The sequence below is a fragment of the Spinacia oleracea genome, chromosome 3 (assembly GCF_020520425.1).
Source record: "Spinacia oleracea cultivar Varoflay chromosome 3, BTI_SOV_V1, whole genome shotgun sequence".
NCBI lineage: Eukaryota > Viridiplantae > Streptophyta > Magnoliopsida > Caryophyllales > Amaranthaceae > Spinacia > Spinacia oleracea.
Window position 1 is genome coordinate 140,646,323 of NC_079489.1, and position 72,089 is coordinate 140,718,411.

The 72,089-nt window shown below is 36.1% G+C and overlaps 2 protein-coding genes across 2 annotated transcripts; both read right to left on the reverse strand.

The window, feature by feature from the left end:
- Nucleotides 1-42,739: 42,739 nt before the first annotated feature.
- LOC110779761 (protein FAR1-RELATED SEQUENCE 1-like) lies at nt 42,740-43,979 on the reverse strand. Its single transcript, XM_056839723.1, has 3 exons — nt 43,149-43,979; nt 42,868-42,996; nt 42,740-42,760 (listed from the first exon to the last, which is right to left on the reverse strand). The coding sequence occupies exons 1-3, from the start codon at nt 43,977-43,979 to the stop codon at nt 42,740-42,742; spliced, it is 981 nt and encodes a 326-aa protein (XP_056695701.1).
- On the reverse strand, nt 43,980-45,328 carry LOC110779763 (protein FAR1-RELATED SEQUENCE 5-like). Its single transcript, XM_056839724.1, has 3 exons — nt 44,742-45,328; nt 44,549-44,658; nt 43,980-44,458 (listed from the first exon to the last, which is right to left on the reverse strand). Exons 1-3 carry the CDS (start codon nt 45,326-45,328, stop codon nt 43,980-43,982), a joined length of 1,176 nt encoding a protein of 391 aa, XP_056695702.1.
- Between the last annotated feature and the right edge of the window lie 26,761 nt (nt 45,329-72,089).

The window sequence follows — 72,089 nt, forward strand, 5'->3', positions numbered from 1 at the left end:
CTTGTACAACTTTCAGCATCTCATCCCGATTTATGGGAGGACAATCCCAATCTTGTGATCTAGAGGTTAGACTTCGTTTGATAGGTGATTACTTGAGCGTTGCCGTTATAGTCTCCTTTTACGGTGCGACGCTTAACAACGTCAAAGTAACCAGTTGTCAAACAAGTAAACTCCTTTGGGCTTTGGACTTTAAGAAGGATAAATTGTGGGTTCAGTGGGTGGACAAATATTGTATGAAAGGGAATGATCCCTTGTCTTGTAATGTTCCTAATACCTGTTCTTGGGCTTTGAAAAAGATCCTTGACTGTAGAGTTCTTATCCAGCAGATTGGTGGGTGGAGCAATTCTACTCATAATGGAAAGTACTCTATCAGTAAAGTTTATAGAAGCTTACAAAGTGATTGTGTTAAAGTTCCTTGGAGGAGGGTTATTTGCAACAACCATGCAAGTCCTAGAAGTATTTTCATCACTTGGCTTGCTATTCTTAACAGGTTATATACTGCTGATAGAATTCAATCTTGGAGTATCACCTGTAGTGATGTCTGTGTTCTGTGCAATTCTGGGAAGGAGTCTGTTAAGCATTTGTTCTTTGGTTGCTTGTTTTCTACTAATGTTTGGTAGAGAGTTCTGAGGAGTATAGGGATCTCTAGAGGAGGGAATGGATTTGCTAGTGATCTTGATACAACTGTTAAAAGAAGCAGGAAGACTAGTAGCTTGTCTATGTTATATGTCATGTGCTTCACTGAGTCTGTTTACCATATTTGGCTTGCTCAAAATGCTGTTGTTTTTAGACAGTACAGGAATTCTATTGATAACATTGTAAAGGAAAATCTTTTTAGAGTCTGTTGTAGGAGTTCTGATGATCTTAGAAGAAGAATAGGGTATGCTTAGGTGCTACTGCTATAGCTAGTCTTAGCTGCTGCTTAGTTTGTGCTCTTTTTGGGGCTGGTGTTCTGTGGTATGTTCTCCTTGTACTATCCCTTGAGTGTTCTTAAGGATTTAGTTTTTAATATATCCTATTATTAATTGCCAAAAAAAAAAACAAGTCATCTCAAATCACTCAGGTATTGAGGATTAGTGTCTAATAATGTAATGAAATTTACTTATGACAGATTTTCATCTCTTACAATAACTTTCATAGGTCTTTCCGATACTAATCTTTTCAAGTAAGTATCTACGCAAATGATTGCGACATTGCCATGTCCACATAGTTCAAGAAACAGAACTACTAGTCATCTTGCACTCTAGTCGTCTTGCGTTTCCTATGCGTCCACCTTTATAGAAAACTTCCGACCAGGGACCATTTTCAACTTTTGACATTCAAGTTCACTTGATAGAAATTTCTTAGTCACAGGACTGGTCCTGATAGTCTATATTGAATATATCACCAAATTGAAAGGACTCATCATTTAATAAACCACGAAATTAGATGGAAAAATAAATTATATTCATTTATATGAATGGTTAACCAAATCCTTTTACAAAGTATTAAACTCTAAAACTTTAAAACATTTATTAAGGACATCAAAGCCATTCTCCAACATGCTTGATTCCCATAGCTGCAGTGTGCGAGTTGTGCTTCGCTTGCGGCAGAGGTTTAGTTAATGGATATGAGATGTTGTCATCAGTTCCAATCTTGCTTATCTCGACTTCTTTTCTTTCAAGGAACTCTCGTACAAGGTGAAATCTACGAAGTACATGCTTGACTCTCTGGTGGTGTCTAGGCTCCTTTGCCTGTGCAATAGCTCCATTATTGTCACAATACAGAGCTATTGGTCCTTTAATGGATGGGACTACACCAAGTTCATCTATGAACTTCCTTAGCAAAATAGCTTCCTTTAATGCTTCATGTGAAGCAATGTATTCCTCTTCAGTTGTAGAATCCACGATGATGCTCTGTTTAGCAATTTCACGCTTACTGCACTTCCGTTGAGGCAGAAGACAAACCCAGAATGTGATCTGAAATCATCTTTGTCGGTTTGGAAACTTACGTCCGTATAGCCTTGAACAATTAATTCATCATCTCCACCATACACCAGGAAATCATCTTTGTGCCTTTTTAGGTACTTCAAAATATTCTTGGCAGCAGTCCAATGCGCCTCTCTTGGGTCTGAATGGTATCTGCTCGTAGCACTGAGTGCGTACGCAACATCCGGGCGTATGGAATCCCACTCATTTGTCTACGCTCATCTAGTGTTTTTGGGCACTGAGTCTTGCTTAGAGTCATTCCATGAGACATGGGTAGGTAGCCTCGCTTGGAGTCAGCCATATTGAACCTTTCAAGCACCTTATTGATATAAGTGCTTTGACTAAATCCAATCATCCTTTTAGATCTATCTATGTATATCTTGATGCCCAGTATGTACTGTGCTTCTCCTAGATCCTTCATCGAAAAACATTTCCCAAGCCAAATCTTCACATAGTTCAACATAGGAATGTCATTTCCGATAAGTAATATGTCGTCGACATATAAAACTAGAAAAGCAGTTTTGCTCCCACTGGATTTCTTATATACACAATATTCGTCTGTGTTCTTGACGAATCCAAAGTCACTGATTGCTTCATCAAAACGTATATTCCAGCTCCTTGATGCTTGCTTCAATCTATAAATGGATTTTTTAAGCTTGCATATCTTTTTAGCATTCTTTGGATCCTCAAAACTCTCAGGTTGTGTCATAAATACAGTTGTTAAAACACCGTTTAAGAAAGCGGTTTTGACATTCATCTGCCATATTTTGTAATCGTAATATGCAGCGATTGCTAACATTACCCGAATAGACTTTAGCATTACAACTGGTGAACATGTTTCATCATAATCCACACCGTGGACTTGCCTGTATCCTTTTGCAACCATTCTAGCTTTGAAAACTTCTAGTTTCCCATCCTAGTCTTTTTTCAGTTTGAAAACTCATTTGCTTCCTATGGCTTGGTAGCCATCTGGAAAACCGACCAAATCCCAAACTTGGTTTTCAGACATGGAGTCTAATTCAGATAGCATGGCTTCTTGCCATTGCTTGAAGTTAGGGCTCGTCATAGCTTTTTTTATAAGTCGCAGGTTCATCGCTTTCCAGCAATAGAATTTCATGGCTCTCATTCATCAAAATACCTATGTATCTTTCCGGTTGAGACCTATATCTCTGCGATCTACGCGAGGTTACATTTCTAGTTGTTCTTGATTCTCACCAGATACTTCTAAAGTATCTGAGTTTCAACTTGAATGTCATCTTGAGCATTCTCTAGAGTTTGTTGTTCGACTCGAATTTCTTCGAGTTCTACTTTTCTCCCACTTGTCATTTTGGAAATGTGATCTCTTTCCAAAAAGATACCATCTCGAGCAACAAACACCTTGTTCTCAGATGTATTATAGAAGTAATACCCCTTTGTTTCCTTTGGTGAGCCCACAAGGATACAGTTGTCAGATTTCGGTTGATGTTTGTCTGAAATTAATCGTTTGACGTGTACTTCCCAACCCCAAATCTTAAGAAAACACACATTTGGAGGCTTTCCAAACCATAACTCATATGGAGTCTTTTCGACAACTTTAGACGGAGCTCTATTTAGTGTGAGTGCAGCTGTGTTTAGTGCATGTCCGCAAAATTCTATTGGAAGTTCGGCCTGACCCATCATTAATCGAACCATGTCTAGCAAGGTCATGTTCCTCCGTTCTGACACACTGTTCCATTGAGGTGTTCCGGGAGGAGTCAATTCTGACAAGATTCCACAATCTTTCAGATGGTCATCAAATGCATAGCTCAGATATTCACCACCTCTATCAGACCGCAGTGCTTTAATCTTCTTGCCTAATTGATTCTCTACTTCACTCTGAAATTCCTTGAATTTGTCAAAGGATTCAGACTTATGCTTCATTAGATAAACATAACCATATCTACTGAATTCATCAGTGAAAGTGATAAAGTAGCTGAAACCACCTTTAGCATTTGAACTCATTGGTCCACATACATCTGTATGGATTAAACCCAATAGATCAGTTGCTCTTTCTCCAACTTTAGAGAAAGGTTGCTTTGTCATTTTGCCAAGTAAGCATGATTCGCATTTACCATAATCCTCTAAGTCAAATGGTTCTAGAATTCCTTCCTTTTGAAGTTTTTCTATGCGCTTCATGTTACTATGGCCTAATCGACAATGCCACGTATAGGTGAGATCTGAATCATTCTTTTTGTCCTTTTTGGTATTTATTTTATAAACTTGTCGTGATCTAGCACATATAGTCCATTGACTAATTTAGCAGATCCATAAAACATCTCTTTAAAATAAAACGAGCAACTATTGTGTTTTATTAAAAAGCTAAATCCCTTAGCATCTAAGCAAGAAACAGAAATTATGTTTTTAGTAAGACTTGGAACTTGGAAACACTCTTCCAGTTCCAAAAGTAGCCCAGGGGCAACGAAAAATAATAAGTTCCTACAGCTAATGCAGCAATCCTTGCTCTATTTCCACTCGTAGGTCGACTTCACCCATGCTTAACCTTCTACTTCTTCTTAGTCCCTGCGAATTGGAATATAAGTGTGAGCCACAACCTGTATCTAATACCCAAGAAGTTGAATTTGCATGTATACAGTCTATAGCGAAAATACCTGAAGATTGAATGACAATTTCGTTCGTCTGATCTTCCTTAAGCTTCAAGCAATCTCTCTTCCAATGCCCCTTCTTCTTACAGTAGAAGCATTCAGGCTCAGAAGTGAGTTGGCTCACCTTCTTCTTTTCAGACTTGGTGCCGCCATTTTGCTTAGGTGGGCTGGCTTTCTTGCCACCTTTCTTAGCATTCCTCTTCTTGCCTGATTTCTTGAACTTTCCCCACGCACCATAAGCACATCTTGCTTATCACTTTTGAGCGTCTTTTCATCGGTCTTCAGCATACCGTGAAGCTCAGTGAACGTTTTGTCCCAGACTATTCATGTTTTAGTTCAGCTTGAACTGATCAAATCCGCTATGAAGAGAATGAAGGATGGTGTCTACAACCATTGCTTGAGAGAACTGCTGATCCAGCCGACTCATATTCTCAATTAATTCAATCATCTTGAGAACATGTGGACTTACGGGCTCGCCCTTCTTGAGCTTGTTGTCAAGAATTTTCCTATGAGTCTCGAATCTTTCGACTCGAGCTAGATCTTGTAACATGTTCTTTAACTCACTGAAGATTGTGAAAGCATCTGAGTTGATGAACGTTTTCTGTAGATCTGCACTCATGGTTGCAAGCATTAGAAATTTTACATCCTTGTTGGCATCGATCCAACGATTGAGGGCTGCCTGAGTGACCCCTTCGCCCGCGGCTTCGGGCATCGCCTCTTCCAGGACATACTCCTTTTCTTCCCGCATAAGAACTATTTGCAACTTCCTTTGCCAGTCAAGGAAGTTTTTCCCACTCAACTTCTCCTTTTCGAGAATTGATCGGATGTTTAATGAATTGTTGTTTGCCATAGTTAAAACTACAATTGAAATGAATAAACAAATAAATAACCATTCATAGTTTCTTTTAATAAATTTAAATTCTAGCATACATGCATAATTCAAAATTTATTAAGCATTTTATTCGAGTTTTTGTGCTCCGTCAGGTGTGAATAAAATGAATCCAAGATCCTTAAATCATTGAAGAATTAAGCACATTATGTATTTAGACTCAATTCTAAAATATTTTAGGTAAGCAAATCCTTTGCTAATAGTCTAGAAACTACTCTTGGTTGATAGGTACGTCTAAGGACTTATTAGGTAAACCTATCCCGTTTTCCACGACATAAAAGGACTCCTTACTTATATCGTTGAGTTTCACCAAAACTAACATGTACTCACAATTATTTGTGTACCTTACCCCTTTAGAATCAACAAGTAACACCTCGCTATGTCGGAAAACTATTACTTAGATTGATTTAAAGGTTATCCAAGTAAGCGTTATTTTGGAAAGACACCTTTTAACTCAATTTTTAAAGTTTGGAACTTAAGGCTCTTACTATGTTGGTTAGATTTTAAGTGAACTAAAATCCTTAATCATGCAACATAATCAAGCCATAATCTCATGCATTATTAAGACATATTTAAAGCAATAAATAACTTAAAGCATGCATAAGATTTAAATGTGATCTAGTATGGCCCGACTTCAACTTGAAGCTTCAACTTCAAACTCCGTCTTTGAAAATGGAATGGAAACTCCGTCTTGAATTTCACCATGGGAGACGCCATTTTCTTCAAATAGGATATGCTATAATTAAAACTAATTACAACTATTTGATGGTACGCAAACCATATTTAAATAAAAACTTTGGTGCATAAGACCAATTTTACATTCAAATTAATGGTACGCAGACCATATTATATTTACTATCCTATTTGCGCCATACTAGTCACTTTCCATAACCTACAAAATAGTACATTTAAAATATACCATTCATCCATTCATTTATCAATGAATAGCCCACATAGCAAGTTAGTAGAAAAATCATGCATCACATAAACATTTGCAGCAACTAATCAAAGGTTCCAACAATTTACAAATTATAATTACAAATTAGGTTGTATAATTAACAAAATTAGACCTTAAAATTGTTATACATATACAGTAGGTCAATCATAGATTCAAGATTTACATACAAGATTCGCAAATATTTAATTTAACATCATAAAAATTACAAATTTTGCATTCAAAAAACTAAAAGTTCTGAAAAGTCATATTTAGGCTTCGAATTTGGGAATTCTGGGTTCGGAGTCAAATCTCGATTTTTGTCAAAATTTTAAAACGTCGTTTACATGCAAAATTCACTATAAAAACATAAGATTTCGACCATTATTGACAAAACTGTCGAAAAATCCTGCGAAGATATAATCAAATAATCGCACGAATTTGCAATTAATTACATCCACGAAATTAATCACCCCTTTAATTCATTGAAAATTTATAAAATTTAATCCATGTTAACTATAATTGATTATGGAATTAATTAGAGGTTCGTGATACCACTGTTAGGTTATGAATAATACAACAATAGAATTCATGCGAAAAAACCATTAAGCCAGAATCCAAATTAATTGCCACATAGTCAATTAGCATAAGTTAGGTGACATACAATTGAAGGAAATAATGCCCTTGGTCCAAGTATGCATTCAATGTTAAGTCTAATAAATGCGGTTCAGTATTAATTAACAAGTTAATAATTCAGTGAGATCAAGTGAGCTGAATGCCTAGCTAGAGGCCGCTTCAGTTCAAGTGGAATTAATGATATTAATCCACAACTTACTCTTGACTGAACCCGTAGGGTCACACAAATAGTACGTAAACGGATCAAGTATTTAATGGCATTAAATACTCCATCTATGGATATTCGGAATCGACGGATCTTGGTTTCAGTGGGAGCTGAGATCGTCACAGGCAAGAAATGAATGCTCCGGAAACGATGATATTGCCGGAAACGGAAATATGGATCGTATCGGAAATATAAATATTATCCAAGTCGTAGATGTTGCCGGAAACGGAAACATGGTACGTATCGGAAAATATTATCGGAAATGGAAATATTGCCGGAATCGGAAATATTGCCGGAAACGGAAATATTGTCAGAATCGGAAATATTATCGGAATCGGAAAATAATTCCGGAAACGGAAATATTAAATATTTGTTCGAAACGGAAATTAATTCCGGAATCGGAAATATTAAATATTGTTCGTATCGGAAATAAATTCCGGAATCGGGAATTTAATCGGAAGCGCGTCGTACGAATTAGCATCGGACGAGACTTGCTAGACGAAGGCCCAGCACAAAGCCAGACCTACGCTCAGCAAGCCCAACCGCCCAAAAACACGATGCCAAGCCACGCCCGGTCCAGCGCAAGGCCAGGCCCAGCAATGGCCTTGGCGCGCGCGCGGGGCTGCGACGAGTGGGCTGGCGCTGTGCGTGGGCCGCAAGGCCTGCGTGCGGTGCTAGCGTATCACTCGAAGTGTGTTACTCGAATCCTAAGGCTACCGGGATTTGTCATATGATTAAATCTAATCCTAAAAGATTTAGTTTATTTAATTAGAGTCCTAGTAGGATTATAATTAAATAAATTAGTATCCTAATAGGATTCCAAATCCTTTTCCATAACTCTATAAATAGGTGCCTAGGGTCACATATTTACATCGAGTATTCAAGTATTCAAAGTGATTTTTGAGAGCAAAAATTCAGTCACACAATTGCCTATAAGTGCCGAAAATTCTAAGTACCTTAAGGGCGATCCTAGTTGGTCAAGCTTAAGGTGGATCCGGGCGTGCTGTGGACTATCTACGGAGGGACGACACTTGGAGTCCTAAAGACTTGTTCTTGTTCGGTTCGGGCGCAGCTAGGGAAGGCACGCAACAAAGAGTATGCATCTAAACTATGCTAAATGATTATGTGTAAATAATATGCTTTCCTGGCTTTATGGTTTTTCCGCATGATTTATGAATTGTCATATGTATCATAACCTAACAGTGGTATCACGAGCCTCTTATTATTTTCATAATATAAATTGCATGAACATGGTTAAATATTACAAATTTGCAAGAATTAAAAGGGGTGATTAATTTTCGTAATTGTTAATTAATTGCAAATTGCGTTTATTTAATTATACGTACGAAGTTTTTCGGCAGTTTCTTCGTTACTCATCCAAATCGAGTGATTTTTGTGTCAATTCCGCATGTAAAAGGCATTCTAAAATTTTGACAAAAATAATTTTTTTCGGCCGAACCCAGAATTCTCAAATTAGAAGCCTAACTATGACTTTTCGGAGGTTTTAGTTTTTCGAATGCAAAATTTCGTAAATTTAAGATGTTAAATTAAATATTTGCGATTCTTGTTGATAAATCTTGAATTTTTGATTGACCTACTGTATATGTTCAACAAGTTTGAATGCCTAGCCCTGTTAATTATGCAATCTAATTTGTAATTATGATTAATTTGTTGAAAATTGGAATAATTTAGAATTAATTTGATTTTCATAATTAGTTATAATTTAATTAGATACCTTAGATTAAAAACCACCATAAAAATTGTAAATTTATGTTAAATTTTAAATTTTTTATGACCTAGACTTGAATCCATTTAATCGGAAATCAATTAAATAATAAATTTTCCATTATTCGCCCTAAAATTATGAAATTAATATTATTTATTAATTTGTCATTAATTTTGAATAAAAATTTTAAATTTTTATGCGATTCGCTCATATAACTTGCACGCACAAAGCAATGGACGATACGTGTTACCCTTAAGGGGTGTTGTATAATGCGGGCATGTGACGACGAGCAAGGGAGCTCGTCGCCCATGCGGTACGAATGCAATGAGCAAGGCCATGGTGCACGAGCACAAGGCAGCAGCCCTGCCTTATGTCGTGGGCTGTGTGCGATGGGTGAATGGGCGAGGGCGAGAGCAAGGCACGAGCAGTCGCGTGTGGGCAGCAAGCGAGCTGCGCCACAGCGCGCACTGCCTCGCGCAAGCGTGCGGAGCCTCGCGCGCAGCGGGCGCAAGCTCGCGTGCCACGAGTGCTACACCCCAGCATCGATCGCTCGCGCGCAGCGAGCGCTATTGTGTGTGCGACAAGCGCTGCGCCCAGCGATGGCAAGCAGCGTGCTTGTTGCGACGTGCGACGAGCGCTGCGCCCAGCGATGGGCTGCGGCAGCATGCTTGTTGCGTCGAGCGCTGGCGCGCGCAGCGAGCACCAGCTCGCGTGATGACCTTGCGATGGTGAGCAGCAGCGATGCGAGGCAGCGCCTGGGCTGCGCGCACATGGCCAGCGATGGCTGTGTGCGTGTGGCCCATGGGCGTGCGTTGCGTGGGATTGTTGCGTTGCGATTAGATCGTTTTGAAATTTTAATTTGAAATTTTCAGTTTACGTAATTTTAATTAATTTTAAAATTAATAATTTAAATTATTTTCTTGGATTTTAATTTTGAATATTGTAATTATAATAAATTTTATTTATTCTAATTATTTAACTAAAATTAAAATCATGAATTAATTTAAATACGACTGAAATTAAATTAAACTTTGTGGATTCAATTATAAATTTATATGAGCTTTAAATTTTAATTAAATTTGTATGTTTCCGGTTAGACTAGAAATACATTTTTATGTTTAAAATTAGTAAAGCATATGAATTTATTGGTTTAAGTGGGAGCCCATTTTGGTCATAAACTCTTGATTAGGTCTACAAATCCTTAAGGTTAAAACAACTTGATTAGAATTAATAAGGACTGAATAATTGGTAGATTATTGGTGCCCTTGATTAATTGCTGCAAATATTTATGTGATGCATAACGTGTTTTACTAACCAGCTATGTGGGCCATTCATGATAATGAATGGGTGAATGGTATATATTGTATATGTACTGATTTGCAGGTTATGAAGTGAAGGAAATAATGCCCTTAGTCCAAGTATGCATTCTATGTTAAGTCTAATAAATGCGGTTCAGTATTAATTAACAAGTTAATAATTCAGTGAGATCAAGTGAGCTGAATGCCTAGCTAGAGGCCGCTTCAGTTCAAGTGGAATTAATGATATTAATCCACAGCTTACTCTTGACTGAACCCGTAGGGTCACACAAATAGTACGTAAACGGATCAAGTATTTAATGGCATTAAATACTCCATCTATGAATATTCGGAACCGACGGATCTTGGTTTCAGTGGGAGCTAAGATCGTCACAGGCAAGAAATGAATACTCCGGAAACGATGATATTGCCGGAAACGGAAATATGGATCGTATCGGAAATATGAATATTATCCGAGTCGTAGATGTTGCCGGAAACGGAAACATGGTACGTATCGGAAAATATTATTGGAAATGGAAATATTACCAGAATCGGAAATATTGCCGGAAACGGAAATATTGTCAGAATCGGAAATATTGCCGGAATCGGAAAATAATTCCGGAAACGGAAATATTAAATATTTGTTCGAAACGGAAATTAATTCCGGAATCGGAAATATTAAATATTGTTCGTATCGGAAATAGATTCCGGAAATGGAAATTTAATCGGAAGCGTATCGTACGAATTAGCATCGGACGAGGCTTGCCGGACGAAGGCCCAGCACGAAGCCGGGGCCATCGCCCAGCAAGCGTGCGCGCCACAAGCCCAGCCAAGGCAGCGCCCAGGCCTACCGCAAGGCAGGCCCAGCGCGCGCCAAGGGCCACGGCTGCGTGGGCCGTGCTGCGCGGGCTGCTGCTCGCACGCATGGGCAGCCCTTGTGGCTGCCGTGTGTGTGTGAGTTTGTGCTCATGCGTGATTCCTGAATCTGCAAGAATCAGTGTATGATTAAATGTCTATTCCTAAATTGGATAAATTAATTAAATAGAATTCATGTAGGATTCTAATTCCAATTAATTCGCATCCTACTAGGATTACGATTCCTTTTCCATAACTCTATAAATAAAGGCCTAGGGGTCATAATTTATACACAAGTTTCAAAGTATTCAAAAGTGAGTTTTTTGAGAGAAAATTAAAACACATCTTGCTCATAAAAGTGCCGAATTTTCTAGTACCTTAAGGGCGATTCTAGTTGGTCAATCTTAAGGCGGATCCGGACGTGCTGTGGACTATCTACGGAGGGACGACATTTGGAGTCCTAAAAGACTTGTTCTTGTTCGGTTCGGGCGCAGCTAGGGAGGGCACGCAACAAAGAGTATGCATCTAATTATGCTATATGATTATGTGTAAATAATATGATTCCTGGGTTAATGGTTGTTTCCGCATGATTTATGTAAATGTCATATGTATCATAACCTAACAGTGGTATCACGAGCCCCTTATTATTTTCATAATCTAAATTGCATGAACATGGTTAAATATTACAAATTTGCAAGAATTAAAAGGGGTGATTAATTTTCGTAATTGTTAATTAATTGCAAATTGCGTTTATTTAATTATATGTACGCAGTTTTTCGGCAGTTTCTTCATTACTCATCCGAATTGAGTGATTTTTGTGTCAATTCCGCATGTAAAAGGCATTCTAAAATTTTGACAAAACTAGTATTTTTCTGCCGAACCCAGAATTCTCAAATTCGAAGCCTAACTATGACTTTTCGAAGGTTTTAGTTTTTCGAATCCAAAATTTCGTAAATTTAAGATGTTAAATTAAATATTTGCGATTCCTGTTGATAAATCTTGAATTTTTGATTGACCTACTGCATATGTTTAACAAGTTTGAATGCCTAGTCTTGTTAATTATGCAATCTAATTTGTAATTATGATTAATTTGTTGAAAATTAGAATAATTTAGAATTAATTTGATTTTCATAATTAATTGTAATTTAATTAGAAACCTATGATTAAAAACCACCATAAAAATTGTAAATTTACGATAAATTTTAAATTTTTATGACCTAGACTTGAATCCATAACAATCGGAAATCAATTGGATAATAAATTTTCGATTTTTTCGCCCTAAAATTATGAAATTAATAATATTTATTAATTTGTCATTAATTTTAAATATAAATTTTAAATTTTTATGCGATTCGTTCATATAACTTGCACGCACGAAGCAATGGACGCTTCGTGTTACCCTTAAGGGGTGTTGTATAATGCGGGCATGCGACGACGAGCAAGGGAGCTCGTCGCCCGTGCGGCACGAATGCAATGAGCAAGGGCGTAGTGCACGAGCACAAGGCAGCAGCCCTGCCTTGTGTCGTGTGCCACGAGCAATGAACGAATGGGCATGGGCGAAGGGCGAGCCAAGGCAGTCGCGTGTGGGCAGCAAGCGAGCTGCGCCACAACGCGCGCTGCCTCGCACAAGTGCGCGCAGCCTCGCGCGCAGCGAGCGCAAGCTCGCGTGCCACGAGCGCTGCGCCCAGCACTGCTCGCGCGCGCAGCGCGCGATGTCGCTCGCCCAGCGAGCGATGTCGCGCACCAGCGAGCGATGGCTCGCGCCAGCGAGCGATGGCTCGCGCGCGCAGCGCGCGATGTCGCTCGCCCAGCGAGCGATGTCGCGCCCCAGCGAGCGATGGCTCGCGCGCACAGCGTGCGAGCCAGCGCGCCCAGCGAGCGATCTCGCGCGCGCACTGCGAGCGATAGCTCGCGTGCGATGGGGCGCTGTGCGGAGGCTTGCGATGAGACAGCAGCAGCTGTGCGACGAGCGCATGGGCTGCGCGCACATGGCCAGCAATGGCTGTGTGCGTACGGCCCATGTGCGTGCAACGCGTAGGGTGTTTGCGTTACGATTAGATCGTTTTGAATGTTTAATTTGAAAATTTCAGTTCACGTAATTTTAATTAATTTTAAAATTAATAATTTGAATTAATTTCTTGGATTTTAATTTTGAATATTATAATTATAATAAATATTATTTATTCTAATTATTTTACTAAAATTAAAATCATGAATTAATTTAAATACGACTGAAATTAAATTAAATTTTTGGATTCAATTATAAATTTATATGAGCTTTAAATTTTAATTAAATTTGTATGTTTCCGGTTAGACTAGAAATACAATTTTATGTTTAAAATTAGTAAAGCATATGAATTTATTGGTTTGAGTGGGAGCGCTTTTTAGTCATGAACTCTTGATTAGGTCTACAAATCCTTAAGGTTAAAACAACTCGATTAGAATTAATAAGGACTGAATAATTGGTAGATTATTGGTGACCTTGATTAATTGCTGCAAATGTTTACGTGATGCATAATGTGTTTTACTAACCAGCTATGTGGGCCATTCATGATAATGAATGGGTGAATGGTATATATTGTATATGTACTGTTTTGCAGGTTATGAAGTGACTAGTATGGCCCAAATAGGATAGAAAATATGGTCTGCGTACCATTAATTTGAATGTAATTGGTCTAAAGTACCAAAGTTATTTTTCAATTCAAATATGGTCTGCGAACCATCAAATAGTTGTAATTAGTTATAGCTTATCCTATTTGAAGAAAATGGTGCCTCCCACGGAGATTTTCAAGACGGACTTTGAAGTCAAAGCTTCAAGATGAAGTCGGGCCATACTAGATCACAAATATCTTATGCATGTTTTAAGTTATTTATTGTTTTAAATATGTCTTAAAATGCATGAGATCATAAGCTTGATTATGTTGCATGATTAAGGATTTTAGTTCACTTAAAATCTAACCAACATAGTAAGAGCCTTAAGTTCCAAACTTAAAAATTGAGTTAAAAGGTGCCATGCCAAAATATACACTTGCTTGGATATCCTTTACATCAATCTAGTAATAGTTTTCGCTCAGCGAGGTGTTACTTATTGGTCCTAAAGGGGCAAGGTACACAAATAATTGTGAGTACATGTTAGTTTTGGTGAAACTCAACGATATAAGTAAGGAGTCCTTTTATGTCGTGGCAAATTCGATAGGTTTACCTAATAAGTTCTTAGACGTACCTATCAACCAAGAATAGTTTCTAGACTATTAGCAAAAGGCTTTTGCTTACCTAAGATGTTCTAGGATTAAGTCGACAAACTGTGCTTAGTTCTTCAATGATTTTAGGATCTTGGAATCATTTTATTCACACCTGCCGGAACACATAACTTGAATAAAATGCTTAATAAACATTGAATTATGCATGTATGCTAGAATTTAAGTTTATTAAGAGAAACTGTGAATGGTTATTTATTTGTTTATTCTTTTCAATTGTAGTTTTTAATATGGCAAACAACAATCAAAACATCATCATGGGTTCTGAGCTTATGGTCAAGCTGAACCTGACAAATTTTCTTGAATGGGAAGCTAAGCTAGTTGAAATAGTCAAACTCAATGGACTTGAGTATGTACTGTCACATCCCATGCCAAGCTACTATGCCAGAGACATGACCCCTGAGAGATTTTACGCCTGGGATGCGGATCTCAAAAAGGTTATGAGTCTCATGCTGAACAATATCCCTGATGATTGGGCTAGAAGGTTTGTAGCCTATGAACCTTTTACGCTCATCAAGAATCTGAGGGATATCTGTCGTGGAAGTACGGAGGACAGGGACCTGAACGTCCATGAGTTGATTGAATCAATGTCTGGGCTAAAGGTTAGTTCTCCCAACAGGTGTTATAGGATGGAGGTCCAAGAAACACATGTTCAGCTCCTTCGCACTAAACAGAGGGTAGGCGTCCCACTGAGGTTCCATGTGGATCTTATGTGTTCATATTTTGATCGCCTAAGTCTACTAGGAACACCAATAAGCGAAAGGATGGCAGTCTCTGTCTTGCTCAATTCACTACACAGTGGGTTTGGTCGCTTCAAGCAACTATACCTAAGTGAACCAAGAGAAGAAACAGTTGCAGAATTTATTCACCTTGTCAGAAAGGCTGAAATAGTACTGGACTGTGAAGCCAAAGATTTACTCAAGGCTAGAAAGAGACCATTCAAGAAAGGTGGAAAGTCCAAGGGCAATGCTAAATCAAAGCAGGACAAGTCCACATCAAGCTGTCTTTATTGTGATGGAATAGGCCATTACAAAAGAGAATGTCCAAAGCTAAAGGAAGATCAGAAGAACGGAACAGTCGTTCCATCTTCAGGTATTTTCGTTATAGACTGTATACTTTCTAATTCAACTTCTTGGGTATTAGATACAGGTTGTGGCTCACACTTATGTTCCAATCCACAGGGACTAAGAAGAAGTAGAAAGTTAAGCAAGGGTGAAGTCGACCTACGAGTGGGAAATGGAGCACGGATTGCTGCATTAGCTGTAGGAACTCACTATTTGTCGTTGCCCTCCGTGCTAGTTTTGGAACTGGAAGAATGTTTCCATGTTCCAAGTCTTACTAAAAACATCATTTCAGTTTCTTGCTTAGATGCTAAGGGATTTTCCTTTATAATAAAAGACAATAGTTGTTCGTTTTATTTTAAAGAGATGTTTTATGGATCTGCTAGATTAGTCAATGGACTTTATTTATTAGATCACGACAAACAAGTATATAACATAAATACCAAAAAGGCCAAAAAGGATGATTCAGATCTCACCTATCTGTGGCATTGTCGATTAGGCCATATAAACTTGAAACGCTTAGAAAGACTTCAAAGGGAAGGAATTCTAGAACCATTTGACTTAGAGGATTATGGTAAATGCGAATCATGTTTACTTGGCAAAATGACAAAGCAACCTTTCTCTAAAGTTGGAGAAAGAGCAAATGAACTATTGGGTTTAATCCATACAGATGTATGTGGACCAATGAGTACAAATGCTAGAGGTGGTTTCAGCTACTTTATCACTTTCACTGATGACTTCAGTAGGTATGGTTATGTCTACCTAATGAAGCATAAGTCTGAATCCTTTGACAAATTCAAGGAATTTCAGAGTGAAGTAGAGAATCAATTAGGCAAGAAGATCAAGGCACTGCGGTCTGATAGAGGCGGTGAATATCTGAGCTATGAATTTGATGACCATCTGAAAGAATGTGGAATTCTATCAGAATTGACTCCTCCTGGAACACCACAATGGAACGGTGTGTCAGAACGGAGGAACAGAACCTTGCTAGACATGGTCAGGTCAATGATAGGTCAGGCCGAACTTCCATTAGAATTTTGGGGACATGCACTAAATACAGCTGCACTCACTATAAATAGAGCTCCGTCTAAAGCTGTCGAAAAGACTCCATACGAATTATGGTTTGGAAAGCCTCCAAATGTGTCTTTTCTTAAGATTTGGGGATGTGAAGTATACGTCAAACGATTAATTTCAGACAAACTTCATCCAAAATCTGACAAATGTATCCTTGTGGGCTATCCAAAGGAAACAAAGGGGTATTACTTCTACAATACATCTGAGAACAAAGTGTTTGTTGCTCGAGATGGTGTCTTTTTGGAGAAAGATCACATTTCCAAAATGACAAGTGGGAGAAAAGTAGACCTCGAAGAAATTCGAGTCGAACAACAAACTCTAGAGAATGCTCAAGATGACATTCAGGATGAAACTCAGAGATCTTTAGAAGAATCTGGTGAGAATCATGGTCAATCTAGAAATGTTACCCCGCGTAGATCGCAAAGATATAGATCTCAACCGGAAAGGTACTTAGGTATTTTGACGAACGAGAGCTATGACGTTCTATTACTTGAAAGTGATGAACCTGCGACTTACAAGCAAGCTATGACGAGCCCTAGCTCCAAGCAATGGCAAGAAGCCATGCAATCTGAATTAGACTCCATGTCTGAAAACCAAGTATGGGATTTGGTCGATTTGCCAGATGGCTACCAAGCCATTGGAAGCAAATGGGTTTTCAAACTGAAAAAGGACAAGGATGGGAAACTTGAAGTTTTCAAAGCTAGATTGGTTGCAAAAGGTTACAGGCAAGTCCACGGTGTGGATTACGATGAAACCTTTTCACCAGTTGCAATGCTAAAGTCTATTCGAATAATGTTAGCAATCGCTGCATATTACGATTACGAAATATGGCAGATGGATGTCAAAACTGCTTTCTTAAACGGCGTTTTAACAGAAACTGTGTTTATGACACAGCCTGAAGGTTTTGAGGATCCAAAGAATGCTAAAAAGGTATGCAAGCTAAAGAAGTCAATCTACGGATTGAAGCAGGCATCCAGGAGCTGGAATATACATTTTGATGAAGCAGTCAGTGACTTTGGTTTCATCAAGAACGCAGACGAATCTTGTGTATACAAGAAGGTCAGTGGGAGCAAAATTGCTTTCCTAGTATTATATGTCGACGACATATTGCTTATCGGAAATGACATTCCTATGTTGAACTCTGTCAAGATTTGGCTTGGGAAATGTTTTTCGATGAAGGATCTAGGAGAAGCACAGTACATATTGGGCATCAAGATTTACAGAGATAGATCTAAAAAGATGATTGGACTTAGTCAAAGCACTTATATCAATAAGGTGCTTGATAGGTTCAAGATGGCGGACTCCAAGCGAGGCTACCTACCCATGTCTCATGGAATGACTCTAAGCAAGACTCAGTGCCCAAAAACACTTGATGAGCGTAGACGAATGAGTGGGATTCCATATGCATCATTGATTGGTTCAATAATGTATGCTATGATATGTACACGCCCGGATGTTGCGTACGCATTCAGTGCTACGAGCAGATACCAGTCAGACCCAGGAGAGGCGCATTGGACTGCTGCCAAGAACATTCAGAAGTACCTGAAAAGGCACAAAGATGACTTCCTGGTCTATGGTGGAGATGATGAATTAATTGTTAAAGGCTATACAGACGCAAGTTTCCAAACCGACAAAGATGATTTCAGATCACAGTCTGGGTTTGTCTTCTGCCTCAACGGAGGAGCAATAAGCTGGAAAAGTGCTAAGCAAAGCACCATTGCGGATTCTACAACTGAAGCGGAGTACATTGCTGCACATGAAGCAGCAAAGGAAGCTATATGGCTAAGGAAGTTCATAGGAGAACTTGGTGTAGTCCCCTCCATTAAAGGACCAATAGCCCTGTATTGTGATAATAACGGAGCTATTGCACAGGCAAAAGAGCCTAGACACCACCAGAGAGTCAAGCATGTACTTCGTAGATTTCACCTTCTACGAGAGTTCGTTGAAAGAAAAGAAGTCGAGATAAGCAAAATTGGAACTGATGACAACATATCAGATCCATTAACTAAACCTCTGCCGCAAGCAAAGCACAACTCGCACACTGCAGCTATGGGAATCAAGCATATTGGAGAATGGCTTTGATGTCTCTGTTTAATGTTTTAAAGTTTTAGAGTTTAAATCTTTGTAAAACATTATTGGTTAATCATTCACAATAAATGAAAGGAATTCATTTTTCCATTTAATTTGTGGTTTATTAAGTGATGAGTCCCTTCAACTTGACGATATATTCAAGATAGACTGTCAGGACCAGTCCTGTGACTAAGAAATGTCTATCAAGTGAACTTGAATGTCAAAGGTTGAAAAATGGTCCCTAATCGGAGTTTTCTATAAAATTGGACGCATAGAAAACGTTAGACGATTAGAATGCAAGATGACTAGTAGTTCTGTTTCTTGAACTATGTGGACATGGCAATGTCATAATCATTTGCATAGATACTTACTTTGGGAAGACTAGTATCGGACGAGACCTATGAAACTTTACTGTAAGAGATGAAAGTCTGTCATAAGTAAATTTCATTAAATTATTAGACACTAAATCCTCAATACCTGAGTGATTTGAAATTACTTGTTTGAGAACTGGTTGCTTTGACGTTGACCAACCGTCGCACCGTAAAAGGAGGCTATAAAGGCAACGCTCAGGTAATCACCTATCAAACGAAGTCTAATCTCAAGATCGCAAGATTGGGATTGTCCTCCCATAAATCGGGATGAGATGCTTAAAAGTTGTACAAGGCCACTCGGAGAGCTAGAAACTGTGAAATGCATGGCCGTGCTCGGATGAATCATAGGCTATGATTATCTGTTTATTTGATCAGTTGAACTCTGAAACCGAGGAACACCTCTGGACATAATAAGGATGACAACTCTTACCTTATGTTCAAGAGCAAGCATCGAGCGACAAAGGAATTAGGAAATGCACACTTGTCCCTAAGGACAAGTGGGAGACTGAAGGAAATAATGCCCTTGGTCCAAGTATGCATTCTATGTTAAGTCTAATAAATGCGGTTCAGTATTAATTAACAAGTTAATAATTCAGTGAGATCAAGTGAGCTGAATGCCTAGCTAGAGGCCGCTTCAGTTCAAGTGGAATTAATGATATTAATCCACAGCTTACTCTTGACTGAACCCGTAGGGTCACACAAATAGTACGTAAACGGATCAAGTATTTAATGGCATTAAATACTCCATCTATGAATATTCGGAACCGACGGATCTTGGTTTCAGTGGGAGCTAAGATCGTCACAGGCAAGAAATGAATACTCCGGAAACGATGATATTGCCGGAAACGGAAATATGGATCGTATCGGAAATATGAATATTATCCAAGTCGTAGATGTTGCCGGAAACGGAAACATGGTACGTATCGGAAAATATTATTGGAAATGGAAATATTACCAGAATCGGAAATATTGCCGGAAACGGAAATATTGTCAGAATCGGAAATATTGCCGGAATCGGAAAATAATTCCGGAAACGGAAATATTAAATATTTGTTCGAAACGGAAATTAATTCCGGAATCGGAAATATTAAATATTGTTCGTATCGGAAATAGATTCCGGAAATGGAAATTTAATCGGAAGCGTATCGTACGAATTAGCATCGGACGAGGCTTGCCGGACGAAGGCCCAGCACGAAGCCGGGGCCATCGCCCAGCAAGCGTGCGCGCCACAAGCCCAGCCAAGGCAGCGCCCAGGCCTACCGCAAGGCAGGCCCAGCGCGCGCCAAGGGCCACGGCTGCGTGGGCCGTGCTGCGCGGGCTGCTGCTCGCACGCATGGGCAGCCCTTGTGGCTGCCGTGTGTGTGTGAGTTTGTGCTCATGCGTGATTCCTGAATCTGCAAGAATCAGTGTATGATTAAATGTCTATTCCTAAATTGGATAAATTAATTAAATAGAATTCATGTAGGATTCTAATTCCAATTAATTCGCATCCTACTAGGATTACGATTCCTTTTCCATAACTCTATAAATAAAGGCCTAGGGGTCATAATTTATACACAAGTTTCAAAGTATTCAAAAGTGAGTTTTTTGAGAGAAAATTAAAACACATCTTGCTCATAAAAGTGCCGAATTTTCTAGTACCTTAAGGGCGATTCTAGTTGGTCAATCTTAAGGCGGATCCGGACGTGCTGTGGACTATCTACGGAGGGACGACATTTGGAGTCCTAAAAGACTTGTTCTTGTTCGGTTCGGGCGCAGCTAGGGAGGGCACGCAACAAAGAGTATGCATCTAATTATGCTATATGATTATGTGTAAATAATATGATTCCTGGGTTAATGGTTGTTTCCGCATGATTTATGTAAATGTCATATGTATCATAACCTCACATGAAGTGACTAGTATGACCCAAATAGGATAGAAAATATGGTCTGCGTACCATTAATTTGAATGTAATTGGTCTAAAGTACCAAAGTTGTTTTTTAAATCAAATATGGTCTGCGTACCATCAAATAGTTGTAATTAGTTTAATTATAGCTTATCCTATTCGAAGAAAATGGTGCCTCCCACGGAGATTTTCGAGACGGACTTTGAAGTTGAAGCTTCAAGATGAAGTCGGGCCATACTAGATCACATTTATCTTATGCATGTTTTAAGTTATTTATTGCTTTTAAATATGTCTTAAATATGCATGAGATCAAAGCTTGATTATGTTGCATGATTAAGGATTTTAGTTCACTTAAAATCTAACCAACATAGTAAGAGCCTTAAGTTCCAAACTTAAAAATTGAGTTAAAAGGTGCCATGCCAAAATATACACTTGCTTGGATATCCTTTACATCAATCTAGTAATAGTTTTCGCTCAGGGAGGTGTTACTTATTGGTCCTAAAGGGGCAAGGTACACAAATAATTGTGAGTACATGTTAGTTTTGGTGAAACTCAACGATATAAGTAAGGAGTCCTTTTATGTCGTGGCAAAATCGATAGGTTTACCTAATAAGTTCTTAGACGTACCTATCAACCAAGAATAGTTTCTAGACTATTAGCAAAAGGTTTTTGCTTACTTAAGATGTTTTAGGATTAAGTCGACAAACTGTGCTTAATTCTTCAATGATTTTAGGATCTTGGAATCATTTTATTTACACCTGCCGGAACAATAAATTCGAATAAAATGCTAATAACTTGTTTGAATTGCATGATTGCTTTAATTTCAAGTTATTATTCATGATAAATGTTTAGACTTTGCATGCTTCAATGTATGTTTTAATTATTGTTTATAATTAAATATCTTGCACTGCAGTAAACCCTTTTAGAAAGGTAACAGTAAATTTCCTCGATTGGTAGTGAATCCAAGAACGATTCACGGAAATGAGAGAAAATGAGCAATTTAAAATGTACGTTTCTTATAGCGACTTTTATGGTTGTCTTCGAGTATCAAAATCGAATGGATAACCAATTGGTGCTTGTGAATTCAAAATACACTGTAGTTTTGAGATCATAAAGCATTGAGTTTAAACGCTCAGCTTTACCAATGGTTAACAACCTAATATCTTTGTCCATTTAATTCTCGAATGAGTCTAGTCCCTAGACATTCGAATAGATCAATGCTTAGAGAACTTTAGAAGCTTCTGGTAAGATCATCTAGTTGAAACAAAATATTCAACATAAATTAAAATAAATAAAGAACCTTGTTGGTGACATTGGACATGTCTAACAAAGTATAAAAGTCAACACTAAAGAATTCAATTCTTAAGACTATAAGAAAGGGTACAAGAAATAGGAAAACAAAGGAACAAATGAAAGGAATTTACGATTCCGGTTCTACCTATAAGTTTATGTTTAAAGAGTAGTGACCTAGCAATCAAACTTCCTTGGTATCATATACCGCTTGAGGTTCTTACTTCGGTAATAACTCAAACAATGGAAGCTAGGATACACTAATGACCTACAAGTGGGAAATGAAGCATGGAAATGCTACATTAGTTGTAGGGTCATATAGTTTGTTTTAAGTCCTTTCAAAGGGTGGAACTTAATGGCTATTTTGTTCCATAATCAGCATACCTAAATTTCTGTTTTCAAACACAGAAAGACTCACATTTAAGAAAAACAAAAACAATGTTTGTTTGTTTATTTGAATGAAATGGTCAATTACGGGTTGAGTCAATATGCTTGATTAAAACAAACAACTCTTTAACAAATAAGAACTTTACTAGGTTCAAATCAACCCCTTGATTTGTGTTCCACTAATCTTTGGCATTGTTACTTAGACCATGTCAACAAGTTAACATTCAAAAGCTCTGTTTTGATCGACTTTTGAAAGTTGATTGATTTCTAGATCATTCAAGACAAGCTAGTCTTACTTGTTGAAAGTAACAAAAGATATGAACTATTGTTAGAACGCCTAGACAATAGAGTTCAAAGCTAAAGAAAGGTTTTATGACTTTATTATTTCACACAGATTTGAGTGAATATAGGTTTATTTACTCAATGTGATATAAGTTTGAATCTGTTTGGCTAGTTCAAAGATTCAGAAGTATAAATCCCACTTGGCAAGAAATCATAAAGATCTAGGTTAAGATCATGTTGATGGTTACTTAATTCAAGAATAATCATCAATGATTGTGTGTCGTAAAATTCACAATCTAGCTCCATAAGATATGGCATATCTACGTTGGAATAATTGAAGTCAATTAGTACTTGATTCGATTAATGATGAATCATAAAGACTTTTCCTATAATTTCTAAAACAAAATGCTCAACTACCACCAAACTAAACCAAATTCGTCAAAGGTATTGAAAAGTAATTTCAGAATAACTTTTCATAAAATATATCTAGAGAGTTGCAAAACTCAGTGGGAGCTTAGTGTTTGTCATTTGACAAACTAAGGCCCAAGTATAGATATATGTTTCATTGTGATTTATTCAAATGAGACACAAGGGTATTGTTTATACCACGAATTTTTGAGAACATAATGTTTGTTTGCTCGAAATAATGTCCTTTTGGAGATTCGTTTCCAAAATGACAAGAGGGAGAAAATAGACCTCGAAAGTTTTCGAGGCGAACAACAAACATAAACAGACATTCCGGAGGATTTTCGAAGTGCTTCAGAAAATCCGAACTTATTCTTTAAGGACTTTAGAAGTGGCTTTAAAGAATAGACATCTCTTAGAAGACTTTACAAATGCTTCAAGGAGAACAGAATATTCAAAGGACTTTCAAGTGGCTATTGATATTCTATTGTTTGATGTTCTATACCCAAGTAGGCATAGAGTTCAAATCACTGAAACTATGAGATTCTTCTATTAGATAGTGAAGAAACATGGAGTTCAGGTCACAGAAACTATGCAATTCTTCTATTAAATAGTGAAGAAACCTACAACTTGCAGTCAAACTATTATCATGTAGATTAATGAGTTTGTGACCTGTAAGAAAGCTATGACGAAACCCAGATTCCCGAAAATGGTTAGAGGCCATATATAGACTCAAATGTTTTAAATGGTTAGAGGCCTTAAAACATACTCAATGTTTTGATGACAAAATTGAAATTTTGTTGATTTGCAAGAATAGTTCCACACCTATTGGTTGCAAGTTCGTTTTAAAGGATAAAAACCATCAAACATTGAATTGTGTTCACACACAAAGATAGATTAGTTGCTAAAAGTTACAAGCAAATTCACGGTGTGGATTGTGTTGAAACCTCATGCATAATCGTAATGCTCAAGTCTATATTCAAGCAATGATTGCATATTGGTACATATAGCAATTGGATGACAAAACGTATTCCTCAATCAAATGTTGGAACAAAATATGTACATGGTATGTCATAGAATTTGTGGATCCAAATAAATGCTTGAAAAGGAAAGCTAGCTTATAAAATCTAAGTACAGATTTAAGCAAGCAATTGGGAATTGGAATTGTATTTTAGTGAAGCTAATAAGTATTTTAGTTTCATAAACTATACATGATTCTTATAGATATATAAGAAGTTTAGTGGGAGTACGTAAAACTTAATTGGTCCTATGTGTATCACACACATATCTCTCTATTGTGAAATAACATTCAAATGCTAATGACTTAGATTTGAAATTATTCATCAATGATGGACCATGGCGAAACTTAGTACATACTGGGTATTAAGATCTATTTACAAAGATCTTATAATATTGTTTTGGATTAAGTAATGGCATTTACTAAATCAAACACGAAAGACTCCATTGGAGATATTCGACCCATATGAATAAATCTAAGTAAAGGATGTTTGAACTATGTATAAGCATTTACTAAGTTAAACATCAAAGAATCTAAGTAAGATTCTTAAACCTATATTATATGTCAAAGAATTTAGCTGGATTTAGTATCTACTGAAACTAGATGAGCTAAAGTTACATGAATAGAATTCAATTGGGAATTATTCTGCAAAAGAATTTATCATGTATGATATAATATGAGGATCGCCAAAAACGTATCGTATGACTTTAGCCATGACGAACATATACCAATCTCTATTGATCTAAGTAAAGATCAACTAGATTGAGATCAAGAATACTTATGGTACTTGAAAAGGTACATAGGAATAGTTCTTGATTCAAGGAAATAAAGATATGCTAAATATTGATGCTACACGCATAAACACTGGCAAAGGATCAAGCAAGACCCTTTGGAGTTAACCATTGATAAGGACGAGCTATAGAGCATCGTGTTTTGAAATGGCAACATGGATTGGAGACCATGAGTTGTTGCGTGGGAAATTAAAATAATAATTTCTATGTTCTAAGATATAGTTGGAGAGTCTTCCACATATCTATGAACTGCTTGGATAGGTAAATCCAAACAAAGCATCACTAGCAACCTATACAGTTGAAGTAAAAGTAATTATTGCCTAAGAAGCAATAAAACAGGGTTGTTTAAAGTTCTTCACTGAACTTGGGTAGATCACCTATCTGCTGGCTTGATGGTTCTTCATTGAAAAATGCGTAGAACCACTCTTGAAGCAAGAAAAACGTCTGCTAACTTGATGGTTCTTCATTGCAAAATGAGTAAACCCACCATCAAAGTAAGAAAGACTAGATCACATAATAAACAAACTCGAAAAGATCTTATCATCATATCTCGAAGAACATTCGATGAAAAGGATATTAAGATTGGCAAAGCATGATAACTAAACCTATGCAACAAGTGAGAAGCAACACTCACGTTGTAGCACTGGAAATCAAGCATAGCTTTGAATTCCATGAACTGCTTTAAAGATGGGTTTGAGGCCCATGGTTGTAAAACAATGGGGTTAAACATTTATCATATATGAAATGTATTTTCATATTCCATTTAATCTTGGTTTAGTATTAAATGATGAGTCCCTTCAATTTGACGATATATTCAAGATAGACTGTCAGGACTAGTCCTGTGACTAAGAAATGTCTATCAAGTGAACTTGAATGTCAAAGGTTGAAATGGTCCCTAGTCGGAGTTTTCTATAAAATTGGACGCATAGAAAACGTTAGACGATTAGAATCCAAGATGACTAGTAGTTCTGTTTCTTGAACTATGTGGACATGGCAATGTCATAATCATTTGCATAGATACTTACTTTGGGAAGACTAGTATCGGACAAGACCTATGAAACTTTACTGTAAGAGATGAAAATCTGTCATAAGTAAATTTCATTAAAATTATTAGACACTAAATCCTCAATACCTGAGTGATTTGAGATTACTTGTTTGAGAACTGGTTGCTTTGATGTTAACCAACCGTCGCACCGTAAAAGGAGGCTATAAAGGCAACGCTCAGGTAATCACCTATCAAACGAAGTCTAATCTCAAGATCGCAAGATTGGGATTGTCCTCCCATAAATCGGGATGAGATGCTTAAAAGTTGTACAAGGCCACTCGGAGAGCTAGAAACTGTGAAATGCATGGCCGTGCTCGGATGAATCATAGGCTATGATTATCTGTTTATTTGATCAGTTGAACTCTGAAACCGAGAAACACCTCTGGACATAATAAGGATGACAACTCTTACCTTATGTTCAAGAGCAAGCATCGAGCGACAAAGGAATTAGGAAATGCACACTTGTCCCTAAGGACAAGTGGGAGACTGAAGGAAATAATGCCCTTGGTCCAAGTATGCATTCAATGTTAAGTCTAATAAATGCGGTTCAGTATTAATTAACAAGTTAATAATTCAGTGAGATCAAGTGAGCTGAATGCCTAGCTAGAGGCCGCTTCAGTTCAAGTGGAATTAATGATATTAATCCACAGCTTACTCTTGACTGAACCCGTAGGGTCACACAAATAGTACGTAAACGGATCAAGTATTTAATGGCATTAAATACTCCATCTATGGATATTCGGAATCGACGGATCTTGGTTTCAGTGGGAGCTGAGATCGTCACAGGCAAGAAATGAATGCTCCGGAAACGATGATATTGCCAGAAACGGAAATATGGATCGTACCGGAAATATAAATATTATCCAAGTCGTAGATGTTGCCGGAAACGGAAACATGGTACGTATCGGAAAATATTATCGGAAATGGAAATATTGCCGGAATCGGAAATATTGTCGGAAACGGAAATATTGTCAGAATCGGAAATATTATCGGAATCGGAAAATAATTCCGGAAACGGAAATATTAAATATTTGTTCGAAACGGAAATTAATTCTGGAATCGGAAATATTAAATATTGTTCGTATCGGAAATAAATTCCGGAATCGGGAATTTAATCGGAAGCGCGTCGTACGAATTAGCATCGGACGAGACTTGCTAGACGAAGGCCCAGCACGAAGCCAGGACTACGCTCAGCAAGCCCAAGCGCCCAAAAACACGCTGCCAAGCCACGCCCGGTCCAGCGCAAGGCCAGGCCCAGCAATGGCCTTGGCGCGCGCGCGGGGCTGCGACGAGTGGGCTGGCGCTGTGCGTGGGCCGCAAGGCCTGCGTGCGGTGCTAGCGTATCACTCGAAGTGTGTTACTCGAATCCTAAGGCTACCGGGATTTGTCATATGATTAAATCTAATCCTAAAAGATTTAGTTTATTTAATTAGAGTCCTAGTAGGATTATAATTAAATAAATTAGTATCCTAATAGGATTCCAAATCCTTTTCCATAACTCTATAAATAGGTGCCTAGGGTCACATATTTACATCGAGTATTCAAGTATTCAAAGTGATTTTTGAGAGCAAAAATTCAGTCACACAATTGCCTATAAGTGCCGAAAATTCTAAGTACCTTAAGGGCGATCCTAGTTGGTCAAGCTTAAGGCGGATCCGGACGTGCTGTGGACTATCTACGGAGGGACGACACTTGGAGTCCTAAAGACTTGTTCTTGTTCGGTTCGGGCGCAGCTAGGGAAGGCACGCAACAAAGAGTATGCATCTAAACTATGCTAAATGATTATGTGTAAATAATATGCTTTCCTGGCTTTATGGTTTTTCCGCATGATTTATGAATTGTCATATGTATCATAACCTAACAACAATGTGATGCGTGCCTTCCCTAGCTTCTCCCGAACCGAACAAGAACAAGTCTTTAGAACCCCAAACGTTGCCCCTCCGTAGAAAGTCCACAACATTTGATCCACCTTAGGTTCAAACAACTAGGATTTTACTTAAGGTTTTATGTATTCGGGTAGGCTTGTATTATGTTCTCCCTTAAACACAATGGGAATAAAGAATATGTTTTCAATTCAATTGATGTGTATAATTCTGAGGCCCTAGCCTTATATTTATAGTGTAGGAAATAAGGAATTTGATTTTTACTAGGAATAGAATTACCAAACCTACTAGGATTGAAATTCTTATTCAATTAGAATTGCAACATTAATTAAACTCTTAATTATTTGAATACTAGTAAAACTAGGAATACTTAATTCAAGGTTACTTGGGAATTAAGCAATCGGATATTTTTTGGAGTCCAAGACGAAACAACCCAATGCAGCCACAAGGGCCACGCTGGTGTGCGTGCTGCCTCGGCCCAGTGCGCTGCGGCCCACGCCTCGACGGGCCTTGCACACGCTGCTCGCTGGCTGGGCGCATCCCATGCGCTGCTGCCTTGCCGCAGGCTTGGCGCGGTCCATGAGCTGCTGCCTTGCTTGCAGCTTGGTGTGGCCCATGAGGTTGCTCCCTTGCTTGTAGCTTGGCGCGGCCCATGGCTGCTGCCTTGCTCACAGGGCGCGACCCATGGTTGCTGCCTTGCTTCTCGAGCGATGGGCCGACTCGCTTGTCCGCTTGTCCGCTTGTCGCTCATCAAGCTTCCGATTCGTTTTCCGATTCCGGAATTCATTTCCGTTTCAAACAAATATTTACGTTTCCGGAAAGAATTTCCTTTTCCGAAAATATTTCCGATTCCGGTAATATTTCCGTTTCCGGCAATATTTCTGACTTCGGCTATATTTCTATTTCCGATAATATTTTCCGATACGAGCCATGTTTCCGTTTTCGGCAACATCTACGACTTCGATAATGTTTATATTTCCGTCATGAACCATATTTCCGATTCCGGCAATATCATCATTTCTGGAGTATGCTTTATTTTTCCTTTTAACGATTTAAGCTCCCACTGGAACCGAGATCCGTCGTTTCCGAATGTTCGTAAATGGAGTACTTAATGAATAATATATTCACTTAAATACTTCATCCGTTCACGTACTATTTGTGTGACCCTACAGGTTCAGTCAAGAGTAAGTTTTGGATTTAATATTATTAATTCCACTTGAACTGAAGCGGCCTCTAGCTAGGTATTCAGTTCACTTGATCTCACTGAATTATTAACTTGTTAATTAATACTGAACCGCATTTATTAGACTTAGCATTAAATGCATACTTAGACCAAGGGAATTATTTCCTGCACCAATAGGTTGGAGTTGATTGCGACGAGACATTCAGCGCGATAGTGAAACCAGCTACTTTTCGGACTGTTCTAAGAATTTCTCTATCAAGTTCTTGGCCCATTCATCAACTGGATGTCAAGAATGCATTTCTTCATGGCAACCTTAATGAGACTGTTTAGATGCATCAACCAATGGGATTCAAAGATTCATCTCATCCCGATTATGTTTTTCTGTTGAAAAAGTCATTGTATGGGCTCAAGCAAGCCCCCGGGGCGTGGTACCAACGCTTTGCAGACTATGTCTGCCGTATTGGTTTCGCTCACAGTCGTTCTGATCATTCTCTGTTTATTTATTATCATGGTGCTGATATTGCTTACATTCTACTATATGTTGATGATATCATTTTCACAGCTTCTTCAGATGCCCTACGGAAGTCTTTCATGACCCTTCTCAGTGCTGAGTTTGCTACGAAGGACTGGGTCCTTTGAGCTATTTTTTGGGCATTGCAGTTACCCGTACTGCCAGTGGTATGTTTCTTTCTCAGAAGAACTATGCGACAAACATCATTGAGCGTGCAGGCATGACCAACTGCAAACTGAGCCATACTCCAATTGATACACATGCCAAACGTGGAGCCTCGGTCGGGAACCCTTGCCAGGATCCTTCTCACTACCGCGCTCTTGCGGGCGCCTTGCATTATCTCACTTTCACCAGACCAGACATCTCTTATGCTATTCAACAGGTGTGCCTCCACATGCATAATCCGAAGATAGGTCACATGAATGCTCTCAAGCGAATTGTGCGCTATATTCAAGGTACTATTGACTCCGGCCTTCATCTATATAAGTCTACCTTTACCTTTCTTGCCTCATATACAGATGTGGATAGGGGTGGTTGTCTAGAAACTCGACGTTCCACCTCCGGTTACTGTGTTTTGCTTGGTGATAACCTACTCTCTTGGTCCTCCAAACGTCAACCTACACTGTCTAAGTCTAGTGCTGAGGCCGAATACAGAGGAGTAGCTAATGTAGTTTCTGAATCATGCTAGCTCCGAAATCTCCTCTTGGAACTTCATTGTCCTATCACCAAAGCTACATTGGTTTATTGCGACAATGTTAGTGCGATTTATCTTTCAGGCAATCCAGTTCAACATCAACGCACTAAGCACATTGAAGTGAACATACACTTCGTACGAGAAAAAGTTGCACGTGGAGAAGTTTGTGTCCTTCATGTACTGTCCCGTTACCAGATTGCCGACACCTAATTTACAAAAGGCCTTCCGAGCGTACTATTTGATGATTTCCGGGACAGTCTAAGTGTACGACGCCCTCCCGCTTCGACTGCGAGGGTGTGATAGATAATATATTTATGTTAATAATTAGTTTGTAATAACTAATTATTTAATTACCATTGTAGCCTTGCTAACCCCAATGTGCATTGTATTTATATTCTCCCATAATGAATGAAATACACACGGAAATATACTTCCTACACAGAATGTACACTTCCACTCATTTACATCAGAAAATCCTCTCAGTTGAAAAACCAAATCTATAATCTTCATGGGTACGCCATTACATTTCTGAATTATATTCCCAACAATATTCTAATTTCTTCAGGATGAGGATTTTACCCTGATAGTTTATGTAATACCCCAATATTTTATATTTTGTAAATTATATTTTTATATCAAAAATGAATTTATTTTTATTATTAAACAACTTTCATATTTACTTAGTTTCTGTTACTGTGTTTGAAAGTTAAGCCGGTTATGCAAGAGTCTTGTTATGAACGACTATAAATATCCTCATAACCTTAATAAATTTGGCAGCCTCTTGTTTTTCAAACCCATTGATCATTATCACACGCATACGCAAGCCTTGATAACCTTTCATTCTCTCTCGAATAAATCAATCCAACAAAGCAGATCCTCCATGATCCTTCATCTCCGCACCAAATTGCCTCAGTACATAATATCAAACCACTGTCACAATCATTAAAGTTCCTTGCGCCTTAAAGCAGCAACATAAAGGGTTGTTTGTGTGTTGATTAGCAATGTAGGTTACCCCTGTTTTTTCGGAAGGTAATCACACGCATCTAGTCTATTGAGTTATTTTGTATATATTAATTATTGAGTTATTTGTATATATAATTATTGGACGATGATATAGGTCGCAAGTTGCGACAAAAAAATAGTGTCGCAATCTTACGTGTCGACATTTAATTGGTACAAATAAGCTCCATGTAGGCAACATGTCATCAATTTATTTTTACTATCAATTCAATATTTTTACAATGAAAATATATAAATTAGGCAATCGATACAAAGAAGGAAACAAAATTTAATATTCATAGTAAATATAAATTTCCTTTTATCTTATAAATTACAAATTAAAAAAAATAAAAATTATAATCTAATAATATCTTTTTGTGCAATTAAAAAACTACACCAATTTATAATGTAATAATATATTTTATGTAAATAAATATTCATAATTATACATTACTTTAAAATATTATTTTAAATTTTAATGAATAGGTTAGTTTTAATTAGGCCTAGCAAGTTTTTTTGGAGAGGAAGAACAAAACGTCAAGTTCATCGTCCTACACCTAGGCAGTTCTCCTCCGCAGTCAAGCACCATAGAGAGGAAGAACGACACTTCACCATTACACCCATCTTTTCCTTCGACATCACATGCGCCAAGGTTAGTAAATGAATCAAGCATTAAATTTGAAAAGAAAATCAGTGTTAATTGTTCGCTTGATTCAATTAATCGCTTCCCCTTCCGTTTTACTACTTCAAATGCAGTAATTCGTATTCCCAATTTTCAATTCAATCAAGCATTAAAACGTAAATTCCCAGCAAAGTAATTAATGCCTACTTCCTTTTCGTTTTACCGTTTTTACCATCCCCAAAAATCAGTTTCAATTATTAAACCAATTTCCAATTGTGAATGAAACTATGAATGTATAAAAACTCATTGATCTAAATTTTCTCGTCAAAATAGTTGTGATGTACTCTGCATCTTTTTTTTTCTTTTTTTTTGATAATTTAGTATATTTCATTGCACTAATAGGGTAGTAAGATCCCCTCCAGTTACAAGGCTTTACAAGCTACGGAGAGCCACAACCAAACATTATGCAAGAATTACATTGTACTGCATCTTTTTTTCTTTTTTTGATAATTGAGGTTGGACGATGATATAAGTCGCAATTTGCGACAAAAAAATAGTGTCGCAATCTTACGTGTCGACATTTCATTGGTACAAATAAGCTCCATGTAGGCAACATGTCATCAATTTATTTTTACTATCAATTCAATATTTTTACTATGAAAATATATAAATTAGGCAATCGATACAAAGAAGGAAACAAAATTTTATTATATTCATGGTAAATATATATTTCCTTTTATCTTATAAATTACAAATTAAAAAAATAACATTATAATCTAATAATATTTTTTTGTGCAATTAAAAAAAATACATCAATTTAATTTAAAAAATACAATAATTTATAATCTAATAATATATTTTATGTAAATAAATATTTATAATTATACATTACTTTAAAATATTATTTTAAATTTTAATGAATAGGTTAGTTTTAATTAGGTCTAGCAAGATTTTTTTGAGAGGAAGAACAGCACGTCAAGTTCATCGTCCTACACCTAGGCAGTTCATCTCCTCCGCAGTCAAGCACCATAGAGAGGAAGAACGACACTTCACCATTACACCCATCTTTTCCTTCGACATCACACGCGTCAAGGTTAGTAAATGAATCAAGCATTAAGTTTGAAAAGAAAATCAGTGTTAATTGTTCACTTGATTCAATTAATCGCTTCCCCTTCCGTTTTACTACTTCAAATTGCAGTAATTCGTATTCCCAATTTTCAATTCAATCAATCATTAAAACGTAAATTCCCAGCAAAGTAATTAATGCCTACCTCCTTTTCGTTTTACCGTTTTTACCATCCCCAAAAATCAGTTTCAATTATTAAACCAATTTCCAATTGTGAATGAACCTATGAATGTGTAAAAACTCATTGGTCTAAATTTTCTCGTCAAAATAGTTGTGATGTACTCTGCATCGTTTTTTCTTTTTTTTGATAATTTAGTTTATTTCATTGCAGTAATAGGATAGTAAGATCCCCTCCAGTTACAAGGCTTTACAAGCTACGGACAGCCACAGCCAAACATTATGCAAGAATTACATTGTACTGCATCTTTTTTTTTTTGATAATTGAGTTTGGACGATGATATAGGTCGCAAGTTGCGACAAAAAAATAGTGTCGCAATCTTACGTGTCGACATTTCATTTGTACAAATAAGCTTCATGTAGGCAACATGTCATCAATTTATTTTTACTATCAATTCAATATTTTTACTATGAAAAAATATAAATTAGGCAATCGATACAAAGAAGGAAACAAAATTTAATTATATTCATAGTAAATATATATTTCCTTTTATCTTATAAATAACAAATTAAAAAAATAAAAATTATAATCTAATAATATTTTTTATATATGTAAATAAATATTCATAATTATACATTACTTTAAAATATTATTTTAAATTTTAATGAATAGGTTAGTTTTAATTAGGTCTAGCAAGTTTTTTTTGAGAGGAAGAACAGCACGTCAAGTTCATCGTCCTACACCTAGGCAGTTCATCTCCTCCGCAGTCAAGCACCATAGAGAGGAAAAACGGCACTTCACCATTACACCCATCTTTTCCTTCGACATCACATGCGCTAAGGTTAGTAAATGAATCAAGCATTAAATTTGAAAAGAAAATCAGTGTTAATTGTTCGCTTGATTCAATTAATCGTTTCCCCTTCCGTTTTACTACTTCAAATGCAGTAATTCGTATTCCCAATTTTCAATTCAATCAAGCATTAAAACGTAAATTCCCAGCAAAGTAATTAATGCCTACTTCCTTTTCGTTTTACCATTTTTACCATCCCCAAAAATCAGTTTCAATTATTAAACCAATTTCCAATTGTGAATGAAACTATGAATGTATAAAAACTCATTGGTCTAAATTGTCTCGTCAAAATAGTTGTGATGTACTCTGCATTTTTTTTCTTTTTTTTGATGATTTAGTTTATTTCATTGCACTAATAGGGTAGTAAGATCCCCTCCAGTTACAAGGCTTTACAAGCTACGGACAGCCACAGCCAAACATTATGAAAGAATTACATTGTACTGCATCTTTTTTTTTTGATAATTGAGGTTTGTTGTTTTATTAAGATAGGGGGAGGAGCCATAGGTTGGACAATTGCCCAAACATTGTGAAAGCTCAGTTTAACTCAGTAGGTTGGACAATTGCCCAAACGTTGTACTTCGCATCTATGTTAAATTGTTGATTACACATCTATCCTTAATGTTTCAGATAATTCATGTTTAAATTTAGGTTGATTCAATTGGGTGGGTTATAATCTCACACAGCAGTCTCCGTTTTTCGTAAAGGAGGATCCTCTATTTTCTGATGTTTACGTTTTCAAACGCTTAACTCACAAGGCCTAACCCGTGCGGATATATTTCTGGCATGGCTCTAACTAATTGGAAAATAGCATGGATAAGTGGTGGATGTTATCCTAATGTGTTTAAGGTGCATCTGAATTATGCCACCCTTCTAGTGGAAGGATCTACTGTGTAAAATTCCCCTTGCATAATGAAAATGAGCTCAAATTATCAAAAAAAAATGATTAATGTATTAAATCACGATTAACGAGAAACTGATGGAGCTGAATTTTTAAATTCAGAGTTTTTTTTAATAATTCCAACTTTATTTTTGACATTTTATTCATATTATAACATTGTTATGTAGTATACTAGTCGTATGAATGATTCAAGTTGTCCAAAATTCCACCACTACTAGTTTCGATTAATTATTTCAATCTTTCACGTAATAAACAAAGTGTAATGAAATCGATTCATATAATTAAGAAGGTTAAGCTCTTCTAAACAAATATTATAAACAATTCATGTAACCAAGAAGGCAAAATCCATACCCATATTTTATTGTTCTTCTAAACAAATATTACCCTACGTTTTTCTTGACTTACCCTTTATAATTTGTTTGAATTTACAGAACACCAAGAGAACACTAGTGTTAGATGGCCAAAAGAAATCTAGATGCAAAAGATTTAAAAGAGAATGGTGAAAAAAGGTAAAGTTCTTATTCCTTTAAACATACTAGTAGATTTTGGATTTTGGACTCTTAGAAAGTTTTTAAAGAATTTAATATATTTGCACTTTGCCAAATTTTTTAGGTTTAGGGGCGAGGAAATATTCAGTTTGATGTAATACTTGATTTTTTTTTGTGTCAAAATAGAATGAGTATTGATAGCGAATGAGGAAGTTTTGAGCAGAAATTTGAAAGAAAAGAAGCAAAAGAAGGTTATACGGGGGTATGAATTACATCAAAATATATGCACCTAATTTATAGCTCATTGACATTTATACTTGAGATTGATCATAATAGCTAAACTCTTTTTTATGTCAGGTACCTAATGTGAGGTGTTGTCCAGAAAAAATACTTGCACTAACAATTTGTTTGAGTGAAGTACAACGACAATGGGTAAAAGAATTTGGTTTTGAATATTTGATGCATATGGATAACTTTCAGGTGAATAGAAAACTTGCATATTGGCTAGTTAGTCGTTTCGATCCAGATAAATGCAAATTGAAATTAAGAGATTATGTTTCTGTCGATATATTTGCGGATGATATATCATGGATTTTTGGGATTCTTAATGATGTGTTGACAGTACCCATTAAATGTAAGGATAAAGAATTATACAAAAAAGAGCTCAAGATATATAGGACAAAAGGTGGGATTGATAATACAAAAGTTTTAAGTAAGTTTAACAACGACATGCAAAAAAAAGAGTTCCAGAAACTATTCCTTTTGTATACATTAGGAAATTTTCTTTGTCCTAGTCAGAGTAATATGATTAGCCCTCAGTTATTGAAAACTGTCTTAAGTATTGAAGATCCAGCCAAATATAATTGGGCTCAATTTGTTCTTGATCATCTTGTGGTGGCTATAATGAAGTTTAAAGCGAGTGTTACAAAACACAAGTGTAATAGCACACGTAAAGCGGGAGGATTTGGAGGATGCATTGTCTTTTTGCTCGTAAGTGAAAACCTTAATTGGAGTAGTTATTCTCATCACAAACTCACACAAATCTTAGTTAATTTAAGATTAATTGACAATATTTATGTTTTTATTTTTATTTTTGTAGATCTACTATTTGGACCGCTTGGACCTTAAAAAGTCGGTTTGTTGGGATAATAGGGCTAGAAAGAGGCTATCAAAGCAGATTGGGATGAGAAGAAGGGTTTCGGAAGTGGCAAGGTTTAATCTAACATAATTTCTTTTTAATTATTATAATATTTACATACTTTCGTGCACTAATATTTAACTCTATTGTAAACAGTTATTGTGTTTGAATAGATTTCAATATGGATCGGCACATCCTACTGAACCCGATAGACCCTTATTTAAGGATGTAGGAATGCAGAATCCCTTGCCACTACTAACTCCGAAGGTAATATTTAATTTATGGGGACCAAAACTAATAAACTACCAGCCATGTAATTTATTAACAATCAATTCATAATATTTGTTTTTAAGATCATATTGTAGTTTATTAACGATATTGACTTTTGTTAGGTTAAATTGACCGACTTACAATATCGAAATAGGGCAAGGATAAAGTTGGAGAAAGTGAAACAAGATGCAAATGATTAGGAAATTCTGGAACAAGATGTTGAAAAAAATGTATGCCAGGAGCAAGTTGATGAAGAGGAATATGTAGTGTGTGCGGGTAAAGAAGATGGTAATGTAAAGAAAATAAATAAAGATTGTGACAATGTATATGATGTTGGAGCCATTAAAGGGGAAGTTGATACATCAATAATTGTGAGAAAGAAGATAATGGCCACAATGTCCAATGAGGACTACAAGATCCTCCAATATTTAAGTAGTCACAAAAAAACAAAAGGTGTGTATTTATTATATTTCTATTATTATTTTGGTAGTAAAATTATGCCTTCATTCATAATTTTTCTTTCATAAAAACTTACGTCCAGATGAAGATATTGTGGCAATGTTTGGAGTAAACCATGGAAAGCCACTTTATTATATAACCAAAGAATGTTAATAGTCCGGTAAGTCAAGTATGTATTTACTTTCACTTTTTTAAATCTTTTCAATGCATAATATATGTTTGTTGGTGACAATTAGGTGGTAAAGACATTTATGTTTTTATTGAACATAGAGTGGATCAAGGAAGGAGTAGTTAAAGGTGGAAAATATGCATTTGATCCAGATGTGTCAGTAAGTTTTTTTGGTATTATATCACTGTTACTTAGCATACTCTAATAGTTGTATAATAATATATATCATATATGTTAGAATATGTATATAATAATTTTTTTTTTCTTTAAGACCGCTCGGACCATATGCAATTTAGCACATGAAAATTACTATTTTGAAAACATCGTTGCAGGCAAATCTATCTCATCCTAGCCTGAATAAAGGAAGATTTATGTGCCTTGTATTAATACTAAGATCAGTATTTAATTATTTATACCATTTATAAAGTAGGCTAAACTAGGCAAATAAAATAAGAGAATATGTACATAATCAATTACAGAGATTATGTAATCAATCACGGAGATAACGCAATCAATCACAAGGATTTTGTATATAATAAAAATATTATATACATATTCTAACAATATAGATTTGATTGACAGGCATTGACACTTAAAGGCGGCAATTTCATTGATGAACTACGAAATGATAAGTCAATCAGTACATTTATCCAAGAATTGGCGAAACTTGGAGTATTTATAAAAGAGTGCCAACATGTAGGTTATTTTCTAAAAAAAAAAAATTTATGTCATTTTGTGAAATGTATTTTTCCTAACTTTTATCACTTTTTTTGTAGATAATTATGCCGGTTGCTTATGACCACCATTGGTTTGCTTATTATTTTGACCTCCAAAGAAAGAAAACTTATTTGTTGGATTCCTTTTATAAGTTGGATAGCTCATACCATATGCAAGTCAAAACAAAACTTGTAAGATGTATTTAATATATACGCTTTGTTGTCTATATATTCCCCTTGTTTGAAGCAATATACTAACTTATCATTATTTTTTTAAGCTTGAGGCAATGCATCTTGTGCTTTCTCATGTTAACTCGGATTGGAGTGAAGACGTATCTTATTGGGAATGTATGCAAGCAAAAGTTCCAATACAAAAAAACAAGTATGAACTATTTTCTCACTTTGATTTAAACGCTATTGATGTTTAGGAATACGTTTTCCTTTAAGTTTGTTTTCAAATGAATTTGATTCTTTTGCAGTCATGATTGTGGCATATATATGTTGGTTGCAATTGATTTATGGCCACATTATGAAACAGAGTTGAATGATTTTTTAGTAAGCAACTTACAACCTAGTTCATAAAAATTGAGCTTATCTCATACATAAACTCATGAAACTACATCTATTGTGCAGGAAGATACTAAGTGTGTATGTGAGCAACTATCGTTGACGATTGTGAAGAGTGATTATAATTTACGAAAGGAAGATATCTTGGAAAGTGCTGAACACCATGAAAGAGACTAGATAGTTGTTAATTTTTTGTTTTTTTGTTCAAATAGCTAATTTTTACTTAGAAGGGAATGAATTATGTAAAAATGATGTCAATAGTACATCAGTATATGCTCATATTTCTTCATAAGTTATATTTTTGTAATAATATTACTTCCTCCGTTTCGTAATAATTTAACTTCAATTTTAAGCATATTTTTATGTGAACTCCAATAAATTACTAGTAGTTAATCATCATGACGGGATTGTGGTTTAACAATGCGTTGAAGGACTGATTGCATGGCAAAGAGAGCGAGGGAACAGAACACAGAGCTGAATGTTTTTATTATCCAACGGACAAACAGAACCCTTATACATTTTGTATAGTTTTGTATGAAAATGAACTACATAGGTGTAACGAAGGATATGGCCGGGTCTGTAACATAAATGGTCTGTAGCATCCTAGTATCCTTGAACTCTTGTTTTTATTTGTTTTAAGTTAATCTAATCAGGTTGCACTTTCTTAGCAAAAAAAAAAAATGCGTTGAAGGCGAAGTATCCAAATAGGAAACCAATGAACATTAGGTAATTGATTATATTATGGTTTCATAATTTGGTAACAATACAGATTTTATTCAGTTTTGTAATTGACATATTAGGCAATAGAAAGATTACGAGCATCTGACAACGGTATTGCCTTGGATATATCTTTTTTTGTCGTTCCCTATTGTAAATACTACGATAAAATAACTAAAATAACTTATAATCGGCGAAAGCTTGACTATTCAAATAAAATATTTTATTGCTCTTCTAAACAAATATTGTAAACACCTTCCTCAAAATAAATAAAAACATTCTAAATAATACGATAAAATAACTAAAATAACTTATAATCTTTTAATCTTCATCGGAAAGATCAATAAATCCTATGATCTTCATTTTTTTAGGAAGTGTTTCTGAAATATCTATACTAGGCTTCCCATTGATCTCCGATCTAACGAGGCCCATATCTATGGTTGGCAAATAAAGTACACGCTTTCCATTTCATTGATTGTCATTTCTGCAAATTGTTTAGTCTTTAGTAGATACTCATTCTTTTGAAGCTCGAATATTTCCATCAAACGTGCGGGTCTATTGGTTTCGATCAACATTGCTTCCACTTCTTTGCACCGGAATGTTTCTATCAGATTTTTAATAAATATTCTTATTTGAACTATATCTCTGCGATGTGTTAAATTATCACCAAGTTTTCCCGGGGGTTCTGTGGAAATAAATAAATAACAATAGGTTAAGTGAATGAATAAACTCAAGCTTAGTAAAATTACAACATGAGATAGTAGAGAATTGAATTACCTGAAAGACTCTCGTTATATCAACCACCATTTTCGTGTTGATATAGTGCATATTCTGATTCAAATATCATTTTCATAGTTGGTACACAACCACAATCATCCAATATTTTTCGTACCTTAATAACTCCTATCATTCTTAATAAATTGCACATAAATAAACTCATGAAAACTATATCACATAAGTGATCAATTGCTTCATTGACATTGGTTTGATCCATTGATATAATAAAATAGACACGAAGTGTTTGTTCTCTTACGTTTTGTTGTTTTGAAGCCTTCTATCACCGTTTACGTAAGCATTTATATATATACACACATTGTTTGGCTCCAAAAAGTTAACCTACTCCCTCCAAAATATATTATTCCCTCCATAATTTATTACTATATGCTGCATACTCTCAGACGAACAAAATTAATATCATGTATCCCTAACTTGGATACAAATTATGTAGTTGCAAGATTATGGAAGGATACAAATTACCAAAGTTTTATATTTCCATCACCGATTTTATATCTTGTAACAACTTGGATACAAATTACCAAAGTTTTATTGCCAAATTACCAAATTAACATCTTGGATACAAATTACCAAATTAACAACTTGGATACAAATTACCAAATTAACAATACAAATTACCAAAGTTTTATAAAAAGCGTATTTTTAGTAATTGAGACTATTTTTTACTATCAACCCTTATTTTTTACTATCAAAATCGTATTTTTACCAATTGAGACTATTTTTTACTATCAACCCTTATTGTTTACTATCAAAATAGTGTTTTTTTACTAATTGAGACTACGTTTTACTATCAACCCTTATTTATTTACTATCAAAATCGTATTTTTACCAATTGAGACTATTTTTACTATCAACCCTTATTTTTTACTATCAAAATCACTAATTGAGACTACGTTTTACTATCAACCCTTATTTTTTTTACTAAAGCTATTTTATTTTTACTACCAAACCTTATTTTTATTAGATTCCTCTTGCACCAGCTGGTCTAGTATCTATTAGGTTGATATCTAGTCGTTCCAGTAACAACGGATAATCTTTTAGTTAAGTGTGGAGTAGGTTCGGCGTATAGTTACAAATCATATACGTAAAAATCTATCTATCTGATGTCCCTTCACGTGTAAATGATTTTATTGTCCAATATAAACAAATGTCAACTTGTCATATGAAATGGCTTTTGTACTCAACTGACAATTCAATATCGAACATGATTTATGATGTGTTTTGTACGTTCACCTTATTTTCACTTTTTTTACACTTATGTTCATAGTAACACTTATTAGAACTTGATAAACTTATTTTAGTTGTAAATTGAACTAATTATCTTGCAACTACATAAGAAATCTTATTAATTGTCTCAAACGACTTTTCACAAGACATGATGCTCATATTTATATCTTGTAAAAATAAGTATGGTTACTTTTCTTTTTGGAATACATAAATATTATTCCTTTTTTAGATGAGAAATATTGTTTTTGCAAACCTTAACAACAATATAAAGCGTTACAAAACTAAAATTTGCAAACATACAATGGCAACGAAAATATCCGTTGCACCTTGAAATTTGATTGGATGGAGGTCTGAGGTTCGATCCTCAACTTAAAGGTATTTTTAAGCATTACTACGTATAATATAATTGAAACATATCCACGGCTTAAATCTTTTTTTTAAGCACTAGTGTAAGGTACGTGCGAATGCACGCGATATGTTTGTGAAAAATATCGTTATATACACTAATATTTTAAATAGTATTCCCTCTATTCTTAAATGTATTTTCCATTTTCCTTTGGCACACATGCCAATGCACACATTACAACGTTAATATCTCTAGTTACGTGTTATTAAAAATTTTAAAATTTTCATTTTATTAAAGTACTTATTGAGACAAATTAAACAAGAGCCCACATGACTATGTTTTTTCTTATATATTGAACATAATTCATAAGATTTTTTTTCCATTGTGAATAGTTTCGGATTCTAAATGGAAAAACATTTAGATTCGAAGGGAGTATACAAAATATTGAAAGTTTGTACCCAAAAAAAGCCACTATCAGTTAGCTCTAAGTCGTTACAAAGATAGAGAGCCAATTGATGAATTGATTGTGGAAAAACAATACCCCATATAAATAGATTCGAAGGGAGTATAAAAAATGGAGTTTTTGTTCCCTACTTTTCTTTTCAAATTGCTGGCCTTTATCTTAAAGTTATGGTCCTTTAGCTGCTATAAATAATAATAGAACGGCAGTAACTCTATTTCAGAACTACTGACTACTGACAGAAGTAATCAAAACCAAGAACCGAGTATAATATCCATTATATGACCATGAATATCCAGAACTAATGCTAAATAACCACTAATGTTACATATGATTCTGCTCTCAAATTTTCTTCTTCAGGTGGTTCTGCTCTCTCAATTTTGCCGTCGGAATCTTAGCATGTTTTCCCTTACCGAGCTCTCCCTCTCTCGCTGACCTCTAACCCTTCTCATGTGTGGGCTGCCACCAACAACCAAGAAAAAAGACATTAGTTTAGTAACAAAGATACGCTATATACTCCTAACATACGGTACTTTTACTCTTAACAACATAAATGTCGATGTTACCTTATTATGGAGCGTTGAATTGTTTTTCTTGGCTCTCTTTTTCAATGATTTTCCACCCAATGTTACCGGTGGTTCCGCTCTACCGCCTTTTTCATTTGAGGATGGAGAAGCTAACAATGAGTTAAGTACCTACATTACATTTCCATTGAAAAATAAAACATCATAATCTATTAAGGTTGAAAGACAATAAAAAATAAAATATAAATGTCGATATTACCTCATTATTGACCGTTAAATTGTTTTTTTAGCTCTCTTTTCATAGGTCTCGATGGTTTGGGAGCCAGGGGTTCTTCATCAGATGCTTGGTTTTTCTTCTTCCTTCCCCTCTTTAGAGGTTCACCATCTTCATCAGATGCTTGGTTATTCTTCTTCCTTCCCCTCTTTAGAGTTTCACCTAGTGACCTACGAGCTTTACTCTTTTCACGACCTTTTTTACGGACGACATCTGGATTACTATACTTAATTGGGGAATGATCTTCAACATCACTGTCAACATTTTCAACATTGGGAGTATCTTGATTATCTACTATTTCTCCGCTTAGAGATTTTATCCATGTACCATCTAATAAATCTTTTGATACATTCTCTATCACATTTTCTACATAGTGACACTTTTGAATTGAGTCAATCACATTATCAATGATGGGGTAGAATTTACTCTCTATACGCTTTGATCTCTCCATCTCGCTTGTCCATTTACCTCCAATTCCAAGAAGTTTGATGCTACTGTGTTCCCTTTCTACATCTTTCCTTCGTCGTCTTAATATGTACCTTTCATGTACTAGTGTCAAGTTTCTCTTGAACAGAACCTTAAAAGCATGTCTACATAAAACGCTTTTCCAATCAAACAATCTACATATGCAATTAACCTCCATGGTAGAACTATCAAATAATACCTTGTAATCCTTCATTATCACTTTTCCTCCACTTATATCATTTCTTTCGGTCACCTTGTATTCAAATACAAGACTATCTTCAATTCCTAAACCTGCTTCACAATACACCATTGCCATAAGCTCATCTTGTACCTTCTTAAATAAATTATGGGTGTACGCTTTCTGGAACTTTATCTCCATTTCAAACGTAGTCATACATCGAATATCTGCATTCATTCATTGAGCATCGGCGAATATTTCCTTATCAATTTTGTCACCCAATGCCATTTCATACTGCTCCACAAATGATTTCAGTGATGTTTTTCTATGTACATACCCATCGAAGTATGCGTTCATACTCTCACTTCGCTGTGAGGAAGACATTCTCGCCCAAAATTTATCTTTTACAAAAACAGGTACCCATTTCTCTCTTCCTTCATACAAAGTTTGAAACCAATTATTTTCTTCCAACTTAAAATCTTTTATCATTTGAGCCCATTTATTTTCAAACTCATCCACAATCAAGTTCTCATATACTACATCCAAAAATGCCTTTCTCAATTCGTCATACTTCTTAAATCCCCCACATTTTTCAGGAAACTTTACAAGAATATGCCACAAACACCACCTATGCCTAGCATGTGGGAATACGATACTAATTCCCTTTCCTATACTAGGGCATTGGTATGTTATTATGGCTTCAGGTGCCTTCCCACCTATTGCTTGTAACCAAGTTTTAAACAACCATTAAAATGTTTTAGCTTCTTCATTGCTAATCAAAGCACACCCTAATAATATGGAATGACCATGGTGGTTTACTCCAACAAATGGGGCAAATGGAATTTTATACTTGTTTAACAAATATGTGGTGTCAAAAGTTACTACATCATTGAATTCTTTATAAGCTGCACGACTCCTATCATCAATCCAAAACACATTTTCATCCTACCATCTATAGTAGCATCAATTTCAAAATTAAAATCTCGACTAACCTTCTACATCCTTGTAAAAAGGATATAAAGAGCTTCAACATCAACACCTCCAATTCTTTCCCTTTGAGCTTTATCAACATAATTACGACAATCTCTAGGTAGACAAGGCATGTTCTCTGGCCCACCAGCTTCTGCAGTTACGGCTCTAATGACTTTCCTCATCTTAACACCAGTTGCATCAAACATCTCAAATCTTCTTTTTAAAAGTGATGGCACAGTCCGATGCGCATTTAAGAACCGAGAATTTCTTGGATCCATGTCATGATTGTGTTCCACATATACTTGTGTAATTTTCCATCGACCACCCTCTCTTTGTGCAAGATTAACTTTTGCCGGACAATTAGTTCTCGCCACTGGTCTTTTCCTTTCCCTCTTATAATTTCTTTCCTTCCTCGTCCCTCCCTTGTGACAAGCAAACTTATGACAAACACAAATTCCCGTTTTATTGGTTGAACGAGAAAATTTCACAAATCCAAAACCCTCAGAAAACACATACTTTTGTACCATATCAAATGCATCTTCAATTGACGGGAACGACATACCCACCTTAGGTACTTCGACAAGCTCAAGATCTTCAGGTTCTTGAGAAGCCATCTACAAAAAAAATCAAGTACTCTTCAACAATCAGAATCATATTTAACTAAAAGAAGGATTAACAAGCAAAATCATATTATATGGATCTTATTACAAACTAATTAATTTATTTTAATGGATTAGCTTATCACGAATATCAGGGACTAGAATTTTAAAGTGCTTCCGAATTCCAAATGAGATATTCCATCAAATGGGAGAAATTATTGATGCTAAATTTCCAAGTATTTTTTTTATAGCACAAATAACAGGAACAAAGCAAGCTAAGGGACTTTTCTAGCAAAAACAGCTAGATTATGAGCCCTTAGAACAAACAATTTTTTAACTTTAACAATTTTACAATAATTAAAGCTTAAAGCCCTCTTCTTGATAAAAGTTCCAAGTTTGATAAGACATGAATCAACCTACTTTACTCAAAAAGAATGTAGTAGATGATTAGAAAAATGCCTTAGTTAAGCAACAAAAGGACATTGTCTTCTTAGAAACTGGTTGGCCATATGCTAATGTGCTTTCATCATCTCCAAATACATAGAAGTACTATTTATTTTTGACATGGTTTTTAATTGGTTTTCCCTGACCTCTAATTTAATCTAATCAAAACAATTAATTTGACATTGAAATCTTCTTTTTTTCTCCTTTCTAACATGCAAACCCTGGCCAATCAAATCCAAATTATTAATTAAAAAGAGTAGTACAATATAGTGTGATAGCAATGCAGTCAAGACATCAATATAGGAATAGTAGGATTAAACAGGTTCAAGACAGCAATGAAGTCATTGGTTGACACTGCACAAAACTGAACTTATTTGAGCGAGTTGAGTGCTCATCTTGATTTTTCAGTCTATACTCTTACGTCCCTCTGTAACATCTATTGAATATTTAACTAAACGAAGGGTTAACCTATTAATTAACAAGCAGAATCATATGAAACAAATATACGCTGACAATCGATTCCCAATTTTTAAGCCAATTCATCCACAAATATCTAATTCCCAATTTTTTTTGGAAGACTATGAAAACTAAATATCTTTATTATTGACAGCAAAATCCTAGGTAACATTAACGGTTCACAATTTCAAGCCAATTCGATTATATGTAACATTACCGATCCACAATTTCAAGCCAATTCGATCCACAATTTCAAGCAAATTCATCCACAAATTTCTAATGCCCAATTTTTTTGATTAGCTTAATGATAATTATATCACTGATGGTTGATTGATGACACTAAAAAGAGAGATTGAGAAACAAATACCTTGCTTAATTGCAGACCATGGTCGCTCATTGAAGAAGATTTTTTTTTTCCCGTTTGGGGGAGGAGAGCTGTGGTATACAGGAAGTTTAAGGTGTAAGAACAAACCCAAAAGGCCAAAACCCCACCGAAATCCTTTACCTAATTTTAAATTTCTAATGTATTGTACTTTTTATTTTCAAAATATAAATTAGTAAATGTATTTTTTATTTTAATTTCCTATATCATATAAATAATTAAAAGTATTTTTTTTCTAATTTCCTATATAAATTAGAATTATTTTTCTAAAATAAAAAGTTACATTATTTAATTTGTAAATTAGAATATTAAGATTTTCCTACCTTTTTTATGACATGTATAATAGGTTATATAATCTAAATATTTTAGTTTCCAAATACATCTATGACACATAGGCGTGCCACGTCACCACTGTGACACGGCTTAAAGGTCGCATGTTGCGACCTTTATCATTTCCGTTAATTATTATGTGTATTCTCTTAATTATGGAGTTGTTACATATTGTGAGGGGGACGAAAAAGCACGAGGCTAATGCGTGACCTCGTCCCTCGTGGGCGTGACGTTGTCAGATCAAGTGTAATTGAATTTCCTGTGAGTTTACACCCAATCGACTAGTAATATAGGAGTCGCCATTCAGTTTTTAACGACAATGAGAAAAACTGACAAAACCCGGTTATCGTGACATAAAGGGAGTGCAATTATGTTCAACCACGGCGACCATAGGTTCCCTTGTGATCCCTGGTGTGGGGATCGCTCAACGTACACCCGCAGGGCAGAGATTGAGAGTTCGGGGGACTGTAACTACCGAGAGGAGTGCTCATCGATAACTCCAGAGGCAGGTTATCCTTACTAGCTCAGCATAAATAATTGAAGGGACATGCGTTTAAACTATTAAACTATTCTGAATTGATTTTAGCAATATGCAACACATAATACTAAATCGATCGTGATTATCTTATTTAGATTGGATTAAGGTACCTAACATGATAATTCAATTGTCCAAGGTATTATCTTATTAGGCGTGATAGATCAATCAAGCTAATAGTTTGACAATTTTATAAAAGGGTGATGAAAGCGATTAAATCATATGAGGGACACATTACAACGCACCCTTGAGAGGTGCGTCACGGTTCTCAGAAAACTAACCACTTGGCTTTGCTATTTCTCCTTTTATTTAACGAATCTCGGGTTTCCAAGCAATGTTCCAGTATTTAGGCTTAATTCATCAGCTGCAAGGGGCAGGACGCGTTCTGTTCGACTTTTGGGTAGATTGCGCCAGAACGCCGGATCAATTTCGCAGCGTGAGGCTAGGCTTAAGGCTAGAGTCAATACTCAGGTTATGGAATTGTGTGTCTTGTGTCCTCTTCACGCCGGTTTTGAGGCTGTATTTATAGGAAAAGAGTTTGTGGAAAGATAGATTTTTAGAATACGAATCCAAAAGGAATCCGGAAATAAAACGGCCCCAGGCATTTTCAGCGCCCAGGGCTGGGCGTCAAAGATTTCGGCGCCCAGGGCTGGGCGTTGAAAATGTTATCTGGGCCGAGTTCTTGTCAGATTTGGACTTTTAAAACACGGAGCTTTTGAGATTTATCCGAGTCTTTTAGTGCGTATTAACTTATGACGGAATGCGTCTGGGACTGTTACGAACTCTAGGTTCGTTAGGAATTTAATTAATACGTAACTCTTATTTTCGAATTATAGCAGGAATAGAATTCCTTTCGCCAATTCTATCTCTTTTAGGACTTATGTTGGAGTGCAACACCTAATTCTGACATATTTCTATCTTTTATGACTTTGCCACTTTTAACAACTACTTCTTACGGTAGTTACTATTCTTAGCAGGTTTCTATAAATAGCAGTTTTGGCTGAAATGAAAAGGGGAATTGAGATTCGTTATTTTATAGGAGATGCGTTCCCAAGTGGAGATTTGTGTTCTCATCATCGAACCTTCCCTTTCGGGAATGGGGACAAAAGTAGGTGTCTACAGTTAGCCCCCACTTTGACTGAGTCTCGAGGTGAGACGATGGTCAAAGTACTAGATGGAGTGCGTCATACAAGCCATGGTGTATGTGACCTGTTTTGCGAGGGTCTCATGAGCCCCCGAGTGATAACATTTAACTTAAGGGTCATCACTTGAAGTGTTAACACATTCTTCACGTGTCATTGGAATTTGTTAAGTATAGAAACTCCCTCGCTTTGTCATTGGAAGTACCTACAGATGTATAGAAACTCCCTCACTTTGTCATTGGAAGTATCTACAGATGTTTTCGAAATCAAAGCTATAAAGTGTAACCAGGCGTTGCCAAGCCCAATCACGAGGTAAAAATATTTTTAAAGATTCTCATTTTCAGGGTTAGCTAAACGAGAAAACCCCCTTGTTTTTATAGGACGTAAAACGAAGGAAAATCCAGCATATCACTCTTTTTTGGAAAAGAGGAAAACCAATTATTTGATTTTTTGAAAAGAGAAACCATCTTTTGATTTTTGGAAAAAGATAAACCATCTTTTGATTTTTGGAAAAAGATAAATCCTCCTTTGATTTTTGGAAAAAGATAAACCATCCTTTGATTTTTGGAAAAGGATAAACCGGGAAAAGTTATCGCTGCAGCGACTAAGGACCTGCGTGGTTAGGGACGCAGACCCCGCCCGTTGAAGGTGGGCGAGCTTGTCCGCTGAGGGTGGACGCCCCGTCCGATAGAAGTGGGCGAATCTGTTTTGATGTTTTGAAAATAAGGACCTACGCGGTTTGTGACGTAGACCCCGCCGGCTGAAGATGGCGAGACTATTTTGTGTTTTTGAAGATTTCATTTTCGAAAACTGAGGACGTGCGCGGTTAGTGACGTAGACCCCGCCGGCTGAAGATGGCGAGCCTGTTTTTGTATTTTGAAGAATTTATTTTCTTTCGAGGGATGCTCGGATTTAGTTGCAACCTGAATGTGGGTTGACAATGTGCTTAGACGGACCATTGTCTCGTGGTCATCATCTTTCATGGTTTTGAGCTAGTCCTTACGGCTCAATTTTGCCACTACCTGGGTCCTTGATTAGGGGACTATGTATAAGTATCAACGGCGACCTTTGTTTTGAGGTCGTAATCCGGTTTTATCTTTTGAGATTATCCAAACACGGGACTTCGTACGGCGTAGTCTGGGAATATTGTTTTAACTTTGCATACTCTCTTTTGAAATATATATTTTCTTTCGAGCCCCCAAGCACTCTTGCTTGACGGTCTTTTCTTGTCAAAGAGGTTCCTTGGGGATACGCATTTTGTAATGTCCTTGATCGTGTTTGGGATCGTGCTCGTAAGTGCGAGCGATCTTTGTAGTGGTGTGCTACTCTTAACAAAGCCGTGAGGTGCGACTTTCAGTAAAAAAATCAGCAATTTTCGAGTCGAATGGATACGGCAAGACCCTATAAAAATCCGGGCTTCTTTTGGGCCTGGGCTCATTTTCGGCGCCCAGGCCTGGGCGTTAGAAATATTTCACGCCCAAGTGGGGCATTGAAAATATTGCTTGGGCTGGTCTTTTGATGACACAGTTGGCCTCTTGTTCGTACGTTTATTTCACTTGGAAATTCTACGTATTCACTTTTCTTTTGTTTTTCTTTATTTTTGGAACGTAGAATTTTATTAGAGATCACAATGAGTTGAGCTGATTATCAGTGCCCAGCGCTGGGCGTCGGAATATCTGGCGCCTGGTCCTGGGCGTTTGAAATTGCGTCTCAGGCAGGACTTTCTCGTGATGATTTCTCAAGAAGCCGTAGCCGATTGGTGGACTACGGTGTTTGTCGCTTTGGGGCGATTATTTAAAGGAACTGTTGCTCTTAAGGCGTACAGTTATTGCAATAGTCGGGCGAGTCCATATGGCCCGAGGAACATACTTTGAGGCGTAAGACTTTGATCGCTCTTGTTGTTATTTTGAGCGTATATTTTTTCTCTTGAACGTGTTCGTGAATGTTCGATACTTAGAATGTATGTGCGAACGAGCATTCATGGAATGGCTGTTGCGTGCGGTCCATTAATCAGTTCGCTTGAATCATTTTTTTGAGCAATGACTGATGCTGAATAATTTGTTTAGAAGTTTGATAGGGTTCAGGCCCATTCATGAAGTGGGATCAAGCGTCGTGCCCTTTTGATCGTTCAAACATTTTCTTTGAGACTTCTTTCTTTTTTATTATGGTCGTTTCGTAGCTTGGAGCCCCCAAGCATGCATGTTGGGATGCTTCCTTTTGGCATACAATTTTTGTAGGTTCTTTCGAGAAAGATGCCTTGGGGTTCCGCTCGTGTAGGTGCGAGCTATCCCTTCCGTGGTAGGTAATGTTTTGCTACCTTTAATCCTTAATGTAGAAGTCGTGTGTCTTGCATTTTGAATTTGGGCGATAAGTAGTCTTTGCCTCATACTCTTGGTCGTGCCCGCATTAGTGCAATATGCCTTACTCTTTTTTTAGACTTGTACCGTGGGATTTTTGAAATTATGGTGCGACGTAGGCTTGTGTGGCCTAACAACGTGTCTTAGAACATTCCTCCAGGTGTTGGGATATCATTATTTATTTTTTGCATTGGAGTACTTCATCACGCCTCGTTCAGGTGCTCGAACAAGTGTAGCACCTTCTGCGTGGGTGTGCACGGCTTATTCATTCGTTCGATGCGAGGATTCATAGATGTTTTTTTTTTATCCTTGATTTTTCTCTCGCTTTTGCTTTGGAACGACGTAGACTATGTAACGGGCGCTTGTGGGGCGAGCATTATGTGCAGTAGTTTGATCGGAGTTTTGGTGACTCGCGATCTTCAGTTACCCTTGCTAGTGGGGTGACTTTATATATTCTAAGTAGCGCTTAGAATTTGGGAGGGGTTGTAGCCATTCTAAGGTTCGTTTTACACGATCAAACCTTAGGATTGTGCCCCTATGACGTGTGCATAGCATTAGCGTCGAGAATTTGCGATAAAATCGTCATTTCGAGCATTTTTAGAGTGTTTTTCTCAAGCCCCCAATTGTAGCTACAGGATTGGCTTGGTGCTATAATGCTTGGCATACGTTTTTATGCATTCATGGTGACATGGATCATGAATAGTTTGAACCAGACTCGTTTAGTGCGAGGTACGTTCGAGTAGTGATTTGCTACTTCTCTTGTAAATGTCGTATTGTGCGACATTGCCATGGTCAAGGTAGCCACATGTTGAAGTGTGCCTTGACCAAAAGCTAGGTGCCTTTCTTTACCCATAATCATATTTAGAAATCTTTTTGACTCACTTGCAACATCGAGATAAACGCATACTTAGCTTAAACCAACGACACTTTATTATGTTCGAAGAAGTCTTTGAAAATTATTTGAAATCCGAGTCCTAGTCGAAAAAGCACAAGGCTAATGCGTGACCTCGTCCCTCGTGGGCGTGACGTTGTCAGATCAAGTGTAATAGGATTTCCTGTGAGTTTACACTCAATCGACTAGTAATGTAGGAGTCGCCATTCAGTTTTTAACGACAATGAGAAAAACTGACAAAACCCGGTTATCGTGACATAAAGGGAGTGCAATTATGTTCAACCACGACGGCCATAGGTTTCCTTGTGATCCCTGGTGTGGGGATCGCTCAACGTACACCCGCAGGGCAGAGATTGAGAGTTCGGGGGAATGTAACTACCGAGAGGAGTGCTCATCGATATCTCCAGAGGCAGGTTATTGTTAGGTTATGATTCATATGACAAAACATAAATCATGCGGAAAAACCATAAAGCCAGGAAAGCATATTATTTACACATAATCATTTAGCATAGTTTAGGTGCATACACTTTGTTGCGTGCCCTCCCTAGCTGCGCCCGAACCGAACAAGAACAAGTCTTTAGGACTCCAAGTGTCGTCCCTCCGTAGATAGTCCACAGTACGTCCGGATCCGCCTCAAGATTGACCAACAACAATCGCCCTCAAGGTACTAGGATTTTCGGCTAGGTTAGTGCAAGTGTATGGCTGAATTTTTCTTTCAAAACTTTACCTTTTGAATACTTCAATTGTCTGTAAATAATTACCCTAGGCACTTATTTATAGAGGTATGGAAAAGGAACTGGAATCCTATTAGGATACTAATTAATTAAACTAGAATCCTAGTAGGACTCTGACTTAATTAATTTATCCTTTTAGGATTAGGAATTTAATCATATATCAAATCCTAATAGCTTTAGGATTCGTGTACGAACACAAACACACACACACGCACGGCAGCCCACGAGGGGCGCCTATGCGCGCGGCCTGTGAGCTCGCAGCCCACGCCACGAGGCCCACACGCTGCCTTGGCCTTGGCGCGCGCTGGGCCTGCCTTGCGGTGGGCCTGGGCGCTGCCTTGGCTTGGGGCGTTTGTGGCGCGCTGGCTTGCTGGGCGATGGCCCGGCTTCGCGCTGGGCCTTCGTCCGGCAGGCCTCGTCCGATGCTTATTCGTACGATGCGCTTCCGATTAAATTCCCGGTTCCGGAATTCATTTCCGATACGAACAATATTTAATATTTCCGATTCCGGAATTAATTTTCGTTTCGAACAAATATTTAATATTTCCGTTTCCGGAATTATTTTCCGATTCCGATAATATTTCCGATTCTGACAATATTTCCGTTTCCGGCAATATTTCCATTTCCATTAATATTTACCGATACGTACCATGTTTCCGTTTCCGACAACATCTACGACTTGGATAATATTTATATTTCCGATACGATCCATATTTCCGTTTCCGGCAATATCATCGTTTCCGGAGTATTCATTTTTTGCCTGTGACGATCTCAGCTCCCACTGAAACCAAGATCCGTCGATTCCGAATATCCATAGATAGAGTATTTAATGCCATTAAATACTTGATCCGTTTACTTACTATTTGTGTGACCCTACGGGTTCAGTCAAGAGTAAGCTGTGGATTAATATAATTAATTCCACTTGAACTGAAGCGGCCTCTAGCTAGGCATTCAGCTCACTTGATCTCACTGAATTATTAACTTGTTAATTAATACTGAACTGCATTTATTAGACTTAATATTATATGCATACTTGGACCAAGGGCACTATTTCCTTCAGTCCCCCACTTGTCCTTAGGGACAAGTGTGCATTTACCTAATTCCTTTGTCGCTCGATGCTTGCTCTTGAACATAAGGTAAGAGTTGTCATCCTTATTATGTCAAGAGGTGTTTCTCGGTTTCAGAGTTAAACTGGTCAAATAAACAGATAATCATAGCCTATGATTCATCCGAGCACGGCCATGCATTTTACAGTTTCTAGCTCTCCGAGTGGCCTTGTACAACTTTTAAGCATCTCATCCCGATTTATGGGAGGACAATCCCAATCTTGTGATCTTGAGATTAGACTTCGTTTGATTGGTGATTACCTGAGCGTTGCCTTTATAGCCTCCTTTTACGGTGCGACGGTTGGTCAACGTCAAAGTAACCAGTTCTCAAACAAGTAATCTCAAATCACTCAGGTATTGAGGATTTAGTGTCTAATAATTTTAATGAAATTTACTTATGACAGATTTTCATCTCTTACAGTAAAGTTTCATAGGTCTGTCCGATACTAGTCTTCCCAAAGTAAGTATCTATGCAAATGATTATGACATTGCCATGTCCACATAGTTCAAGAAACAGAACTACTAGTCATCTTGCATTCTAGTCGTCTAACGTTTTCTATGCGTCCAATTTTTATAGAAAACTCCGACCAGGGATCATTTTCAACTTTTGACATTCAAGTTCACTTGATAGACATTTCTTAGTCACAGGACTGGTCCTGACAGTCTATCTTGAATATATCGTCAAATTTGAAGGCCCTCATCATTTAATACTAAACCAAGATTAAATTGAATATGAAAATACATTTCATATATGATAAATGTTCAACCCCAATGTTTTACAACCATGGGCCTCAAACCCATCTTTAAAAAAGTTCATGGAATTCAAAGCTATGCTTGATTTCCAGTGCTACAATGTGAGTGTTGTTTCTCAGTTGTTGCATAGGTTTAGTTATCATGCTTTGCCAATCTTAATATCCTTTTCATCGAATGTTCTTCGAGATAGATGATAAGATCTTTTGAGTATGTGTTATTTTGTGATCTAGTCTTTTCTTGCTTCAAGAGTGGTTCTACACATTTTCCAATGAAGAACCATCAAGCCAGCAGACATGTGATCTAACCAAGTTCAGTGAAGAACTCTTTAACATAAACAACCCTGTTCTATTGCTTCTTAGGCAATAAGTACTTTTACTTCAACTTTATAGGTTGCTAGTGATGCTCTGTTTGGAATTACTTATCCAAGCAGTTCACAGATATGTGGAATACTTTCCAGCTGTATCTTAGAATATAGAAATTAATATTTTAATATCCCACGCAACAACTCATGGTCTCCAATCCATGTTGCCATTTCAAAACATGATGCTCTATAGCTCGTCCTTATCAATGGTTAACTCCAAAGGGTCTTGCTTGATCCTTTGCCAGTGTTTATGCGTGTAGCATCAATATTTAGCATATCTTTATTTCCTTGAATCAAGAACTATTCCTATGTACCTTTTCAAGTACCATAAATATTCTTGATCTCAATCTAGTTCATCTTCACTTAGATCAATAGAGATTGGTATATGTTCGTCATGCCTAAAGTCATACGATACGTTTTTGGTGATCCTCATATTATATCATACATGATAAATTCTTTTGCAGAATAATTCCCAATTGAATTCTATTCATGTAACTTTAGCTCATCTAGTTTCAGTAGATACTAAATCCAGATAAATTCTTTGACATATAATATAGGTTAAGAATCTTACTTAGATCCTTTGATGTTTAACTTAGTAAATGCTTATACATAGTTCAAACATTCTTTTACTTAGATTTATTCACATGGGTCGAATATCTCCAATGGAGTATTTCGTGTTTGATTTAGTAAATTCCATTACTTAATCCAAAACAATATTATAAGATCTTTGTAAATAGATCTTAATACACAGTATGTACTAAGTTTCTCCATGGTCCATCATTGATGAATAATTTCAAATATAAGTCATTAGCTTTTGAATGTTATTTTACAATAGAGAGATATGTGTGTGATACACATAGGACCAATTAAGTTTTACGTACTCCCACTAAACTTCTTATATATCTATAAGAATTATGTACATTTTATGAAACTAAAATACTTATTAGCTTCACTAAGATACATTTCCAATTCCCAATTGCTTGCTTAAATCTGTACTTAGATTTCATAAGCCAGCTTTCTATTCAAGCATTTATTTGGATCCATAAATCCTATGACATACCATGTACATAGTTTCTTCCAACATTTGATTGAGGAATACGTTTTGTCATCCAATTGTCATATGTACCAATATGCAATCATTGCTTGAATTATTGACTTAAGCATTACGATTTTGCATGAGGTTTCAACACAACCCACACGGTGAATTTGCTTGTAACCTTTAGCAACTAATCTAGCTTTGTGTGTGAACACAATTCCATGTTTGATGGTTTTTATCCTTAAAACAAACTTGCAACCAGTAGGTGTGAAACTATTCTTGCAAATCAACAAAATTTCAATTTTGTCATCAAAACATTGAGTATGTTTTATGGCCTTTAACCAATTAAACATATAGTCTATATATGGCCTCTAACCATTTTAGGGAATCTATATTTCGTCATAGCTTTCTTACAAGTCACAAACTCATTAATCTTTGTGATAATAGTTTGACTGCAAGTTGTAGGTTTCTTCACTATCTAATGGAAGAATCGCATAGTTTCAGTGACTTGAACTCTATGCCTACTTGGGTATAGAACATCAAACAATAGAATATCAATAGCCACTTAAAATTCCTTTGAATATTCTGTTCTCCTTGAAGCACTTGTAAAGTCTTCTAAGAGATGTCTATTCTTTAAAAGCCACTTCTAAAGTCCTTAAAGAATACGTGTTCGGTTTTTCTAAAGAACTTCGAAAAGCCTCCGGATTGTCCGTTTATGTTTGTTGTTCGCCTCGAAGACTTTCGAGGTCTATTTTCTCCCACTTGTCATTTTGGAAACGAATCTCCAAAAGGACATTATTTTGAGCAAACAAACATTATGTTCTCAAAAATTCGTGGTAGAAACAATACCCTTGTGTCTCATTTGAATAAATCACAATGAAATATATATCTATACTTGGGCCTTAGTTTGTCGAATGACAAACACTAAGCTCCCACTGCGTTTTGCAACTCTCTAGATATATTTTATGAAAAGTTATTCTGAAATTACTTTTCAATAGCTTTGACGATTTTGGTTTAGTTTGGTGGTAGTTGAGCATTTTGTTTGAGAAATTATAGGAAAAGTCTTTATGATTCCTCATTGATCGAATCAAGTACTAATTGACTTCGATCATTCCACTTAGATATGCCATATCTCATGGAGCTAGATTGTGAAATTACAACACACAATCATTGAAGATCATTTTTGGTCTCAAGCAATCATTAACATGATCTATCCTAGATCTTTATGATTTCTTACCAAGTGGGATTTATACTTCTGAATCTTTGAACTAGCCAAACAGATTCAAACTTATATCACATTGAGTAAATAAACCTATATTCACTCAAATCTGTGTGAAATAATAAAGTCATAAATCCTTTCTTTAGCTTTGAACTCTATTATCTAGGCGTTCTAACAATAGTTCATATCTTTTGTTACTTTCAACAAGTAAGACTAGTTGTCTTAAATTGATTTAGAAATCAATGAACTTTCAAAAGTCTATCAAAAATAGAGCTTTTGAATGTTAACTTGTTGATATGGTCTAAGCAACAATGCTAAAGGTTAGTGGAACTCAAATCAAGAGATTGATTTGAACCTAGTAAAGTTTTATTGTTAAATATTTGTTTGTTTTAATCAAGCATATTGACTCAACCCGTAAATGACCATTTCATTCAAGTAAAAAAACAAACATTGTTTTTGTTCTTCTGAATGTGAGTCTTTCTGTGTTTGAAACAGAAATTTAGGTATGCTGATTATGGAACAAAATAGCCATTAAGTTCCAGCCTTTGAAAGGACTTAAAACAAACCAGATGACCCTACAACTAATGTAGCATTGCCATGCTTCATTTCCCACTTGTAGGCCATTAGTGTAGCCTAGCTTCCATAGTTTGAGTTATTACCGAAGTAAGAACCTCAAGCGGTATATGATACCAAGGAAGTTTGATTGCTAGGTCACTTCTCTTTAAACATAAACTTATAGGTAGAAACGGAATCGTAAATTCCTTTCATTTGTTCCTTGTTTTCCTATTTCTTGTACCCTTTCTTATAGTCTTAAGAATTGAATTCTTTAGTGTTGACTTTTATACTTTGTTTAGACATGTCTAATGTTACTTCAACAAAGTTCTTACCATTTTATTTATGTTGAATGTTTTGTTTCAACTAGATGATCTTACCAGAACCTTCTAAAGTTCTCTAAGCATTGATCTATTCGAATGTCTAGTGTCTAGACTCATTCGAGAATTAAATGAAAAAATATTTTAGGTTGTTAACCATTGGTAAAGCTGAGCGTTTAAACTCAATGCTTTATGATCTCAAAACTACATTGTATTTTGAATTCACAAGCACCAATTGGTTTGACATTCAATTGATATTCGAAAACAACCATAAAAGTCGCTAAAAGAAACGTACATCTTAAATTGCTCATTCTCTCTCATTTCCGTGAATCGTTCTTGGATTCACTACCAATCGAGGAAATTTACTGTTACCTTTCTAAAAGGATTTACTGCAGTGCAAGATATTTAATTATAAACAATAATTAAAACATTCATTGAAGCATGCAAAGTCTAAACATTTATCATGAATAATAACTTGAAAATTAAAGCAATCATGCAATTTAAACAATTTATTGGCATTTTATTCGAATTTATTGTTCCGGCAGGTGTGAATAAAATGGTTCCAAGACCCTAAAACCATTGAAGAATTAAGCACATTATGTATTTTGACTCAATTCTAAAACATTTTAGGTAAGAAAAAGCCTTTTGCTAATAGTCTAGAAACTACTCTTGGTTGATAGGTACGTCTAAGAACTTATTAGGAAAACCTATCGAATTTGCCACGACATAAAAGGACTCCTTACTTATATCGTTGAGTTTCACCAAAACTAACATGTACTCACAATTATTTGTGTACCTTACCCCTTTAGTATCGATAAGTAACACCTCGCTATGGCGGAAAACTATTACTAAGATCGATGAAGAAAGGATATCCAAGTAAGTGTTATTTTGGCATGGCACCTTTTAACTCAATTTTTAAGTTTGGAACTTAAAGCTCTTACTATGTTGGTTAGATTTTAAGTGAACTAAAATCCTTAATCATGCAACATAATCAAGCTTTGATCTATATTTAAGACATATTTAAAAGCAATAAATAACTTAAAACACGCATAAGATAAATGTGATCTAGTATGGCCCGACTTCATCTTGAAGCTTCAACTTCAAAGTCCGTCTTGAAAATCTCTGTGGGAGGCGCCATTTTCTTCAAATAGGATAAGCTATAATTAAACTAATTACAACTATTTGATGGTACGCATACCATATTTGAATTGAAAAACAAATTTGGTGCTTTAGACCAATTACATTCAAATTAATGGTACGCATACCATATTTTCTATCCTATTTGGGCCATACTAGTCACTTCATAACCTGCAAAATAGTACATATACAATATATACCATTCACCCATTCATTATCATGAATGGCCCACATAGCTGGTTAGTAAAACACGTTATGCATCACATAAATATTTGCAGCAATTAATTAAGTGTACCAATAATCTACCAATTATTCAGTCCTTATTAATTCTAATCAAGTTGTTTAACCTTAAAGGATTTGTAGACCTAATCAAGAGTTTATGACTAAAATTGCTCCCACTTAAACCAATAACTTTATATTCTTAACTAATTTTAAACATAAAAATGTATTTCTAGTCTAACCGGAAACATACAAGTTTAATTAAAATTTAAAGATCATATAAAATTATAATTGAATCCATTTATTTAAATTATTTCAGTTGAATTAAACGAATTTAAATTAATTCAAGATTTAACTTTAGTAAAATAATTAGTATAATAAAATTTATAATAATTATAATATTCAAAATTAAATCCAAGAAAACAATTTAAATTTCGAATTTTAAAATTAGTTAAAATCGTTTCCGAACTGAAAATTAAAATTAAAATCAAAACGTACCAATCGTCGCAAGACGAGGCACTTTGGGCTTGCGCCCAAGCCCCATCAAGCTACGAGGCAGCGCGCCCCGCTCGATTGATCGTAGCACAAAGCACACACAGCCACACGCCACAGCTGGCCAAGCTGCACGCAGCCTTGTGCTGTGTCGCGTGTTGCTGCGCAGGCCAGCGCGCGCCGAGCGAGGGATCGCTCCCTGCTCGCGCGTTCAGCTTGCTGGCTGGGCGAGCCAGGCGCGCTGTGGCGCGGCAGCATCGCTGCCCACACGCGTCTTTCTCGTCGCTCGTGCCTTGCATCGTCGCCCTCGCCCATCGTATAGCACATACGGCACACACGCACAGGCTCCCTAGCCTCGTGTGCGCGCCATGCGCTATGTTGCTCGCTGCATTCGTACCGCACGGGCGACGAGCTCCCTTGCTCGTCGTCGCGTGCCCGCACTATACAGCACCCCTTAAGGGTAACACGTAGCTTCCACTGCTTTGTGCGTGCAACATTAATGAGCGTTTTCATAAAAATTTAAAATTTTTAATTCAAAATAATGACAAATTAATAAAACATATTAATTTCATAATTTTAGGGCGAAAAATCGAAAATTTATTAATCAATTAATTTCCGATTAACATGGATTCAAATCTAGGTCTTAAAAATTAAAAATTTAACGTAAATTAACAATTTTTATGGTGGATTTTAATCATAGATACCTAATTAAACTATTAATTAATTATGAAAATCAAATTAATTCTAAATTATTCGAATTTCAACAAATTAATCATAATTACAACTTAGGTTGTATAATTAACAAGGCTAGGCATTCAAACTTGTTAAACATATACTGTAGGTCAATCAAAAATTCAAGATTTATCAACAAGAATCGCAAATACTTAATTTAACATCTTAAATTTACAAACTTTTGCGTTCGAAAAACTAAAACCTTCGAAAAGTCATAGTTAGGCTTCGAATTTGGGAATTCTGGGTTCGGCCGAATTGACACAAAAATCACTCGATTTGGATGAGTAACGAAGAAACTGCCGAAAAACTGCGTACATATAATTAAATAAACGCAATTTGTAATTAATTAACAATTACGAAAATTAATCACCCCTTTTAATTCCTTGCAAATTTGTAATATTTAACCATGTTTATGCAATTTAGATTATGAAAATAATAAGAGGCTCGTGATACCACTGTTAGATTATGATTCATATGACAAAACATAAATCATGCGGAAAAACCATAAAGCCAGGAAAGCATATTATTTACACATAATCATTTAGCATAGTTTAGGTGCATACACTTTGTTGCGTGCCCTCCCTAGCTGCGCCCGAACCGAACAAGAACAAGTCTTTAGGACTCCAACTGTCGTCCCTCCGTAGATAGTCCACAGTATGTCCGGATCCGCCTCAAGATTGACCAACTAGAATCGCCCTTAAGGTACTAGGATTTTCGGCTAGGTTAATGCAAGTGTATGGCTGAATTTTTCTTTCAAAAACTTACCTTTTGAATACTTCAATTGTCTGTAAATAATGACCCTAGGCACGTATTTGTAGAGGTATGGAAAAGGAACTGGAATCCTATTAGGATACTAATTAATTAAACTAGAATCCTAGTAGGACTCTAACTTAATTAATTTATCCTTTTAGGATTAGGAATTTAATCATATATCAAATCCTAATAGCTTTAGGATTCGTGTACGAACACAAACACACACACACACACACGGCAGCCCACAAGGGGCGCCTATGCGCGCGGCCTGTGAGCTCGCAGCCCACGCCACGAGGCCCACACGCTGCCTAGGCCTTGGCGCGCGCTGGGCCTGCCTTGCGGTGGGCCTGGGCGCTGCCTTGGCTTGGGGCGTTTTTGGCGCGCTGGCTTGCTGGGCGATGGCCCGGCTTCGCGCTGGGCCTTCGTCCGGCAGGCCTCGTCCGATGCTTATTCGTACGATGCGCTTCCGATTAAATTCCCGGTTCCGGAATTCATTTCCGATACGAACAATATTTAATATTTCCGATTCCGGAATTAATTTCCGTTTCGAACAAATATTTAATATTTCCGTTTCCGGAATTATTTTCCGATTCCGATAATATTTCCGATTCTGACAATATTTCCGTTTCCGGCAATATTTCCGATTCCGGCAATATTTCCATTTCCATTAATATTTTCCGATACATACCATGTTTCCGTTTCCGGCAACATCTACGACTTGGATAATATTTATATTTTCGATACGATCCATATTTCCGTTTCCGGCAATATCATCGTTTCCGGAGTATTCATTTCTTGCCTGTGACGATCTCAGCTCCCACTGAAACCAAGATCCGTCGATTCCGAATATCCATAGATGGAGTATTTAATGCCATTAAATACTTGATCCGTTTACGTACTATTTGTGTGTCCCTACGGGTTCAATCAAGAGTAAGTTGTGGATTAATATAATTAATTCCACTTGAACTCAAGCGGCCTCTAGCTAGGCATTCAGCTCACTTGATCTCACTGAATTATTAACTTGTTAATTAATACTGAACCGCATTTATTAGACTTAATATTATATGTATACTTGGACCAAGGGCACTATTTCCTTCAGTTATCCTTACTAGCTCAGCATAAATAATTGAAGGGACATGCGTTTAAACTATTAAACTATTCTGAATTGATTTTAGCAATATGCAACATATAATGCTAAATCGATCGTGATTATCTTATTTAGATTGATTTAAGGTACCTAACATGATAATTCAATTGTCCAAGGTATTATCTTATTAGGCGTGATAGATCAAACAAGTTAATAGTTTGACAATTTTATAAAAGGGTGATGAAAGCGATTAAATCATATGAGGGACACATTACAACGCACCCTTGAGAGGTGCGTCACGGTTCTCAGAAAACTAACCACTTGGCTTTGCTATTTCTCCTTTTATTTAACGAATCTCGGGTTTCCAAGCAATGTTCCAGTATTTAGGCTTAATTCATCAGCTACAAGGGGCAGGACGCGTTCTGTTCGATTTTTGGGTCGATTGCGACAGAACGCCGGATCAATTTCGCAGCGTGAGGCTAGGCTTAAGGCTAGAGTCAATACTCAGGTTATGGAATTGTGTGTCCTGTGTCCTCTTCACGTCGGTTTTGAGGCTGTATTTATAGGGAAAGAGTTTGTGGAAAGATAGATTTTTAGAATACGAATCCAAAAAGAATCCGGAAATAAAACGGCCCCAGGCATTTTCAGCGTCCAGGGCTGGGCGTTGAAAATGTTATCTGGGCCGAGTTCTTGTCAGATTTGGACTCTTTAAAACACGGAGCTTTTGAGATTTATCCGAGTCTTTTAGTGCGTATTAACTTATGAAGGAATGCGTCTGGGCCCGTTACGAACTCTAGGTTCGTTAGGAATTTAATTAATACGTAACTCTTATTTTCGAATTATAGCAGGAATAGAATTCCTTTCGCCAATTCTATCTCTTTTAGGACTTATGTTGGAGTGCAACACCTAATTCTGACAGATTTCTATCTTTTATGACTTTGCCACTTTTAACAACTATTTCTTACGGCATTTACTATTCTTAGCAGGTTTCTATAAATAGCAGTTTTGGCTGAAATGAAAAGGGGAATTGAGATTCGTTATTTTATAGGAGATGCGTTGCCAAGTGGAGATTTGTGTTCTCATCATTGAACCTTCCCTTTCGGGAATGGGGACAAAAGTAGGTGTCTACACATATATTATACGTGGAGTTTTCTTAATCGGTTTATCATTTAGATCTTGGTACACGACTTAGGATTATATTGCCTTGTTGATATATGTTGACTGCAGCTACGTGCATTGTTTATATGTTAACTTCTAAATTTTGATAAAGTGGATTAGCATAGTAGCCGTATAAGATTGGGACTCTAATACTACAAGTATTTTATAGTGTACCTTATGTCTAATTTTATTAGGATCAAAGCTAAACTCTATAGTGCATTATTTTTATGGAAGTTCAGATTAATCATTTTGGTTTGTTAATATCATATTAATTGAAGATTTAGTGTTACTAATATTATTTTGGGATGACTAGTACTGAGCTATTTCATGGTATTATAAAACATAAAATCATAATACGACCATAAGATTCACAACATAAATACACAATTACCATAGGTAAAATTTTGGAGTTTCATACTTAAAATCAACTAGTTTTTTGGCCCGTACGATGTATGGGCTATGCATAACATAAGGTAACGTAAGGCACCAATAAATGATAAAAATGTAATTTTTGATAATTTATTTTATATATATTAACGGTAACAATAGTATACAATACGTACATACATTTGCAACCTTTTTATTTTCTAAATTTTCTATCCGCCAAATAGTATTAATATTGTACCAAAAGACATTGCTATCCATTATAAGTAACATGTTACGTACAATACGTTAAATTATGAATATAGACCACGTGGTTGTTAAGGGATTAACCGATTTTTGCGTTGAAGTTTAGAGTACAGAATTATCAAATTGTGTTTTGCTTAAATCCAAAAGTAATATCGCCCGTTTTAGTCGTGTGTAGCCGCTGCAAGTTTATCACTATCAAATTTATTACATTTCACAATTCACATGTTTTGCATGTTAACGCAACAATGTTCATAAATCTCATAATTTGTCATATTTAAAACAATACATCTAGACAGTGAACCGAAATACGGAAAAGTAGGAAATTAGGAGATCCTTTAACAACATATAAATATCATCTCTCGCATATTCCCAAATCTTGCAATTTCTACAGCAACATACAATTCTTTGCTAAGCCATCTCAACTGAGTCCAAGTCATGTATTGTCAATTTGGCAAAATCCTTTATTATGTACACAAAGCCAATGTTTTCCTATAATTAATGATATTACATTAAAATTAAAACATTGAAATCTTCACTAAAAAACTAAAGCATCGAACTCAAATAATCAAATAAGCAAAAAATTCAAAATGAGAAGTACAAAATTTTAACATTGACTTTGATATCACAAGATTGCTAATCCTTGGTTGTAGATATGGGAGTATGATTACAAAAAAAATCTAATGAAATAGGGAAAATTTCTTTCATTTACATGAGCAACAAATAAAAAATAATTTATACCTAGCAGATGGCATGCAAATATAGCTACAATAGGGAAATGCTGCAAAATCATTCATGCCCTTTGTCCTATTACTCTTCAACTCCTCTACAACACCTTCTCCTTAAAAGAGCAAAAATTATATGGTTTATCAATAATACGAAAAGTTGAAATAAAAAAATTAATACGAAACCTTTTTTTAATAACATGCAGGAATAAATCTTGAACTTTTGGCTTTGAGGTAGAAATGATTCTAACCAAATTTCCTAAAGCCAGTTAAATCTAAATTGGAAAGGTAAAATCAAAATTAAGAATTGTAATTAAATTGAGAACTAAAATATCCAATTATTTAAGTGATAGACTTTAAATGAATTTATGGATGAAGTATGTTACAGGGAGAATATGAAGACCAAGAGGAATTGTAATTAAAATATCAAATAGAGAATGTGAAGAGCAAGAAGTGCATTGAGTTAATGGCCATTTAAAAGAGAGTTGAAAAATACATGGCAAACAAAATAGTAGAGTGACACACGTCAACCAAAAGTAGATTGACACATGGAAAAAAATGGTAATTGGTTTCGCTCTTTAAATACTAGGTATTGATATGAATCATTTGAAAATAATTTGAAATTTAATTATTCCCTCCAGGGGTAGTAAAGAAATTAACAACTTGTATTCAAAGAGGTTTTTTTCCTCCAATGGTTTTTGTGTTCAACGTACATGAGACCAATGGTTTTTTCCTCTACGGTGATAACATACATATATTGGTCAAATTATCACTTTTATCTTTCTCACTTTTACCATCTTTGAAGTCCCACTTCGGGTGGGAATATGAGTTCATATCTTTAAAGTTGCACTTCAGGTGGGGATGTGAGTTCATGAAATAATCTTCACGACCTTTACCATATCCACCAAATATAATTTCACGTCAATAATCACACAATTGGCCACAATCGGTACTTTCGGTATGGTCTTTATCATTCAATTCTTTCTCAATATCGGATGTCATATTCTCTTCAGGGAATGAAGTTGAGCTAGTAAAATGTGATTCATGATTTTCATCAATAACTCATTATTTTTCTCACCCACGAGAAGACAAGATATCAATTCAGAATATTTCTTAAAACCTTTTTCTCGATATTGTGTCTGCATGACAATATTATTTGCATGAAAGGTGGATTACATATTTTCTTACCTATTTGCACCAGTAATTTCCTCCCCACATAAGTTCAGTCGAGAAATTATTCTGAACTTAGTTGAGTTCATTTATTCATAAACTAAAATAATGTAATCTTAATGAAACCACTCATAACGAGCTTTTGGTAATACTCTCTATCACAATTTTCTGGTGGTCATACGTATCTTTTCTTTAGATTACTCCAAATAATTTGTGGGTCTTTAACAGTCACATACTCAGTTTTAAGCCCTTCGTGGAGGTGATGGCGAAGGAATATTATAACCTTAGCTTTATCTTGACATGTTGCTTTATTTCCTTCTTTTATTTTGTCACCAAACACTTTTATATCTAGGTGTATTTCAGCATCTTATACCCATGATAAATAATTCTTTCCAATTATATCATTTGGAACAAGTTTAAAATTTATAAGCTTCGATATAATTCACTATACAAAATAATAAAAAGGGATCAAGGAATACTATATGCATATAAATATAAACATTATAGGTCGAAGGCCAGAATGATAATATTCATAAACATGCAGACCAAGCATATAACACATACGTAATAAATTGTATGATTTTATATTTCTAATTATTTCAAGACTTTTCGCAAGATACCAAATCGAAATACTCTATATAAAATAACAAAACCTTTAATTAAAAATTAAAGAGGCTTAAGAATTTATGCGAAGGAAGTAATACACAATTGTACATTCGTACGTATGACTTACTGTCAAATCATACAATGGAATTTTATTATTACTAGTTGTTGGATCGTGCGCTAGCGCGTACGATCCCCCAAGGTATACAAAATTATTTTTGTAAAAACGTTACTTAAAAGCTAGGAACTTACAATTTATGGTAAATGCTAGAAATTATATGTTAAAGTTAGATATTGGATTTGCATGTAACAGGAAATAGAAACCATATGCGTTTTAATTGATAGCTCGAAGGTACAATATATTGGAAATTATACCCAAAGAAAACAATACATTTTGTATAGCAATGGAAGGGTGAAACCATAAATGCTCTATTGTTAAGAATAAGACAAAATAAAACAAAGAAAGAAATGAGGGGCATGCACGTAAATGCACTATTGGGTGAATATTAATCAAAGTATGAAGCTTTATACTTCCTCCATTCTTATTTAAATGACATATTTTCCTTTTAGGGAAATTCCCTTTTAAATGACACAATTTCATTTTTGGTAAGTTTTGTAATATGAATACCCTATTTTACCCTTACATAAACAACATTTATTTCTACAATAATCCCTCATTACTACTTAAATAAACTTAATTACACCTAACTACTCCCTCCCTATTTATTATCAATTACCACATTCACCTTACCCATCCACCATCTCACATCAGATTTTATTAAAAAAAAAGGCGAAGTTTTTCTTTTTCTTCTCTGTTCCTCGTGTTCTCCGTCTTCTCTGTTCTTCCTATTCTTCATCTTCACCCCCAACCCTAACCCTAAAAATCTCCATCTCTTTCTTCATCCCAAACCCTAATAATCTCCATCTCTTATGTAAAATCGTCATCTCCCTTCAAATTTCCTTTTTTTTTTCAAAGATCTTCCGTATTTTTCCTTTGAAAATCGTGATTTTCGCCCCTTTGAATCTGTTAAAAATCCAGATCCGTAGTTGCTATGTTTGATGGAAGGAATACTGATTCGATCTCATTTCAGGAGCTTATACCCCTCACTTATTAATGGGAGGACGATACGGAGTTCAAAGATCTCACAGTTGGGGCAATTTCCCCAAGATTTTTGAGTTCTGAGTTTCTAAACTTTGCTGAGAAGTTCAGAAACGCAAACCCTCTTGCTTGGCTCGAATCTGGTGGTGTTCCTTGTTTGTATCAGCCCCCTCCTGTGAGATCCGAAATCGGTTTTACCACTCCAACAAAGAAGGGAGCAACAAGTGAGAGTCATGGAGATCTCTCATTTTCTCCGTCACAAATGTCACAAGACCCTCGTGCTTGGCTTGAATCTGGTAATGTTCCGTGTCTATATCACTCTTATTTTCTTGTTCATGATCGTGTTCTTGATCCTAAGACAATTTCGCCTCTTAATTCTCATGTTGGTGATGAACAAATTGTCCCCGATACGCCGGAGGAAGTGCCAGTTAGACTAGAGAACACATTTGCTGGGTACAAGAAAACAAGGAGGAGACTATTAGAATCTCCATCAAAATTGAGTGTCAAAAAGCCTAAAATTGGGTGATATCAGTGGTCATCTCCAGGTTTGTTACTGTTTTTCTCTCACTCTTTTTTTCACCTTTAACTTCTCCTATTTGAAATATTTTCTGTTTTGAGGGTTGTTTGTTCATATCTAAAATGTTTTTTCTTGGATGAAATTGGTTGATGAAATTGGTTGATGTTTCTGTTGTTTGCAATTGGTTGATGTTTCTGACAAATTGCTTGATGTTTCTGATGTTTGAAGTTGGTTGATGTTTCTGATGAAATTGGTTGATGTTTGAAATTGGTTGATGTTTGAAATGTAATAAGATGTAAGAAGTTTTCTTATTGCTTGGGTGACAAAGATGCTACTGTGAGTCTTTTTAAACTTTCAATTGGGTGCAAATTTGATACCTCACTATCTGTTTTGTTTGGAAAATAAAGGAACTATATTACGGAAAAGTATTTACAGATTATAAAATCCAATGCGAAGACCATCTGTCCTAACAGCCTGTGAGATCACAGAAACACTAGCTTAAGTAGTCAAACAACTACAATATAAACACAAAGTTACAAACACAGTAGCCCTCTTATGCTATAAAAGTAGCTTCAACCGATCATCACATCTACATGCAACTCTGAAAACGATTTCTTTTGCCACTGTAGTCTGTAGAGAAACTTCAGATTTTTTTTCCAAATGCAGCTATATTTCCCAGCATCCATATACAATAAACAGTTACTGTGAATATCATTGCATACACTTGGAACCAACATCCTTTTCCTTGCATATTTTAATTTACTCGCCTTCTCGATTTCCTCATCCTAAGAAAGGATAACACATAGGATCGTATGCAAAATCTGATTTAAAATATTTCCAGAAAAAATGCAATAAAATCAAAAGATTGTGAAATCCCAAGTTTTGTTGACAGAGAGAGCATTGAGCATCATATTGAGTTTTCCACTTTATCTATCTATCACCATCATAAAAAGCAATTGAAAATTGGATAGGATATTTGATATGGATTTTTATATAGACCCTCCTATTTTTGGTTACAAAGTTTGTGCTGCATGTTCAAGAGCTGTAAAGCACCAATAGGGAATTGGGTTCATCAGTGGGACATGTGTTTCTTTTTGTGTAAATTCTATTTAAGTTTTTAACCATCCAAGTAACCTAATTTTAACATATTATCACCTTATTCTCTTCAACTTATAATGAAAAGTTCAGACAAATCATATAAATATAATTCCAATCAGGAAATAATATTTTAAATAAGTACTAGTCATTCTTATTGGGATCTTATTAGTCCACTGTCCTCTGTCCTTAGTGGAATAAACAGTTATTGTGAATATCATTGCATACACTTGACTATCTAGGTTGATAGCTAATTCTATTTCAACTCCTAGTAACTTGAGTTATTGAGAAAAAAGTACACTTATCATTTTGTGCAAAATGAATAACTTCAACAATATGCATTATTTTCTTTGTTAGATGCATTATTTTCTTTGTTAGATGCATTGGAAAGAGGCTAGTTCTATTTTTACTCACACATGATATGCATAAATATTCGGCGGGTGACGCCAACCATGATAAGACTAGTTGTGATTCCCTTGAAGTAATTGAATCTCTTGAACATTATTGTGTTTCTTGAACATGTGTCTATTAATCAAAGTAGTCATTTTTTATACATCAAAATATTTCCACAAAAAGGTACAACATGTGTCTAGTTAATCCCATCCTAATCTGTACCACATATACAAAAGTTGTTGCCTTACCTAACTTTTACACATCAATACTACATCAGTTAGTATAATTAGGCTAAGACACTTCCAAAATAAACTTTATAACATCCCAAAATGTATGCAGTGACTGTTAATTTGCATCTTCCATATCAATGTCATAGTCATATGCCCCTGGTGCTACCACAAAACCCTCATTTAAAAAGTCAACGGCCCCATCTATGATATGTTGCTGGATTTGAGTATTGGTATGCAACAAACCAAGTCTTTCTAGTCTTTTCTTGCCTTGATGTGCATACTCCATGAAGCTGCTTTCAGCATCTTGGCTTTCCAAATTCAAGTCGAACAAGTGCATGTGTGTGATGTGAGTGAAATTAAGAAGTGTAGTAGCAGTGTTTTTTTGTAGTTGTAAATGGTGGGAGTTATTTTGATGGTGCTGTATTTTTATAAGAGTTTAGGGCAAAAAAGTTCTCTAAAATTTAAATTGTAAAGTTTGCCCCCTTTTTCAAAATTTCATTAAATGTTTGGAGGGAAAACCAATTCTGTTTTCATTTTCCCTCCTTACATTGTACTGTAATCCTTAATTAAGGAGAAGGTCCCCACTTGCTTTTTAGATTACCCCATTTCTTTTGACATTAATTAAAGTACATCACATGGGTTGTTGTACTTTTTTACACTCTCTCTCCTTTTCTTAATATGTGTGCCTATTTCTATTGTGTCAATTAATTAAGAATGGAGGAAGTAAGTGTTAGGATTATTTAATGCTTACTCTTGGATGCCCCGCAATTGATTCATGTAACTGATAATCACGTGCAATTCATGTAAATGCAAATCTATCAGATCATGTAAATTCAAGACTCACAACTATATAAAAACCAATTAATGCAATTGATTGATTAATCAAGTCATAATAGCACTACAACAATAACGCATAGTAATTGTACTTATAAACAACGAGTTAACCCTATAATTTGGGACTCAGTTTTATCAAAAATCACCAATCAGGACCTCTATCTTATTTTGTCACCGATTGGGACCTAAGGTTAAAAATTCGGCAACTTAACCTATGTTTAACTCAACGGAACATGCATGTATACTAAAAACACAGGTCCTTGTTCATGGCAATTTTTTTACAATTCCTTATTCATGGCAATATATGAGTAACAAAAAGATTAAAAGTCAAAACAATAATTGTCAGCTAGCCCCATGATTCACAATACAAGAAATCAAAGTAATTAGAAACTAAAATAAAGAAACTCAATTGCGGTGTTGATAGAGCGAGAAGCGGCCAAACATTGAACGATTGATAGGCTCAATTACTCTATTCGCTCATGGCTCACCCTCTTCGTACGGGCTTTCTTCTTCCTCTTTCTGTGTACTACTGCTGATGAAGTATGTTGATGAATAGCGGAGAAGGAGGCATATGTGGTATGGTGAAGAGAGGAAGAGATTACTTCGGTGGTGAAGAGAGAAGGAGGAGTAGGTGTGTGTTGATTAAGCATGTAAAGCTCTTGATCAATGGCGGTGACAATTATCAACAACACTTCAATTCAACATCTAAACTCTCTCCCTCGCACATCAACTAATAGAGGATACTAAGGGTATACTCGTAATTGTACTACTGTACGATATTATTATATATATGAGTCCCAGGCACCCGTATTAGGGTAAGCCGTATCATTATATTCTCATGGTATCAAGAGCATTAGGTTTTCTTTAGATCCAAAAACCTAACCCTTACGGAAATTAATTTGTTCGTTCATCATATCACGTAAAATTCCATCACCATATATTACCTCAAAGATCAAATTTTTCTTCCGTATTTCCGCACTCTCAAACACTCTGAATTAATTGATAATTACGCTCCATTGTCGGCATTGTTCACAGTTATGAAATCTTCTTCATTGCTGGTTTCACAAGATATGCCCTCCACCCCGGCGCCAACAACAACCTCTTTGCCGTAGCTGCTTGGTCCCGTGGGGCATACGCCGTCAAATCCGCTGGGTTCGCAGCCGCAACATACAGTCGGCGCCCCTCAATTCGGTGTCTCCTCTATTGATGCTCCGACATATGCCACGACTTTTTCGTGGCAACCTACGCATACGACTCCACGTCGTCTGTTTGATGTGCTCTCAAAT

What these genes read in the sequence shown, in the direction of transcription:
- LOC110779763 (XM_056839724.1), bottom strand. Translation starts at nt 45,328, where the DNA reads ATGGCTTCTCAAGAACCTGAAGATCTTGAGCTTGTCGAAGTACCTAAG. An exon ending in TATATCCTTTTTACAAGGAT is followed by an intron (nt 44,659 to 44,741) that starts GTAGAAGGTTAG and finishes GATTGATGATAG; the next exon opens with GAGTCGTGCAGCTTATAAAG. An exon ending in TGTTGGAGTAAACCACCATG is followed by an intron (nt 44,459 to 44,548) that starts GTCATTCCATAT and finishes TACAAGCAATAG; the next exon opens with GTGGGAAGGCACCTGAAGCC.
- LOC110779761 (XM_056839723.1), bottom strand. Translation starts at nt 43,979, where the DNA reads ATGAATGCAGATATTCGATGTATGACTACGTTTGAAATGGAGATAAAG. An exon ending in CATCTGATGAAGAACCCCTG is followed by an intron (nt 42,997 to 43,148) that starts GCTCCCAAACCA and finishes AATGTAATGTAG; the next exon opens with GTACTTAACTCATTGTTAGC. An exon ending in ATTCAACGCTCCATAATAAG is followed by an intron (nt 42,761 to 42,867) that starts GTAACATCGACA and finishes TGTTGGTGGCAG; the next exon opens with CCCACACATGAGAAGGGTTA.